The 59,466-nt window shown below is 53.0% G+C and overlaps 7 protein-coding genes and 1 non-coding gene across 21 annotated transcripts; 2 read left to right on the forward strand and 6 right to left on the reverse strand.

The window, feature by feature from the left end:
• Nucleotides 1-2,167: 2,167 nt before the first annotated feature.
• On the reverse strand, nt 2,168-9,759 carry PROSER3 (proline and serine rich 3). Of its 6 annotated transcripts, XM_066349689.1 has the most exons (11): nt 9,620-9,759; nt 9,212-9,414; nt 8,259-8,386; nt 8,048-8,157; nt 7,337-7,419; nt 7,100-7,239; nt 3,686-3,861; nt 2,938-3,577; nt 2,680-2,829; nt 2,512-2,593; nt 2,168-2,355 (listed from the first exon to the last, which is right to left on the reverse strand). In XM_066349689.1, exons 1-11 carry the CDS (start codon nt 9,620-9,622, stop codon nt 2,214-2,216), a joined length of 1,857 nt encoding a protein of 618 aa, XP_066205786.1. In that variant the 5' UTR covers nt 9,623-9,759; the 3' UTR covers nt 2,168-2,213. The 6 variants fall into 6 exon arrangements, with proteins under 6 accessions (XP_066205786.1, XP_066205784.1, XP_066205783.1 ...); XM_066349687.1 differs by having other exon boundaries at nt 2,680-3,577; nt 8,048-8,154; XM_066349686.1 differs by having other exon boundaries at nt 2,680-3,577.
• LOC136381645 (small nucleolar RNA SNORA28) lies at nt 6,571-6,694 on the reverse strand. The gene has a single exon (XR_010747130.1). It is a non-coding gene; the product is annotated as a small nucleolar RNA SNORA28 (small nucleolar RNA).
• A 3,079-nt stretch (nt 9,760-12,838) lies between the features above and the next one.
• Nucleotides 12,839-15,821, forward strand: HSPB6 (heat shock protein family B (small) member 6). Its single transcript, XM_066349694.1, has 3 exons — nt 12,839-13,122; nt 14,089-14,211; nt 14,349-15,821. Exons 1-3 carry the CDS (start codon nt 12,925-12,927, stop codon nt 14,514-14,516), a joined length of 489 nt encoding a protein of 162 aa, XP_066205791.1. The 5' UTR covers nt 12,839-12,924; the 3' UTR covers nt 14,517-15,821.
• LIN37 (lin-37 DREAM MuvB core complex component) lies at nt 15,199-23,413 on the reverse strand. 2 transcript variants are annotated; one of them, XM_066349693.1, is made up of 10 exons: nt 23,367-23,413; nt 23,145-23,198; nt 17,998-18,073; nt 17,754-17,804; nt 17,407-17,436; nt 17,243-17,328; nt 16,991-17,157; nt 16,254-16,394; nt 16,090-16,163; nt 15,199-16,004 (listed from the first exon to the last, which is right to left on the reverse strand). In XM_066349693.1, exons 2-10 carry the CDS (start codon nt 23,176-23,178, stop codon nt 15,923-15,925), a joined length of 741 nt encoding a protein of 246 aa, XP_066205790.1. In that variant the 5' UTR covers nt 23,179-23,198; nt 23,367-23,413; the 3' UTR covers nt 15,199-15,922. The 2 variants fall into 2 exon arrangements, with proteins under 2 accessions (XP_066205790.1, XP_066205789.1); XM_066349692.1 differs by lacking the exon at nt 23,367-23,413 and having other exon boundaries at nt 23,145-23,329.
• Nucleotides 23,414-24,418: 1,005 nt separating this feature from the next.
• Nucleotides 24,419-25,805, reverse strand: PSENEN (presenilin enhancer, gamma-secretase subunit). Of its 2 annotated transcripts, none has more exons than XM_066348881.1 (4): nt 25,671-25,805; nt 25,385-25,476; nt 24,882-24,986; nt 24,419-24,693 (listed from the first exon to the last, which is right to left on the reverse strand). In XM_066348881.1, exons 2-4 carry the CDS (start codon nt 25,443-25,445, stop codon nt 24,554-24,556), a joined length of 306 nt encoding a protein of 101 aa, XP_066204978.1. In that variant the 5' UTR covers nt 25,446-25,476; nt 25,671-25,805; the 3' UTR covers nt 24,419-24,553. The 2 variants fall into 2 exon arrangements, with proteins under 2 accessions (XP_066204978.1, XP_066204977.1); XM_066348880.1 differs by having other exon boundaries at nt 25,385-25,536; nt 25,671-25,801.
• A 14-nt stretch (nt 25,806-25,819) lies between these two features.
• IGFLR1 (IGF like family receptor 1) lies at nt 25,820-30,930 on the forward strand. Of its 5 annotated transcripts, XM_066348878.1 has the most exons (8): nt 25,820-25,957; nt 26,135-26,732; nt 26,803-26,900; nt 27,323-27,417; nt 28,977-29,188; nt 29,648-29,820; nt 30,128-30,422; nt 30,537-30,930. In XM_066348878.1, exons 4-8 carry the CDS (start codon nt 27,326-27,328, stop codon nt 30,881-30,883), a joined length of 1,119 nt encoding a protein of 372 aa, XP_066204975.1. In that variant the 5' UTR covers nt 25,820-25,957; nt 26,135-26,732; nt 26,803-26,900; nt 27,323-27,325; the 3' UTR covers nt 30,884-30,930. The 5 variants fall into 5 exon arrangements, with proteins under 5 accessions (XP_066204975.1, XP_066204972.1, XP_066204974.1 ...); XM_066348875.1 differs by having other exon boundaries at nt 30,128-30,930; XM_066348877.1 differs by having other exon boundaries at nt 25,869-25,957; nt 26,573-26,732; nt 30,128-30,930.
• Nucleotides 30,931-31,065: 135 nt separating this feature from the next.
• On the reverse strand, nt 31,066-51,454 carry KMT2B (lysine methyltransferase 2B). Its single transcript, XM_066348870.1, has 37 exons — nt 51,073-51,454; nt 49,949-50,021; nt 47,742-49,705; nt 47,422-47,535; nt 47,178-47,328; nt 46,217-46,496; nt 46,000-46,055; nt 45,476-45,754; nt 45,067-45,161; nt 44,692-44,790; nt 44,439-44,552; nt 44,150-44,296; nt 43,955-44,050; nt 43,432-43,549; nt 42,775-42,888; nt 42,426-42,610; nt 42,261-42,350; nt 42,067-42,171; nt 41,860-41,933; nt 41,159-41,274; nt 40,971-41,062; nt 40,755-40,892; nt 39,892-40,050; nt 39,544-39,664; nt 39,389-39,467; nt 39,129-39,289; nt 37,815-38,042; nt 36,439-37,732; nt 36,277-36,354; nt 36,090-36,199; nt 33,312-33,449; nt 33,152-33,226; nt 32,872-33,049; nt 32,448-32,555; nt 32,250-32,333; nt 32,004-32,133; nt 31,066-31,911 (listed from the first exon to the last, which is right to left on the reverse strand). The coding sequence occupies exons 1-37, from the start codon at nt 51,427-51,429 to the stop codon at nt 31,636-31,638; spliced, it is 8,076 nt and encodes a 2,691-aa protein (XP_066204967.1). The 5' UTR covers nt 51,430-51,454; the 3' UTR covers nt 31,066-31,635.
• A 378-nt stretch (nt 51,455-51,832) lies between these two features.
• Nucleotides 51,833-56,490, reverse strand: ZBTB32 (zinc finger and BTB domain containing 32). Of its 3 annotated transcripts, none has more exons than XM_066348874.1 (5): nt 53,914-56,490; nt 53,588-53,724; nt 53,417-53,485; nt 53,132-53,296; nt 51,833-52,978 (listed from the first exon to the last, which is right to left on the reverse strand). In XM_066348874.1, the coding sequence occupies exons 1-5, from the start codon at nt 54,795-54,797 to the stop codon at nt 52,725-52,727; spliced, it is 1,509 nt and encodes a 502-aa protein (XP_066204971.1). In that variant the 5' UTR covers nt 54,798-56,490; the 3' UTR covers nt 51,833-52,724. The 3 variants fall into 3 exon arrangements, with proteins under 3 accessions (XP_066204971.1, XP_066204969.1, XP_066204968.1); XM_066348872.1 differs by having other exon boundaries at nt 53,417-53,724; nt 53,914-54,896; nt 55,941-55,967; XM_066348871.1 differs by having other exon boundaries at nt 53,417-53,724.
• Between the last annotated feature and the right edge of the window lie 2,976 nt (nt 56,491-59,466).

Below are 59,466 nucleotides of genomic sequence, written 5' to 3' on the forward strand. Positions count from 1 at the left end.
AAAGGCTGGAAATATACTTCCCATATCTGTGACATACAGAAGCTCCTTTTTACAGAAATCTATTCCATCTTTCCTTTTTAAATATCAAAATAATCCTGATTATATACTTTTCAACATTATGAAAATTTCTAACATACAGCCGAGTTGGACAATTCACGATGAACACCCATATATCCACCACTTCGATATTACCATTAACATTTTACTATATTTGTTTCATCTCACATCCACTTGTAACTCTCTTCATCCATTAATCTAATTTTTGGATCTATCTCAAAATAAACCGCAAACTTGGTATGCTGTTCTCTAAATAATTCAGCATGCATTTTAATTATTTATTTATTTATTCATTCATTTTAGAGGAGAGGGAGAGACAGAGAGAGAGAGAGAGAGGGAGAGAGAGAGAGAAGAGACATAGAGAGAAAAGGGGGGGAGGAGCTGGAAGCATCAACTCCCATATGTGCCTTGACCAGGCAAGCCCAGGGTTTCGAACTGGCAACCTCAGCATTTCCAGGTCGACGCTTTATCCACTGCGCCACCACAGGTCAGGCCTCAGCATGCATTTTAACTAGAGTTCAATATTTATTCTTTTTTAGGTAAACTTTACATACAACAAAATTCACAAATTAACTGAATTTTGACAAATGTACACATCAGTCTAACACAAATCTCTACCCAGTGTGACAACTAGACTTTTTATATGGCAGCCTAGAGAGAGGAGATGGAGAACTGAATGGAAATTGTGTCATCTTTTCTAATTCAGTCTAGAGATTTAAAGCAGTTATCACTTCCTCTGCATTGTTTATGGAGGCAGTCACAAAGTTTTACCTAGCTTCACGAAGAAACCTAGATTCCACTTTATGATAGGAAACGTTTCAAAGAACTTCCTGACGAAACAATAGGGTTTTTTTTTGTTTGTTTTTGTATTTTTCTGAAGCTGGAAACGGGGAGAGACAGAGAGACTCCCGCATGCGCCTGACCGGGATCCACCGGGCACACCCACCAGGGGGCGATGCTCTGCCCCTCCGGGGCGTCGCTCTGTTGCGACCAGAGCCACTCGAGCGCCTGGGGCAGAGGCCAAGGAGCCATCCCCAGCGCCCCGGCCATCTTTGCTCCAATGGAGCCTCGGCTGCGGGAGGGGAAGAGAGAGACAGAGAGGAAGGAGAGGGGGAGGGGTGGAGAAGCAGATGGGCACTTCTCCTGTGTGCCCTGGCTGGGAATCGAACCCGGGACTTCTGCACGCCAGGCCGACGCTCTACCACTGAGCCAACCGGCCAGGGCCAAAACAATAGGTTTTTAAATGTCCAGAGAGGTGGTGATGGCCTAGACTGGGGTGAGGGTCGTGGAAGGGGGAGGAGGGGTTAAATTCTGGATCTATTTTAAAGGTAGAGATGACACCACTTGCTGGTCAACTGACTGTGAGTGTGAGGAAAAGGAGAAGAATCAGGGATGACTATGAGGCTTTTGGACCAAGAATGAAGGATGAAGCAGAGGAAAGCTTGGGAGGAGCAGGTTTAGGGGGAAGATTGGAAGCTCAGTCTAAGGCCTGTGAAGTTTGAGACATCTTCGGCTTCTGAGTGAGGCTGGTGAGCAGGTAGGTAGCAGGATATAGGAGTCTGAGGTTTAGCGGACAGGTCTAAGCCGAAGATAGAAATTTGGGGACTATCAGAATAGAGATAGGATTTACAGCCATGAGGCTACAACAGCACCTGAGAGTGAGTATAGATATAGAGAAGTCAAGCTATAGCCCTGGGACACACCAAAGTGACAGGTTGGTGATGCAAAATGCAGGGAAAGGAAATGCTTCAAGGAGCTAGAGATCAATGCACCAAATGCTGGGGCTGCCTCAAGCAGGATGTGGTCTGAGAACTAATCACTGTCCAACAGTGTGATACCCGACCGCACTAGCTTCATGCCAAGGGCAGTCCCTTCTGTCTCATCTGAGACAGAGCATCCACTCCTGAGTTAGGAAGAGTCCCAGTCTTGGGGACTAGAACACCTTCCCTGCCTTGCCTTCAAAGAGGATGAACCCAGAAGAGATTCCATATTGGAGGGCAGGAACTGGGGTAGGGTAGGAAAGGCCGGAGGGGGAAGTGAAGGGGAGCCATTTCCCTAAATTAGCATGACTCTTGGCCTTTCCAGAACTCTTTTTCTCAGAGACAACCAGTAACCTGAGAAAAACATTTTATTGGGAAAAACAGGATTTGTACAATTCAAAGTCTTCTGGTCTCAGGTGAGGCTCCTTCCCTCCTCAGCCATATCCTTGGGGACCTGGGGGACGACCTGGCTGGTGGAGACCAAGATCCCAGATCTTCAGTGTGGTCCAGCAGAAGGGATAATTGGGCATCCACTTTCCTGGAAAAAAACCAGGTGGTAGAGGCTGAGGTACATGCTCAGGTTTGGGGTCTGGGGAAGTAGATGCCTCTAGGAAAGGGATTCAAGAAGGTGGGCACTCGTGGGGGTCTCAGAAGATTCACAGGCCCGGTGTTATAAATGCTGGAGATAAGTCACCTTTTCTGCCGTAGCAGCTCCGCTCTCTGAGCCCTTAGCACCTTCAGTACAGGGTCCTCTTGGAACTCACTACTGTCAGAGTCTGAGGGAAAAGGAGCACATTCCAGGGGGCTGGACTCGGCGTGCTGGACCACCGTCTGGATCCCAGCAGCCACTGCATCAGCTCACCTTCAGCATCCTGTAGGAGTCCAGCAGCCTGGGAGAGCAGGTCCTCTGGGGAGGCCTGGTCAGCAGCGGGAGAGGACCTGACCATGGCCTCCAGAGACCCCTCCGTGAACAGAGTGGGCCGGCCCTTGATGCTTGTGGAAGCCTCCTCAGCTGGAGGGGGCAGGGCACTGGGTTGAGGATGCCTGACTTCCTTACAAAACTCCGACCCAGCTGCAGGGGGCGTAACCTTGGCATTCAGATCCTTAGCCTTTGACTGACCTGGTGGGGTCTCGGCCTGTGGAAACCGTGAATCAGATGAAGAGGGCATGACTTCTGAGCAAGGGGGCGAAACCTTGGTGTGGGGGTATTTGGACTTTATTTTTGTAGATTCAGCCACGGGAGGTGGCAGGCTCTTGAGGCAGGGGGGCGTGTTCTCCAAGCTGTCCGGGAAGAGCCGAGCATTCACTACCTGGCCCAGAGGACCTCGGAGCTGCGGGCCAGGCCCCTGGTCAGCCACAGAGACTCGCCCAGCAGGCTCTGGGCATGGGGCTCTACTCCTCTGAAGTTTCCGGTCCTGCTTCTTGGGCTTGGGAGGGCTGCATAGTGTAGGGGTGGGCGGGCCCTGGGGCAGGTTAGGAGGCGCAGAAGTAGAGGCCCAGGGTTGCGAGGGCCTTTCCCCGACAGGCACCCAGGGACCAGCACCTGTTTGTGGGGTCCAGAAAAACCCATGGGGGCTGGGGCCCCAAAAGATGTGTGGAGAGAACGCTGGAGGATTAGGAGGCCTCTCCACAAAGAAAGCTTCCCGGGGACCAGGCCCAGCCACATTGCCCCAAATTGAAATACAATTAGGCTGTGTTCTCAGGGAACCACGGGTCTCTGCAGGGACAGGCGAGGTCTGCAGACAGATGGGTACAGGGACCTAAGACGGAGATAAAGGGTAGTGTCCTCAGCCCCACTCAGGCTTCCCCTTCCTCCAACTTCCCTAAGGATCCCCCTCAGCCCCTCAGGCGCCTCCTCCCCATCTCACCGGAGTGGTGAGGGCAGAGTTCTCTGGCATCACCCAGGTTCCGTCACCCTGACCTCCTTGAGCCTGTTCAAGTTTCCGCCGCTGCCGCCACTGGTACAGAATGTCATCCTCTGGCCGCAGGGGTGTCTGGGAGGAGACCAGGGCTGGAGCAGGGATGGGGGGTGGTGCTGGAATTGCTGTGGAGTAGGGGGAAGAAGGTTAAGACAGGAGAGGCTGGGGGGATGAGCAACCAACCCGACAGCCTGTGCACAACCTGACTATACAGAAGGTTATTCAGACAGGCTCTCCACATAATGTCCCAACTCCTCTCCGGAAGGGGGAAGTGGGGGCGGGAAGGGGCAGTCAGAGAGAAGAGGACTCATGGATTTCTCAACCTGTCATCATTCAATTCTTCCTTCATTAACAAATGTTTATTGAGCACTTACTATGAGCCCAGCACTGTTCTGGCTCAATATAACAGTGACTCAGGGCAGGGCCATGGTGTCCTCAGTCCATGGTGGCAAAAGGTCATCATTCCCACCACCCAGAGCATTATTTCAACAGTGCTGATCAGTAGGGCTACCACTGTCTCTCAGAAGCCCTTCCATCTGATGCTGCACAGAGGGGGTGGGTATCATCTCAGACCACTCTCTCCTCCCCTTCCCTCTATATCTTCCAAACAGATGTGTGGAGAGAATCCTGTGACGCTACTTCCAAACCCGGCCACTTCCCTCCACTCTGCTCAGGAGGCTCACCCAAGCCACACTACCAACATCTCTCACTGGGTATCAATTACAGACAGGGGAGTTTGTTAACACTCAAAGATCATGTACCCTCCCTGCTTAGAACACTCCCATGGCTCCCCAGTACTAAGAAATGAACAAATGCCTCCCCAAATCTACATGGCCCAATGTAATCTGAGCCCTGCCGATCTCTCCCTCCTCCCACTACTCTCAGCTCTGGCTCTTGCCTTTCTAGTTTATTGTCTGTACCATGCTCCCTTCCACCTCAAGTCCTCTGTACATGCAAGAAGACTCTTGTTCCCACCTTCATCATTCAGGTCTCCACTGAGATATCATCTCTTCTGGGAAGGCCTTCTCTGATTTCCCAGCATCCCAATCCTCTCCTGCAATGCCCTCATTTCTGCTTACATTTCACATGTTTGTAGGGTTATGTAGCTACTCTCTGAGCTATACTCACTATGCTGTGAGGACCTCAAGATTAAGACTATGTAGACCCTGGCTGGTTGGCTCAGTGGTAGAGTGTTAGCCCCACATGTGGATGTCCCAGGTTTGATTCCTGGTCAGGGCACACAGGAGAAGTGTCTATTTGCTTTTCTTATTTATTTATTTATTTATTTATTTATTTATTTATTTAGGTATTTTTCTGAAGTTGGAAACGGGGAGGCAGTCAGACAGACTCCTGCATGAGCCCGACTGGGATCCACCCGGCATGCCCACCAGGGGGTGATGTTCCGCCCATCTGGGGCGTTGCTCTGTTGCGACCAGGGCCATTCTAGCACCCGAGGCAGAAGCCACAGAGCCATCCTCAGCGCCTGGGTCATCCTTGCTCCAATGGAGCCTTGGCTGCAGGAGGGGAAGAGAGAGACATAGAAGAAGGAGAGGAGGAGGGGTGGAGAAGCAGATAGGCGCTTCTCCTGTGTGCCCTGGCCGGGAATCGAACCCGGGATTCCTGCATGCCAGGCCGACACTCCACCACTGAGCCAACCGGCCAGGGCCGTCCATTTGCTTTTCCACCCTTCCCCCTCTTCTCCTTTCTCTCTCTCTCTCTCTCTTCCCGTCCCACAGCCAAGGCTCCATTGGAGCAAAGTTGGCCCGGGTGCTGAGGATGGCTCCATGGCCTCCACCTCAGGCGCTGGAATAGCTCTGGTTGCTACAGAACATCGCCCCCTAGTGGGCTTTCCGGGTGGATCCCCGTCAGGTGCATGCAGGAGTCTGTCTCTGCCTCCCTGCTTCTCACTTCAGAAAAATACAAAAAAAAAAAAAAAAGACTATGTATGGCTGGTTCGCTGTGGAATCTCTAATCCTGCTTACAGGGCTTCATACACAGTAGTAATTTAATGTTTGTTAGATGAATGAATAAATGTAATCTGCAAAAAAAACTCATGAAGTAAGTACTAGTTTTATCCTAATTTTACAGATAAGAAAATAAGGCTCAGAAAGGAAAAGTGAATAAAAGGTGAAGCTTAGACGGAGGGAAGAATCAGGCAGGTGCGTGCTTGAGCAGGATCACACAACATGCACAAATACCTCTCTGTTTACTTGTGCTTGCTTGTCCCCACCCATGGGAGTATCATTAGATATACAGAGCACCTGTCCTATGCTCCACATCCCAGGACCTGGGCACAGAATGAAAGTAACAACAATGACAGCAGTAATAGTAACTCAGGTCCTTAATCTCATCTCTGAAATCTTCAGGACAGAAAGTTGAGAGTTCAACAGTTTGCATGTTTTAGCAAAGTTGAATGGTGTGTCCAGTGTAGACAGGGGTCTGGTGCAGTACACCAGACTTAAACACATTGGGATTTGGTTGAATAATATCCAGTTGCCAATATTCAATCATTTTTTTATTTACAAGGGCAAAAATTTCATATGATTCAATGTAATATATCCATGGCAAAGAGTATGAAATCACCCTAAATGAGAGAGATACTATAAATATCTTTCATATTGTTGAGGCCAGACTTCCCTGTCAAATCAGATATGGTGCCAAATTTGCAAAAAGTCCTCGGATTCTGGAACTTTGTGGTCAGCGAGGCAGACAGGATACAGAGAGAGAACCTGTCATACTACTGATAGCTACTACACCGCTCACAAAAATTAGGGGATCAGGGAACGGGCAGATACTCCAGTACTTTCAGCCTTTTTTTTTTTTTCTGCTGGAACATTGTCTAAGTCTATATAAAGGTTTGTCTCATAGAGGAGAGAGTACCCGAATAGGTTAGACTTTGTTAGTATAGCAAGCTCAAATTGTGTCAGACAGTTTTGCATCTGCCACAGAGTGTTGCTTACAAACTTTCAGCCTTTTGTATAGTGCATTTTCACCAATAAAATAAAAGTTGGTTTTGATCTCATTTGCATAATCGAACAACTTTCTTTGACTTGTCGTTTGCTTTTCTAATGTTCTTATTTAATAAAAAATCAAATGCTTCTTTTTTTATCGCTTCATACTCATTTTGAACTATCCCCTAATTTTTGTGAGCAGTATATTAACAGAGAGATGCTAAGTACTCTATATATATTCACCAACTCACTTAATCTTCACAACACCCATAGCAGAGGAGTAAAATTATTATCTGTGTTTTAAAGTTGGGGAAAAAAGGAAGGCCCAGAGAGGCCCAAGGTCACATAGCTTATTAGTGGCAGAGCTGGGATTCTCACCGACTGCCTTTAATCTTTGCTCTCCAGAACTCACCATTTGCCTTGGGGTCCGAGCCCTTGCTGGAGTCAGGGGTAAGGGTCATGGAGGAGGGAGGAAGGCCGTCAGAGCTGATGGGGAATGAGGAATTGCTGGCATCGCTGGGGTGGTGGGAGGAGGAGGAGATGGAGGCCTTGCTGTCGGAAGAAGACAGAAGTGAGGCAACAGGGGTCTCAGAGGCAGTGGGCCAGACCTGGAGCTGGACTGGGGATGGTGATGAAATGGGGGAAGTACCTGTGTCTCAACAGCCTGGCAGCTCTGCTTTGCAGGCTCAGCACCTCCAGATCCAGCAGGGATGAGTTCCATGTATTGAAACTCTGTGAGGTGAAATGGTCAGAGGCCAGCCCCCACCCCAAACGCTGCTCACAAAAGGACCCCAGATAGAGGGCCTGGAGTACACATTTGTACTCCACCTGATACCCTCACATGCTGGCTTAGAATCTGCTCCTCCTCCTCCTCAGGGAAGAGCGACTTCGTTTTCCTTTGTGGGTCCACACTCAATGCAGTCAGTGTTGGAGAAGGGTTGACCCTACCTTTCTGACCAGTTCTGGCTAATCACTATGTTCTGTCCCCTCATTCCTAGTGATTGTGAAGGAATAAGAGTAAGCCCTGGGGCTTTGGATGAAGCTATTAGAAAAACCTCTTCTTTCCTGTGGATTAACTAAGTTAGAAGCCTAGCTTCTAGCTGGAGCCATCCTACCTGCTTTGAGGTGAAAGCTTGCCTGAGACTGAGTCCCAAAAGACAGTCAAGTTCTTCCCAGTAGTGTTCAAACACCTGGATCCAGCTCTGCCTAAAAGTATCAACTTTTGTTGAATATTTTTTATTGCATTAGCAAACAAATGCTCCTTTTTTTTTAAGCTTTCCTGAATTGAGGATTGGCTCTAATTCTAGCCCAGGACTCGTGCTGTCAGTACAGGTACATAAGAGAAGGATGGGGATGTCACCTGCTTTATTTCCTGAAGGGGGGCCACAGCCTTAGCCCGTGATGCACTGGCCACCTTGGTAAGAGTTGGGAGTGCTGTGTTGAGTCTTCCTTCTGGTTTACTGGCTCCTGCTGAGAAGGCCCAATTGATTTTGGAGGGCCAGGAGTGGCTGCTGGGAGCATTGAACAATGAAGGTTTGGGGCCAGGAGTGGAAGGGACTAAAAGCAGGTACCTGTTTCAGGCTGACTGCTAGGGTCTGCAGAGTCACGCTGCAACCACCAGAAGTCAACTGGGGATGGGCCCGAGAGCTGGCGTTCCTCTCTGCTTGTAGGCTGAGCCTGGCGGAATCGGTTTATGAACCTGTGGGCATCAGGGAATAGGAGGTAGATGGGGTAAGGAGAGCCAAATAATAACAACAATAATAATCACAATAACCAATGTTTATTGAGCACCACGGCAGCACCTGGTTGTTGTCCCTCAATATCCATTCTCTTTTCTATAGAGTAATGCAATATTATGTAAGACTAGTATGAGGCTCATAGCCACTCTTCTATAGATACATTTACGGTGCCCTTGTAACTCTATGGCCATGTAACTAGGTTCTTGACTAACAGGGTATAAAGAGATGTGCTTCTGAAAAATGGATGTTGTTGGGAGCCATTATGGTCCATGAAAAAAAGGGCAACAGCCGAGGGATAGGAGGACAACAAGATAGAAGGAAACTGTCTCTGACACCTCAACTAGGGGTTGCCACATCAACCCTGGATGCTTCTGCCTGGACTGTTAGATGAGAGAGAAATAAATGTTATCTTTTTAAGCCACAATTAATTTGGGACTCTTTGTTACAGCATTTGAACTTGCGTCCTATAAATCCAAGTGCTCACTATGTGACAGGCATATTTACAAAAGCTTTATGGGCAGTAAGTAACTCACCGAAAACTTAAATAGCCCTAGGGGATATGCTATTCATACCCCCAATTTACAGACAAAGAAACGGAGGCCAAGATCATACAGAGTAAGTGACATACCTGGGATTTGAACCCAGGCAACCTAGCTCCAGAATTCTTAACACACATGAAGTGTGGTCCTGAAAGTGCTCCATAAACAGCACTGGTTGTGGTAATTAATATGGGGTGCCTGCCCCGACCCCCAATCTTTCTTGCCCTTAGAACTGATGGTACTTACTTGGCCACCACTGATTCACCACTGTCAGTCAGGGTGGGTGATGGGGAGGCATCCAACTGTTCCTCAGTGGTGCTGGGTGGGGAAGGGGTCCCTGAGCTGGATGGCCAAGACTTCTCAAACAGCTCAGGGGAATTGAGACCCATGGTCAGAGCCTTGGGAGTTTCTGGGATCCTGGACCTCTGGGACCTGGATGGGCTCAGGGTCTAAGATAATGGAGATGGGGAAAAAAAAGTGAGGCCTGGGAACATCCCTGTAGAAAAACAAAGACACACAAAGAGCCTTAGTTAGAGGGGAGGAAAACATCTCACAATACTAACAACTCAGAATAAATGAAGTGTGATGGTGGTAAGGGCAGGGCATGGAGAGGGGAGAGGGACCATCTCTTAATCTCTCACCCGCATCTCTTACCATAGGTCTTCCTTCCCTCTAGTCGTCACTCCCTTGTTCATTCTCAGTTGGGGTATCCTCACCCTGGGTGCCAGGTCTGGCTTCAGGATGGCCAGTAGTAGCTTTGACCCAGAGGGGCATCCTCAAAGATGCTGCTTTGGGTGGAGAAACCTGGCATGCTGCAAAGGGAGAGAGGGGCTGGTAAGCAGAGCATGGCCACTGCAGCCTGGAGCATGACAGTGGGAGCATGATGGTGGGAGAACAGAAGAGGAGGGCATAACAGACTACAATACTCATGGATTCCTGTTAGAGATGGACTATAATTCCCATGAAGTCCCACTGTATATTCCAGATAATGATACTGGAGGCACAATTTCCACCAGCCCTTACAGCTCTCTCAAAAGAGAAGAACCAGGGGCCCTGGCCGGGTAGCTAAGTTGGCTAGAGCATCATCCTGATAAGCCAGCATGGCAGGTTTATTGTTGTTGTTTTTGTTTTTCAAAAAATTTTAATTTTAAAGACTTTATGTATTCATTTTTTTAGAGGAGGAGAGGGAGGGAAAGAGGGGGGGGGAGGAGCAGGAAGCATCAACTCCCATATATGCCTTGACTAGGCAAGTCTGGGGTTTGGAACCAGCAACCTCAGTGTTCCAGGTGGACATTTTATCCACTGTGCCGCCATAGGTCAAGTCAGAATGACAGGTTTGATTCCTAGCAGCACACACATTTCAAAATCAACCAATGAATCCATAAATAAGTGGACCAACAAATTGATGACTGTCTCTCTTCTTTCCTTTCTCTCTAAAATCAATCAATCAATCAATAAAATTATTTTTGGCCCTGGCCGGTTTGCTCAGTGGATAGAGTGTCTGCCTACTGTGCAGACATCCTGGGTTAAATCCCTGGCCAAAGCACACATGATAGGCGACCATCTGCTTCTCTCTCCCTCCCTCTCCACCTTTTCTCTCTCTTTCCCTCTCTCAGCCAGCGGCTGGCTTGGTTGGTCGCAGTGTCAGCCTCCTGTGCTGAGGATAGCTCGGTTCATTCGAGCATGGGCCCTAGACGATGTTGCCGGGTGCATCCCAGTCGGAGAGGCATGCGGGAGTCTATCGTCCCTCCTCTCACTTTAAAAAGAAAAAGGAAAAATAAAAAAGAAGAACCCAGAAACTGCTAAATGGTAATTTTCAACACTGGATCAAGTCTAGGTAGTCTCTTTAAAAAGTACGCATGCGTGGTCCTCACCATAGGCCAAAAGAATTATAATTATCTAGAACAGGGAGCTAGGCATCTGTATCCTTTTTGCAGAGTCCCAGGGGATTTTGAAATGGAGCTCCGGTTAAGAACCACGACTAAAATCCAATCACCGTACATTTCCCATAAGTCCGTGGGACACTGTCTAAGGAGAAAAGGGTAGGTGGACTACAATCCCCATCAGTCACTGGGGTATGCTAAGGCAAAAAGATCAAAAAACACCACCATTAGAAGTCTGGAGGCAATTTCAAAATTATGAACTTAATTCTCAAGATGTCTCTGCACACTTTTAGGAGAAAAAGAAGAAGAAGAAGCCCTTGAGGCCACTAAGAAAGAAGAATGTTAAGACGCTATGGGACCTCCGAGATGGTGAAGTCCAAAGCTGGAGCAGCCAAAGGCTGTGGAACAGCTTGGGAGTTGTAGTTCCATGCGGTTGAGACGGAGACACATACGACCCCAGCAACCCAGACCCTAGGCCGCTTTGCTTTCGCCGTTGGCCTTTCCCAGGCCTCCCGTAATCCTCGGAAGAGGGATCGGCCTCACCTGCGGTTCATCCCGCAGCTACCTCAGCTTTTCTGCCTGCTCCTCTTCTTCACGGATAGAGACGGCGCTCCACTCTGCCACAGTGCTCGCGCGGTAAGATAAGATAGCAGGCTCCAAGGCAACCAATGATAGGAAAATTAAACTGATTTGAAAGTGACCAAAGGGGGACCGGGGGGGGGGGGGGGAGTTTGTCTCTCACAACTGGCTGTAACGTCGGCCTGAGAGAGCGTGTTTGATTGGAGAACCATAGCGTGCAGCAGTAATTGGCAAGTCTGTTGACCAATGGAAAGAATGTAAACTCTCCCTCCCGGGAGCTCGTCGTTACCTTTCCCTTCCCTCTTCCCTCTGTTCTCCGCCCCACAGGCCTGTAGCTCCTGAACTCGAAAGTTCATCTGGAGACTTGCAACCAGAGGAACAGTGGGCAGCGGTATCTCTTTCCGAGCTAACCCCCTGAATCTGTCTCTAAGGCAGGTTCTCTGACTTCCCAGTGAGCCAAAGCAGCCCCTGCCTAGGCTATTCTGTTGCTTCTCTGTTCTAGGCCCTAACGTGTTTCACTGTCCCCAGCTTTAATAAACTAAACTGAAAAAAAAGAAAAGAAAAGAAAGTAAAACTGGGCCTGACGTTAGGAAGGGGTTCTATAGTACATTCTCTTCCCTGCAGACTTGTCTTCCAGTCACGCCCCCTCTTGCTGCGGAAATCTAGTCCAGACTCCATTCCAACAACCGTTTTTCCAGTTGGAGGGGCAATCAGGGAAACTATCCCCTCTCTAACGGACGTCCCTTCATCAGTGGACCTGCAGGCCGGTCCTGCTTCTGTCCGGTCTCCTAACTACTTCCGTCCCGTTGCAGGAGCAGCTGGTTGCGCCAAGTGCCAGGCCTGGGCTCCGGGCCAGGTGGCAGGATCAAAACGAGCTATTTCGGGCCAGGCCCGGGGCCCCCAGTGGCCCACCCTGGACTGTTTCTCCCACTTACCCTGGCCGCTGCACACCTGGCAGACCCCACTACCCTGCGCATCCAAGGCTGAGTCAGAGGAACAGAATTAGTCCCGGCTTGCGAAGGGGCTGGGCTGAGATGGGAATAGGGTCTGGTCTGTGTCCTCCTGACAGTTTGGCTGGTCCACTGCATTCCCTGTACCAAGGATTCTGCTCTTAAGCCTACCATCTGCGTCATCTCCAGAGCTGCTTGCGGGGCGGGAATGGAATAAAAAATGACTGAGAACTCTTCGCTTCTCAAGGCCTGGGTTCCAAATGCCGCGCGATACTTCCCACTCTCTCAAGGCTCCGCCTCTTCAGCCTTAGTTTCCCCTTCGGGAAACTGGAGACTCTTGATACCTCTCTGGCATCCAGCAAGAGCTTAATAAATGGCCAAGTCATTGTTGGCTTTCTAAATAAGGCTCTGTTAGTGGCCGGGTCTGGCCGCGGTCCGAGTGTCCCCGGGCGGCCTGCCGAGGGGCGGACACAGGGTGTACTATAAAGCAGCTGAGGTGCACGCAGGGGCACTGCGGAGCCTAGGACCGCGGCAGAGGAGGAGCAGAATGGAGATCCCGGTGCCTGTACAGCCGACTTGGCTGCGCCGCGCCTCGGCCCCTTTGCCTGGGCTTTCGGCGCCCGGGCGTCTCTTCGACCAGCGATTCGGCGAGGGGTTGCTGGAGGCCGAGCTCGCTACGCTCTGCCCCGCTGCGCTAGCGCCCTACTATCTGCGTGCACCCAGCGTGGCGCTGCCTACTGCCCAGGTGCCAGGCCTGGGGAAGGGTTGTAACCCGACCACTTCCAAGGCTTGGGGTTCCGTTCACCCTGAGGAGGGTGAGGGAATGTCCTCTTGACTTTGAGCGGGGTTAAGAGCCCGTCCACTTAGAGGGGCTTCCGGAGTTCCCCGAGTATGGAATCTCAGAGGTTGGATTACTGAACAGGTCGGAGGTCCCCATTGATCTGAGGGTCTCAGTTCTAAGGGAACTAATAGGGTGAGGTGGTCATTTTGAGGTGGGGTGGGGATCTTAGTAACTTTGAAGGAGGCTGGTTGACCCAGGGAATCTGGGGGTAAAAATAGAAGCCCAAGACATTCTGAAGGGCATGGGGGCTCCCAGTGACCCCTACAGGGAGGGGATGTCTTGTTATTCTTGGGGAAGGGAGTATGGAGACTGTATGGGGTGACCCTGTGTATTATGGAGAGGCAGAGGGGAGGGAGGGTTCTTGACTTGAGAAAAGGGGAGCCTGGCCACTCTGAAAAGTGGGGGAGGAATACTAGTAACTGCCGAGGGGGCAAGTGGTCCCATGACTCCAGTGGGAGGTTAGAACCAGGGCTCTGTGGAGACAGGAGAAGAGGCATCTTGCTGACCGAAGGTGTGGGAGCTGTGTGTGGTAGTAAGGGCCTTGGGGCTCTACAAGGAAAGAAGCTGGGCACTCAGTGTCCAGGAAGACGACACATTGACTTTGGGGGTCGTTGATACTGGGGGAGGGGGAGGGCCTCACTCTGTAAGGGCAGAGATCCCTGACTTAGCAGGGGAAGGGGACCTCATCACTCTGGGTGAGAGGATACAACTAGTTATTTGGTATGAAGATGTCATTGGTGGCTATAAGTAGGAAGGGGGACTCCCAGTTTCGGAGGCCAGGGACAGTTGCCGCAATAGAACCAATGGGGGAGAGAGGCCTTGCTGGGTCCTGGGAGCTTTGACCCAAGATAATAATCGGGTTGTGCGTAGGTGCCGACTGACCCTGGGCATTTCTCGGTGCTGCTGGATGTGAAGCACTTCTCACCTGAGGAAATTGCCGTCAAGGTGGTTGGTGAACATGTGGAAGTGCACGCTCGCCATGAGGAGCGCCCAGTGAGCTCTCTGGTGGAGAAAGGAGGGGAGGGAAGACGGTTGGGAGCAGAGCCAGAACCCGGGGCAGGATCCTCTGGCCTAAGGGAGGGGGGTGGCGATAGGGAAGGGTGGGGCCGCTCAAGTCTCTCTCCTTCCAGGATGACCACGGATTCGTGGCTCGTGAGTTCCACCGCCGCTACCGTCTGCCGCCTGGTGTGGACCCTGCCGCCGTGACGTCAGCTTTGTCCCCTGAGGGCGTCTTGTCGATTCAGGCTGCACCCGTACAGGTGCAGGCCCTACAGTCGCCTGCAGCTGCTGCCAAGTAGGGGTCTGAGCACGCCTGAATCCTGAAATTCGCCTCAGGCCCCTTACTTTAAAGCCGACCTGACTCCACACCCAGCCAGATAGCCCAAGCGCGCTAGGACCGCCCGCTCCGGCTCCCACCCAATCTAGGATCCAGTCCAGACCCTTCTAAGCTAGACCTTCCATTGACACTCCTGCTCTCACACCCCATCCAGTTTTCAAACCCTCAACAGCTCCCTAGCTCCCAGACCCTGCAAGCACAACCCCTCAGCCTATGATCTCCATCCCCACTAATCCTACTCGGCAATATAAACCTACTCAAAACTCCCTATTTCCTGACTCCTCTATTAAAACATCTCCACTCTGACTCCAGATTATGGTACAGACAGCCCTGTCCCCATCATAGGCCGGTCAAGATTACCTCCCCCAACCCCTGTTGTCCCAGACTCTACAGACTTCTCAAATCAGGCCATCCAGGCCTGGTCTTCCCCTCATTCCACCCGGACACTCCACTCCCCACCACCAACTAACCGTCCCCACAACCCATCTTCTGACCTGAAACCTCAGCCACCCACCTTCACTCTTGAACCCCTTTTCTGGAACCTCACCTTCTGACACCTGTTCTAGGCCAACCAGGACCCTCAACCTTGAAATGTCCAGATACCCTACTCATCTCCCAGCCTCTGCACAATGTCCTAACCCCTATTTTCTTCTTTTTTTTCCCCTTTTTTTTGTACTTTTCTGAAGTTGGAAAAGGGGAGGCAGTCAGACAGACTTCCCGCATGCGCCCAACCGGGATCCACCCGGCACGCCCACCAGGGGCAACTCTCTGCCCATCTGCGGCGTCGCTCTGCTGCAAACAGGGCCATTCTAGCGCCTGAGGCAGAGGCCTCGGAGCCATCCTCAGTGCCCGGGCCAACTTTGCTCCAATGGAGCCTTGGCTGCAGGAGGGGAAGAGAGAGACAGAGAGGAAGGAGAGGGGGGAGGGGGGAGAAGCAGATGGGCGCTTCTCCTGTGTGCCCTGGCTGGGAATCAAACCCGGGACTCCTGCATGCCAGGCCAATGCTCTACCACTGAGCCAACTGGCCAGGGTGCCTAACCCCTATTTTCAACTTTACCCAAGACTGCCCAGTCACTTTGTCTTGACCTCCCAATTTCTAATCACAAGCAATCTGTCTTCCAGATCCCCCCCCTTTATCCTCCAAGTCCCAGCACAGTAGCCACTTTCTTTGATTCCCCACAATCTCTCTCCGTCCTTGAATTCCCTGCTGCCTCATCCCCTCACTCCTACCTAGGCCCACTCCCCCAATAAATGTGCTAGAGCTGTGCCAACTGCTTTATGTCTGGGCTGAGGAAGGATGGGCTGGAGCAATCAGAGACCAGTGTGAAGAGGGGAATGTTTATTGGGGCGAGTGAGGGCAGGGGAACATCACTGTCGCTCATACATCTCCCGTAGGATCTTCATGCTTTCTGAGTAACGAAGCTGGTTCCGATGAGATGCCTCCTTCCACCTGCAGTGGGGGTGGGGCAACAGAGGGAGGACTCAGCCGTTGGGGCAGAGGCCACAGAAAGGGCAAGCAGGTTGGGAATGCTCACCTCTGGCGGATGCGTTTCCAGCGCTGCATGTTGCGGTAGATGAGTGTGGAGGGTAAAGGCTCAGGCTCAGAGGGCTGTGGACAGAGGCCAGGCTGAGTGGCCATGCCCAAGCCCCACAACATGTGCATATGTCCCACAGCCCCAAGCTAGCCTTGCAGACCCACCTCATCACCAGCGGTACCCTGAGTCTCAGGCTGCAGTGGGGATGGAATTCGGGGTCTGCAGGCATCTCCAGGGGGCCCAGGGGCTGTGGGAGGAGGCAGCTTATACACATCACGACTCTTGCTGTTGGTGACTTCTGAACCCTGAGGACACAAGAGCCATACCAGGCCCAAGAGCGTCGGAGAAGAGGGCCAGGGGTACACATTTTACTCCCCCTGCCTTTCCCAGTGACAATAAACATGATGGTCTCACCAGGGACCTGTACTTAGGAGTTGTGTCTAAAGGATGGGGACCTTACCCAGTTTGGGGTTCAGGTCTGTCTGTTCTGGGGATTTCTGTCTTTTCTTGTCCATCCCAGGGACCCACATCCACCCCTGCCCAACAAATCCAGAATGTTCCATCTATGCCTACCTAGCCTAGGGGGTCCCCATCTGCTTCCTTAGATTCAGTGGCTATACCTGTTTACATTAAGGACCCTTCTTCAGCCCCCCAGCTCTGATCCTGATCTTGGAGGACACAAATATCTGCCCAGGGGAACCCTGTCTCCCCTTTCTCCCAAACCAGGCAGCCATGTCTGTCTGCTTTAGAGAGCTCAATACCCCAAGCCTAAGGGTTGATATCTGTGTGCCTCACTGGATCAGGAGACATTTAAGGGACACAGAAACTCTGCCTGTCTATCCCACTAGCTTGGGGGCAGGGTACTTTGTGACCACCTACCCACTCCCACCCCTCATCCTACCTCCTCATCCTCAGGCAGTGGGCGCAGCGGTGAGCTGGGTGAGCACTCGCGCTCCCGCACGGTAGGACTGTTGCGCATCCAGGCCCGGCAGATTGGGTACAGCGGTGTGTTCTCATTGAATTGAGCCAAGTCCACACTCCGGTCAAATAGCTTAATCACATATGTGTCTAGGGTGGTGGGAGCAGGAGATATGTGAACATGCTCACATGGCTCCCTAACGGTGACCGTCCTCTAGGGCCACCACCTACTCACTGGATCGTTGCGGTCCTCCTTCTGCCAGCCCATCATCCATCTCCCTCCTCTTTTTCCTCCGCTGGTGGGGAAAACGGGCGGATGGCCTGTGTGAGTTGGAAGAACATCAGGACAGGGCTGGGGACCTACCTCTCAACACCTGGCTGGGATCCCTGCCACCTTACCGTTTGCCATTGGCCGCAATGGAGCAATCCCTGTGGGGAGAGACAGGGAGTAAGCAGGTAGACCCTTGAACAAATGCCTGCTCAAACCTCCCCAGAGAACACTACGAACACTGAAATCAAGCCTGAGATGCTCACATGGACCCCATTAACCCCTTAGGCCTTGGGTACCACCCACACCCCAGGGGCTCTGGTTGCCACCTATGAGGAGACCTCAGCTTCTGCTGCCCCAGAGTCTTTGTACACATACAATGGTTAGGACAGTGGTGGAGTAAGCATGGGGCAGGGCTTGGATAGGTGAAATCCTTCACCACAAACCCTCAGACACTGATCCTATCAACAAAACTTACTTGTTGTGGGTGTCTGAGGGGGTCTTCCTGGCTTCTTCATCCAGATGCTCCCTGGTAGCAGAAGAGAACTGTGGGCTCAGGGACCCAAGGGCCCGGAGTGGGAAGGCAATGAATGGCTTCTTCATTGCTCCCCTTCCTCCCTAAGCCAGGTTCTGGGGTCCCACCCAAATCCACCCAGGACCAGAGAGCCCAACCTTCCAGGGTCCCCAACACCCTCTGACCCTTTGCTGGCCCAGGTCCCAACCTGTCCATGTGACTCTTCTCCAGCAGACATTGCAGAACAGCATCCAGCTGGTTCCGGGCCTTGGCCATCTCCAGCTCTGGGGACGAGAGTACCAAGCAGGAGTCAGCTCCCACGCCCAAAGCAGGTGGACAGCCCACCGGGTGGGGGAAGGGCAGGCATAACCAACCCTCAGCCAGGCCCGGCTGTGCTGAGAGAGTGGCAGTGGGCATACTACTGAAGCAATGAGCAAGAGCTCTGGGTTCCAGGGCTGTCCCATTTAAGGAAAATCACCTTACCTCTGAGCCCATTTCCTCATTTTGAAAATGAGTCTCTAAATGACACCTATCTGCTAGGACTGTTCTGAGGTTTAAATAAACCTATGTTATATATAAATCTCTTAGCAGAATGCAAACGTAACATGTAGAGAGTGCTTATTGTGTGCCAAGCATTGTTCCAAGCATATCATACAAATTAACCCATTGAATTTTATTCCCATTTTACAGATCATGAAACTAAGGCAAGATGTTAGGTAGTTGCCCAAAGTCACACAGCTAAAAAATTGCAGGGCTAAGAATTTGCTGCAGGCCATCTAGCTCCACAGCTGAAGTTATAAGGCAGGGACTCAAACTGGGTGCAGAATCTAGTCCCCAGATATGCTTTGTTTGGCAGAGACAGTGGTGTTATTTTAAATCTGAATGAGCTGACAATATTTAGTTGGGAGATTTCATCCAATACACATTTTGGCCCTGGCTGGTTGGCTAAGTGGATAGAGTGTCTGCCTGGCATAAGGACATCGTGGCTTCCATTCCCAGTCAGGGCACATAGGAGAAGCAACCCTCTGCTTCTCTCCACCTTCCTCTTCCCCTTCTCTCCATCTTCCCCTCCCACAGCCAGTGGCTTGATTGGTTTGAGCATTAGCCCTGAGTCCAAGGTTGGCTCGTTGGTCCCAGTGGCAGCCTCAGGCATTAAAAATAGCTGTTGATTCGAGCATCAGCCCTAGACAGCGGTTGCCGGGTGGATCACAGTTGGGTTGCATGCAGGAGTCTGTCTCACTGTCTCTTCCTCTCACTTTTAAAAAATAAGAAAGTCTCCCACCAACCCTTCACAGGAAATGAGATCTGGGTCCACCTTCCTGCATGTCACAGGCCCTGCCTGACCCTGTCAGCCTGTTTGCTTCCCTTCATCACCGAATTTAAGGAAGTAATGCTGTTATAAATATTCTCCTCTCACCCTGTGAGGTGTTTGTTCTCCTCTTCCAACCTGTAGGTGGTCTGGCCCAGTGCTCAGAGTTTGGAAGGACACTTGGGGATATGCTTTGGCCAGCCCTGGGATTTCCTGAGGAGACCAGGTGGTGCAGGGATTCCTGACATCACTCAGGAGAGGTGGTAGGGGTGTGGGTCGAGGGCTGCTGAGACTCTAGCAATAAGCCTTGGACAGGAGCCAAGGTATGGGTCATGCCCACATCTCTTTCCCTAACCCCCTCCCCTCCTGAATCTCAGATCTTGGGATTCCATGGACTCTAGGACACCTCCTCCTTAAAATCGCCCAGGCTCCTTCTGCCTACTGGCCTCAATGTTTCTCTAAACTTAGCCTCTTTCCTGGGCCCCCATCTCAAGGGTAGCCCTGCTGTCCCCTAGTCCCTCCCTGAGCCTCAACGTGGGCACCTCTTTCCTTCCTCCGTCATAACCGACCAACCCCTGTCTACTTGGCCTCCTGAGTTTCTCTCTCTCCAATCCCAACCCTATCTTTCCTTCCTTCCCCTGGGCTCCCAAACTCAGTCTCCCCTTTTAATCCACACTCCACAAGGTTGCCAGGGAAATCTTTCTTTTGTGTGTGTGTGACAGAGACAGAGAGAGAGGGATAGACAGGGACAAACAGACAGGAACGGAGAGAGATGAGAAGCATCAATTCTTCGTTGCATCACCTTAGTTGTTCATTGATTGCTTTCTCACATGTACCCTGACCAGAAGGCCACAGCAGACTGAGTGACCCCTTACTCAAGCCAGTACCTTGGGCTTAAGGCAGCAACCTCAGGGTTTTGAACCTGGGTCCTCCGCATCCCAGTCTGACACTCTATCTTAGGGGTCCCCAAACTTTTTACACAGGAGGCCATTTCACTGTCCCTCAGACCATTGGAGGGCCAGACTATAAAAAAACACTATGAACAAATCCCTATGCACACTGCACATATCTTATTTTAAAGTAAAAAAAACAAAACGGGAACAAATACAATATTTAAAATAAAGAACAGCCTGACCTGTGGTGGCACAGTGGATAAAGTGTCAACCTGGAAACGCTGAGGTTGCCTGTTCAAAACCCTGGGCTTGCCTAGTCAAGGCACATATGAGAGTTGATGCTTCCTGCTCCTCCCCCCTTCTCTCTCTCTCTCTCTCTCTTTCTCTCTTCCCTCTCTATAATGAATAAATAAAATCTTAAAAAACTAAATAAATAAAGAAAGAACAAGTAAATTTAAATCAACAAACTGACCAGTATTTCAATGGGAACTATGGGCCTGCTTTTGGGTAATGAGATGGTCAGTGTGCTCCTCTCACTGACCACCAATGAAAGAGGTGCCCCTTCTGGAAGTGCGGTGGGGCCGGATAAATGGCCTCAGGGGGCCGCATGCGGCCTGCGGGCCATAGTTTGGGGACCCCTGCTCTATCTACTGAACCATCACCTGGTCAGGCACCAGGAAAATCTCTAAAACCAACCCTGACTCTTATCTTTCCTTAGAACTCTCCATGACTCTGAAATGTCCCCAGGACAGAGCCTGAGCTCTTTAGCTTGGTGTTCACAGGCCTCCATGATCATATGTACTCCTTCTTGCTCCATCACTGTGGTTAGGCCCTTAGCACTTTTTCCACTCACAATTTTTTCCCCCAGCATTTGAGAGGCATCTTTATTAACTCACTCCTCAGTTCAAAACCCTCCCTTGGCTCCCCATTTTCCTCATAGCAAAAGCCAAAGTTCTAACCTGGGCCCACAAAATCTGTTCCTTTCTCCTCCCTTCTTTGTCCCTATCTCCTCAAACTCTCTACCTCACTCACTCTGTTCCAGTCACATTGGCTTCTGTGCTGGTCTTTGAACAGGCAAACAGGACTTCCACTTCAGGGCTTTTTCAAAACTATTTTTGTCTGGCCCTGGCCGGTTGGCTCAGTGGTAGAGCATCGGCCTGGCGTGCAGAAGTCCCAGGTTCGATTCCCAGCCAGGGCACACAGGAGAAGCACCCATCTGCTTCTCCACCCCTCCCCCTCTCTTTCCTCTCTGTCTCTCTCTTCCCCTCCCGCAGCCGAGGCTCCATTGGAGCAAAGATGGCCTGGGCGCTGGGGATGGCTCCTTGGCCTCTGCCCCAGGCGCGACAGAGCGAGGCCCCTGGTGGGCGTGCTGGGTGGATCCCAGTCAGGCGCATGCGGGAGTCTGTCTGACTGTCTCTCCCCGTTTTCAGCTTCAGAAAAATACAAAAAAAAAAAAAAAGTGAGTTATTTGCCCTGGCTGGTTGGCTCAGTGGTAGAGCGTCGGCCTGGCGTGCAGAAGTCCCAGGTTCGATTCCCGGCCAGGGCACACAGGAGAAGCGCCCATCTGCTTCTCCACCCCTCCCCCTCTCCTTCCTCTCTGTCTCTCTCTTCCCCTCCCGCAGCCAAGGCTCCATTGGAGCAAAGATGGCCTGGGCGCTGGGGATGGCTCCTTGGCCTCTGCCCCAGGCACTAGAGTGGCTCTGGTAGCAGCAGAGCAACGCCCCGGAGGGGCAGAGCATCGCCCCCTGGTGGGCAGAGCAACGCCCTCTGGTGGGCGTGCCAGGTGGATCCCGGTCGGGCTCATGCTGGAGTGTCTGACTGTCTGAGTGTCCCCGTTTCCAGCTTCAGAAAAATAAAAAATAAAAAAATAAAAAAAAATAAAAAAAAACAAAAAACTATTTTTGTCTGATTCATTGTTCCCTCATATATTCTCATGGCTCTCTCCCTCACCTTACTTCACCTGACCAGGGTGGATAGAGCACCAGATTGGGACGCGGAGGATCCAGGTTTAAAGCCCCGAGGTTGCTGGCTTGAGCATGCGCTCATCTGGCTTGAGTGCCGATTCACCAGCTTTAGCGTGGGGTGGCTGGCTGGAGCGTGGAATCCTGGACATGACCCCAAGGTCACTGGTTTGAGCCCAAAGGTCCCTGGCTTGAAGCCTACAGTCGCTGGCTTGGGGCCAAGGTCACTGGCTTGAGCAAGGGGTCACTTGCTATGCTGGAGCCCCCAGGTCAAAGCACATATGAGAAAGCAATCAATGAACAAGCAATCAACAGACAACTAAGATGCCACAATGAAGAATTGATGCTTCTCATCTCTCTCCCTCCAGTCTATTTGTCCCTCTCTCTGTCAAAACAAAAACAAAAAGAAACTTGGCCCTAGCTGGTTAGCTCAGCGGTAGAGCATTGGCCCAGCGCATGAAAATCCTGGGTTGGATTTCCTATGGGGGCCCACAGGAGAAGCAACCATCTGCTTCTCCACCCCTCCCTCTTCCCCTTCTCTTCCTCTTTCTCTCTCTCTCTTTCTTCCCCCCTCCCCCTCCTGCAACCAAGGCTCAAACTGTTGGAGCAAATAGGCCCCCAGGCGCTGAGGATGGCTCTATGGCCTCGCCTCAGGCACTAAAATAGCTCCTGCAAGCAATGGAGTAATGCCCCAGAGGGGCAGAGCATCGCTCCATAGAGGGCTTGCGGGGTGGATCCCGATCGGGGTGCATGCAGAAGTCTGTCTCTCTGCCTCCCCGCCTCCCATATATATATATATATATATATATAGATAAATACATACATATATAAGTAGATAGATAGATAAATACAAACTTTCCTGTACTTCAGGCACTCAGGACAATGCTTGATTCATGACCACTGCTGGAAATGGAAAAACTGCGACACAGCCAAGAAAAAAAGTCCTTTTCAGAGTTACACGCTACACGCTCGGGTTCCCTACGTCTTAACCGCATCACACTGCCTGAGACACCACCATTCAATCTCAGTGTATGTAGGTGGCAGGAATCGCACCATGCCTGATATACCGATAGTCAGAAGGGCTACAGGGAGAAGTCGTGCGGTCTGTCTTTTCGTGTAATATTGCCTATCGGGATTTCCATACCCTGATCAGTGCCATGCTCCCAGACAGGCCCGACCTCGGAGTCCTCACCTGATTTCTCCACTTTCACCTTCACTGGGAACATGGCTTGGTTCTGGGGTCTGGCTGTAGGCAGACGGGAAGTAGTCAAAGATAAGTTTCATTAAGTGAGAGTTCTTCCGTCCTGAACAGCCTCGGGCCGCGATCCCTGCCGCAGCAACCACTAGCTCTCCTTTGGTGGCCACCCCGGCAGTCCCTTATTTCCATTAGTCAATGCAACAGTCGATTTCGTACCTTGACCAATTGACAGCTACCGCCCTCGGCTCCCAGTCCCAAATCCCACCTTTTTGGGGGACCCGTTTCCGGAAACAAACCAACGACATCCCGGAACGCTTTCTGGGAAATGTAGTTCTAGTTCCCGAAACTCAGCCGGAGTAACAGCGCTTGCGCGTGAGGCACGTTGGGAGATAAAACATCAAGTCATCGCGAGGCTTTTTGGAACTTTTAGTGTTAGTAGCTTTAACATCTACTGTATTTAGGAATTAACAGGACTTATTTAACCGTGGGAAGCCCTCCTGCCCTTAATTGGAAGATAAGTCTGTTGGTAAACTTCGTTCCCTCTGAGCACTCTCTAGGTGCCAGCTACCCATTAATCTTTTTAAGCACAACCTCATTCACTTAGCAATTATTCATTAGTGTGCGAGTCACTCTTCTAGGCACTGGGGACAAGCAGTGTAGAAAACAATAAAAATCTTTGCCCTAATAGAGTTTACATTTCAGAGAGGATGGGAGATAAACAAGCAAGTAAAACATTTAAAATGAATTGTAGTAGGGGAAAGAATATAGTCTGAATACCAGGATGGGGGGACTGAAATTTTAAATAGGACGGTAAAGGAAGCTTTTTCTTTTACAGCAGGCATCTCTTTTAGAAAATGGGATAATTCCATTTACCACACATACTTTGATCCAGATAAATTCCAGGAAGTAGCATTGTGGTCTACACTTCAGATGAGAATATTGAGGCCAAATGGGAAAGCAATGTTTTTTTCCTTCTTTGATCCCGTCCCCTCGAAAAGTAATGTTTTCAAACTCACATACTACTACTAGTACAAGATAGCAGCCCCTAGTAATTGAGGCATTATTCCTTTCTTGGTTTCACATCTGTAAAATAGGTTTCTAGAACAGGACAGTTCCTATTTCAGAGGGTTATGAATAGTATTCAGTGAAAAAACGCACATAGTGTGTGAAGTACTAAGCCTAGACAAAGGAAGCATTCAGTGAATGTTTCTAAATATTAATAATCCTTTTATGTTTCAATGTCCAAAAGATCCCAGGAAGTCAACATAGAGAATTAGGATCATTTATTGGGCGGTGTCAACAGAGAATACAGGAGATGGGAACAAGTATTAGGGGCCTGAGAGTGGGCTCAGAGTAGAGGAGCCCATCCAGAATGATCAGGTCCCAGGACTGTGCAAAAGTTCTCAGGGGGTACCCAGGGGTATGGTGAAGGAGAGGTAGTCCCCAAGGGCGCCCCAACGGGGCCGGTAGATCTGGAAGATGGTGATCCAAGTGGTGAGTATAATCACCCAAAAGAGGAAGCCCACAGCTGAGCGCCACACATCTGTAAAAGGGAACAGGAGTGGGGAAGGTTGGTTTCCATCTGCTGTCTGGCCACCACTAGATCAGCTCTCTCTTCTCTTCCAGAGAGCCCTAGAATACCGGAACTTCCATCCTTCCCTCCCACCAAAGCTCTGCGTTTCCTCTTCCCCCAATCCCCATAGCCTTCTTTCAACTGTGCCCTGGACTCACAGCCTTTGATTTGGCTCTGCTCTGTGAATGCCGGGGCAAGGAAGGCCTCTCTGAAGAACCAAAAGATGTTAACCAACCAGAGAAAAGGCAGGAAAGCAAAACCACCTAAAGAAAAAAACAAAAACCAAACTAGTACATATGGCAATGAGTATCCTTTCGAACACCCACCTAAAGAAATTATTTGGAAGGTCCTATCCCATACCCAAGTTCAAACTGAGATGTCTATTATTAGAGATTCAGTTATCGGGGATCCTCCCTGGGATCCAGGAATCTGATTCCTCAGCCATCTCTTTCTCAGGGCTCAGGAGTACAGCGCCCAACTCCTCTCTCTCGGGACCAAGAAGTTGAGGCCAGCCTCCTCCTTTCTCAGGACACAGGCCCTTCCCTGAGACCCAGGAGTCTGCACTCCAAGCCACTTCATCCCTTAGATCCAAAAATCCAGGCCCCCAGACCCCATTCCCGTCCCCTCTCTTTTCCTAGGATCCTAGGAAACGGGCCCTTACCCAGGTAGTACTTCCGGCACAGGTTCAACTTCTCCTCGTTGGACACCCGCTCCAAGTTCATAGTTGCGCTAGGGCCGGGTCGTCCCGAGGGTCTGAAGGGCAAGACCCAAGCCTTAACACTGTGAGCTACAGGATCGCGAAAATCCACGCCCCTTTCACGACAAAACAGAGACAAATTGAAGGGTGGAATTGCTGAAAGAAGGGCACCCCCGACCCCACCAGCAAGCTGAAGGGGTTGAGACACTCTTTAGGTTTTTTGGAAGGCGTAAAACAACCCCCACCTCACCAGTGGAGTTTACTTCCTCGGGTTTGGACGCGTTCGCCACTTTGAGCTACTGACGTTTGCGTGAGCTGCCGCAAGCATCTCTGGAATATGTAGTCTTCTTTGGTAGGCAGGGCTGAACGCATGCGCTTTGAGGGAACTGTCGGTTTTGTGGGGAGAACGTAGGGCTCCAAAAAGCAAGCGCAGTAGGGAGATTCTGCGCGCGTGCTAAGCATCCGAAGGCAGCGAAGAACTACACTTCCCAATGCTCTTAAGTAACGGAAGTGACTTAAGCGCAGACAGAGTTGGAGGTAAAAATGGTTGCATATTTAGCTTCGATATTTGGGACTGAGGACAAGTGAGAACGGGCGCAGGCATTGGCCTAACAGGGGGCCGGGAATGTTCTCTGGGTTGCTGGGCTGGGACGGTGTTTCCGGGTAATCTGGCCTCCTCAACCCTTGATTCACCTGTCTTTGCATCTCTTCCAGAGTTAACTGCTCTTTATACTTTAAGATCTGAGCCTGTCGGCATGGGGACTGGTACTCTGGCTTCACAACAAGCCGACTTTCAGCCACGAGAGATGTGGGAAGGAGCCTAGAGGGTTAACATCACGAGGTCCCGCCTTTTCCGGATTTCTTAGGCCCACCCTGCCGCCCTGCTATTTTCCTGTCAGACCTCTTCAAGTTCCTCCCCCAACCTTCAGGCCCTCCTCCTAGGGACTTGGCCGCGCCCCTGTACATACATACAGATTACACCCCTGGGTTCTCTATCACTTCTCTGTTCTCCTTCTGGTCTTTTTAGAGACATTTATTGCGGACGTACTCAAGATGCTTAGGCTTCTTCTCTGCTCCAGGGTCCCACCCCAATCTCTTTGCATGTAGCAGTGCCCTCTGTGCTCACGCCCTGCCCCTCTTAATTCTATCCAGACCGTAGTGCTGCTCAACAGATACTAGAATCCACAGAACAGCGCCCAAACCGCAGACGGATCGCACAGCCCTCCACAGGCCATACCCCGATTTCACACTGCCCCCTCCTCCAGGTCACGTGAGCGACGTGGCGATGCAAGAACACTATAACTTATTGGAGGTAAGCGTTGGCAGGGGTGGGTCGAGTTTCTTGTGGGCCAGGAGCTCAGCTGAACATCTGGTCTCCGCAGGAGGTGTTTACAGAACTGCAGGAGAAGTATGTGGAAATTGAAGAGAGGAGTGGTGCGACAACTTGGGGGACCACCTCCTGGGCAACGTCTATGTCAAGGTGCCTGCTTTCCTCTTATTAGAGCCCAGAGGTGGAAGCATTTCAATGCCTAAAGGCCACTACTGAAGCCTCATTGCTTGAGGTCCATCACTAATCAGTATAGTCCCAGAGCTGCTAACAAATCCCCTGAGGATTTCTGAATTTGACTGCTGACCCTGACTGACTTTACCCTCAGTTTTGGCGTGAAGAGAATGTTGATCAAGGAGTAGCTGAATTCAGTAACTGCTGGTTCACTGGGCAGGCTGTGCATGCTGAGGTGTCTCCTGTCACCAACTTCCAGGAGTCCTGCTGTCAGCAGTGTGAGATGGGGGATGGCAGTACAGGATGGGCACCTGGAATCCCAGAAGACTCCTGTGTGTGTGTGTTGGTGGGGCTGGCAGTGATAATCTTCTCCTCCATCCATCCATCTGTCCTTAACCCAGAGAATGTACGCATGGCGGCTTCTGCAACTTCATGCACCTGAGACCCAGCTTCTGGAACTTCGGCGGCAGCTTGATGATTGGGAACCTAGGTGCAGGTATATTGTGACCAACCTGTCAAGACTTATCTAAGGATACCCTAAAGATCTTGTACCCTGAGATGAATCTGATCCTGTGCCCCCCGGTAACAATGTCTCAAGCTTTTGGTATCCAAAGACTAGCACTGAACCCCATTCCAAAACTAGCACCTAAGTCCTAACCCCTAAACCCAAGAGCAGCTTGGATCTCCAATCCTGAGATCAGCCCCTGAGCACCTATCCAGAGACTATCCCCAGTTACTCTAGTTACTTTATCATCTGCTCTGCCCCACTCCTGTCCCCAGATCAGATCCCCGAGGTCTCATACCCACCACTGTCCTTAAGAAAGGAACCGACCACAGTCCCCAGACTACTGGCATGGCCAATTCTGAGATCTTGGCCCTTTTGCCATACACCTGTGACAGGCAAAGATGTTCCTGGCCTGGAGCCCTCCTCAAAGTTTCCTTAACACCACAGGGCCATCTTCCCCAGCCTTTGGGGTCTACTCCCCCGCCCCTAATAAAGTTCTGTACAGTATTGAGGGTTTAGAACTTGAGCCTAGCTGTGGGCTGGAGTTTCCTTCCACCCCCACATCTGAAGAAAAGGGAAGTAGGTGGGGCTTTAGCCACAACTGCATTGAGGAGCTTAAAACATCAGGTGGAAAATCAGGGGACTCAGGGCCCAACGCCCTAAATACCACCAAGTGGGATTGGTGGAGTAGGGGCGCCTTTGTGCTGGTAACTTTAGCACATCCATCCGAGGCTTTTCAAGGGGAAGACACCTGGTTGTAGCAGCAGGTTGGATGATTCTCAGCCCAGAGGAGATTGGATTTAGGAGCTAAGGTAAGGTCACTTAGAGTTGAGTGGGAGTCTCCAGTGGATGAGGGCTGGGTCCTTTATCCTAGATTTCCTGAGATGGGAGTCGGTAACACTTAGTATTTAAGCTTACTATATGTCAGGTGCTGTCATTAGAGCTTTACTTCTAGTAAAGGTTTTAATTCTCCACAGTAACCCTTTGAGACAGGTGGTATTAGCCTACTATATGGATGGAACATGGCAGAGGTGGGCTATGAATCCATGTAGTCTGGCTTCAGAGTCCTTGCTCTAGCAATCTTGAGGCCTTATGGCAGGGATCGGGAACCTTTTTGGTTGAGAGAGCCATGAATGCCACATATTTTAAAATGTAATTCCGTGAGAGCCATACAACAACCCGCGTACCATACGCATTATCCAACAAAATTTGGTGTTGTCCCGGAGGACAGCTGTGATTGGCTCCAGACACCCACAACCATGAACGTGAGCAGTAGGAAATGAATGGATTGTATGTAATACATGAGAATGTTTTATATTTTTAACATTTTTTTTATTAAAGATTTGTCTGCGAGCCAGATGCAGCCATCAAAAGAGCCACATCTGGCTCGCAAGCGATAGGTTCCCGACCCCTGCCTTATGGCTTCTGATAATGGGCCAGGAACTGGCCTAGGGGCAGGGGGTAGATTCCGGGTTTCCCTAGGGGCCTAGAGGTCCTATGCCCCCATATCCACTGCTTCCTATCCCTTGTTTTCTGGGTAAATGGCAAAGGCGCTGTGGCAGGAAGTCCTGTGGTCGCGGGCACCCAGATTGTGGACTCCGCCGGATGGGGCCCCAACGCCTCCTCTTGTCTGCTGCGCTGCTTCTGGCTCAGACAGTGCTGGAGGAAGCCTCCCAGCACTGCAGCCGCCTGGAGTACTGGAACCCCGACAACCTGTGCTGTGGAAGCTGCCTGCAGCGCTTTGGGCCGCCTCCGTGCCCTGGTGAGGAGTGCGGTCTGGGCCTACTTGAATGCGTTTATTCGGGTGGACGGGGCTGGGTGGGATGTGGTAGGGACCCGGCAAAGGAGCGAGGTTTGGGGTGCTCGCTTCAGAGTAGGGTCGGTGAGCCTTAAGCAGGTAAGGTAGGTATAGGGGCTGAGCTTGTGAAAAAGGGTGAGGGCTAATCCTAAGGGTTGTGGACCGCAGCTTGTGGCGTGTTAGGGGTGGGGTCCCAGCATTTGAGGAAGGGGAATGATGCAGAGTGGGCGCAGCTTGGAGTGAAAGCAGGAAGGGCATGAAGGGGGCCTGTGGGGAGGTTTCCAGGGCTGGTGTGGGGAGAGGAGAATGGAGGGGTGGGTAGAGTGCGAGGGGTGAGACCTGCTGGGATAGGACAAAGGGGAGAAAAACCTTGCAGAGGAGGCCGGGCATGGAAGCCACAAATGCGACCATGTCTCCCACTAGGCTACGAGTTTTCAGAAAACTGTGGGTTCAATGACTTTGGTGATTATGTGACGCACCCCTTCAAAAAGTGTCCTCGTGGGCAGTGCAACCCCGACAGCGAGGAGCTATGTAGCTCCTGTGGCGGCAGAGCCAGGCCCCCCACTCCTGCAGGAACCCCGCCGCGCTGCAGAGAGGTACTGGTCGGGCTCCAGTCAGCTAGGGCAAGGGTGCAGCCTGCTGGAGGTGTGGCAGCGTTTGGAAGGCGTGGTTTGGGGTAGGGTGGGCGGGGGCTGGATCAAAGGAGGTTGAGTAGCCCCACTGAGAAGTATAGGGGTGGGGACACAGTTATCTGGGCGTGACCAGCTAGGGTTAAAGTGGTGCGGGGGCTGAATCAGGCGGACATGTGGCCCAGTGGAGGGAGGGCTTATAAGGATGGGATATTCGGGCTGAGGGGGCAGGACAGGTTGTACCTCCTGCTTTACTCCAACCCCTTATTCCCAGAAACCGGTCCCTACCAAGGAGCCCTGTCCCGTAAAACCTGAAACACCCAGCGTCCTCAACTCCCTGGAGTCCAGCTTACCGGCGATTTCTAACGCATCGCGGACATCTGAGTACACCAGCCCTTGGCAGGCCTTACTGACTTTTGCTCCGCCCGTGGTGCTGGTTCTGCTCGTGACCGCAGCAGCCATCCTCCTGCTCACCCTGCAAAGGCACAGCAGAGCCATCCTCCACCCCTATCCTGACTTAGCTTGTGATTACAACACCTCTAGAGGCTCTCTGGAGGCATCAGAGGCAGGTGACTCAGGTTTCTCTGCTTCCACCCCTAAGCAGATTAGTCCTGGACATGCCGAGTGGGGGAAGATGGACTGGAAGCCCACTCTTTCTCCCCCTCTCCCCTCCTGTCTCCCAGAGCTGCCAAATCTGGCATCACAACCCCTTTCTCGCCTCCTGGATGAGCTGGAGGTGCTGGAGGAGCTGATTGTGCTGCTGGACCCTGAGCCTGGGCCAGGTGGGGCATTGGCCTGTGGTACCACTCGACACCTGGCTGCAAGATACGGACTGCCTGCTGCCTGGTCCACCTTTGCCTACTCACTGCGACCCAGTCGCTCACCTCTACGCGCCCTGATTGAGATGGTGGTGGCAAGGGAGCCCTCTGCTTCTCTGGGCCAGCTTGGCACACACCTGGCCCAGCTAGGGAGGGCAGATGCACTGCAGGTGCTGTCCAAGCTTGGCTCCTCTGGGGCTTGCTTGACTTAGTACTCAAAGTTTCCCTTGAAATAAATGCCTACTGATTCCTGGACTCATTCAGGAGCCCTCCTTAATGAGTCTCAGTTGGGCCAAGACCCAACAGACATCCTCATTACCTCCTCCCCCCAAGAAAAGGGCACAGTCTCATACACATAAGATCAGATGTGGGAGAGCTGGCCTCAGGTACCTCTGGGCAACCAGGGTCCCCTCTTGAGAAATATTCCTGCTACCTCTAGAATTCATCCACAGGGACCCAGCTGGATTCTAACTTAAAATACATAGAACATTTGTTGCTCTGAAACCCTGGCAGACCCCATAATTTACTTCTAATTCTGAGCAAGGGCCTCTAATCTACCTGTTCAAGCTGATGGGCTTCCTTGGCTTAGAATGGGTGTGGGGCACAGAGAAATGGGAGCTCCTACTTGCTCCCAGCACCATACAAACTGGAAGACCACTTCTCCAAACATTGACAGACTTTATTGTGGGGGGGGGTTCCCACCTGGGATCCCACCCTCTTAAATAAAAAAGTGCATAGAAAAGAAGGGATTTAGAAACCTTTGTACAATATCTACATTTTGGGCCCCCAGGCCAGGAAGTGGGTAATTGCTGGGTGGGCAGGAGGGATGGGGGCAGGGCCCTTACCTCCTGCATGCCCACATCCACCCTGAACTTGAGAGTGGTGGTGAGATGCTCTGGGAGGGACCAGGGAGCCTCCACACCGGGGGCAAGATGGCAGCAGGGGGGTATGGGCGGCCATAGCTTCAGTTAAGGAACCGACGGCAGCGCTTGGCGCCACAGTTACAGGGCAGCTTGTTGCTGGCATCCTCGATGGGGAACTTGTAGTCATAGGTGAGCTCCTCACCACGCAGGATGCGGCGCAGGGCAAAAATGACAATGTGCTTCTGGCCCTCCACATGGATGACTCGAGAGAAGCAGTTGGGCTCACATGAATGGTTGATGAAGCGGGCGGCATTGCCATGCATTGTGGCATCCACCACGTCAAAGTCATCCATGCGGAACATGTAGCACCCAATACCCTACGGGGACAAAGTGGGGGCAGTCAGGTACTCTGTTCCCATGGGTAGGCCCTGCTTCGCCCACCTCATTCCCATGAATTGGCAGAGCTCACCTTCCCATCATAGAACTTCTCCCGCTTGTCAGTCAGCACAGAACGAATGACAATACCAGAGTACTCAATGACCATCTCCCCTGCATCGATGTTTCGCTTACAGAACAGGCCCCGCCCATGGATGGCAGATCTGCAAGGTAGGATGGGCAAGGGGAGCTCAGGGGGCAGGGGGACAGAATCAAAGCAGCCCCACACCAGGGCACCTGTCAGCCACCCAAGGGGCATCCTCCCCCCAACCCCACTAACCTGTAGACGCCCACAGCCTCTTTGGACGTCTTCTTGAGGTGGCGAAAGCGCATGGCCATGGGCAATTCCAGGCTGGTGGCACGTCTAGTGGAGGACAGCAGTGTCACACAGGCTGGTACCCAGGAATGACCTCTCTTGCCCCGGTCACCTCTTCAGGACCCTTCGAGACCACCCAGCACCCTGGCCTGCCCCCCATACCTGGTTGACCTGAGCTGCACCTCATCCTCTTCCTCATCACAGGTGGCTCCCTCAGGGAGCACCCTGTGCTGGGAGGCCAGGAAGTTGAACATATCAAAGGTGCACTTCCTACAGGTAGAAGGGAAGAAGGGAGAGAGGTTCACACCCATTCCTTCAAGATGCTACACCCCCCACCCCCACCCCCGCCCCATTCTTGGCCTGGGCGTCCACTGGCAGAGTAGGAGGAATAGCATTACTATTAAAGACACAGCAAAAAGAGGGCAAATAAGGTTCATTCCTGAGATACGAACTCTAGAAATAACTCCTGGAATAGCCTAGTGTCCTCTCCTGGGCCTCAGTTTCCAATCTTTACAGACTTAATTCTCACTCTTGAGACTGTCCACAGGGCTCCCCTGAACCAGGTATCACAGCCCAGACCTCTCACCGAAGATAGACCTCTGCGCGGGCTGCCCCGTGGGGGTTCAGGGGTGGCTCCTCCTGGCCCTCTCCCTGCTGGTGGTAGCGGAACTTATAGTGCTGGCAGCGCTGGGCCCCAGGCAGCTGCTCTGCCAGGAAGATGACAGCATCATGGTGGATGCCCAGGAGCCTTGCCCCACTCATTCCTGAGGAGAGTCACAGGTGAGAACGCACAGTCAGGTCAGAGGCTCACCTTGCCCTCGGGAAGTCATCCCAGCCCCCAGCGTCCCTGTGGACTCCCCACTTACCACTAAAAGAGAGATGTCTGAGCCGGGCATGCCCTCGGGCCTCTTGCACCTTCTCAATCAGAGTTCTCCATGCCCCTGAGGAGAGGGCAGGGCCAGAGCAGAGTCATCATGGTATTTTATGGGACATCTTCCCTCCCTGTCACCAGTACTTCTGACTCACCCTCCAAGCTCTCTGCCTCCACGCTGAACCCATCCTCACTGCTGATCTCAAAGCGCAGGTGAGGGCCAGCCCGTTTCGGAGCCTGGTTCTCTTTATCCTCGGGAGATGGAGGCTCTTCCTCAGAGCTTGAAGCCTCACCTGGTCCCAAGGGGCAAGTTAGAGTAGGTAAGGATCATCCCTCCTGGAGTCAAAGCCTCCCGGTTCCCTGCTGCCCTTCCTCCTTCCCTGGGCACAAGCCGACTCTGGATCTGAAGGCCTCCCCCTACTCTAAATGTCTAGTGAACCCTCCACCAAACACTATTTTTTTCTAAAGGGTCTGCGGTCCCTTTTCTGCAGGACTTGGCTAGATAAGCAGGTCCGTGGAGGCTGGGAATGTTTTAGCCTTGCAGTACACACTATGACTTACTCAAACCCAGTCTACCATAAATGCCAGCCCTCATTCTCCTGTCTCACATAAAATTAAAAACACCGGAAAATTATGTTTTGCACATGTATATTTTGTATATGCAACACATTCCTGTAAATATTAAAAACATATTATATAGAATTATACTCACAGAATCTGTACATTATGAGCTATTTTAAGGGACTTAGGGACTTCTTGGGCTAAAGATTTTTTTATTTTTTATTTTTTAGATTTTATTTTATTTTAGCGAGATGAGAGAGGGAGAAGGGGCAGGGAGGAGTGGGAAGCATCAACTCGTAGTAGTTGCTTCTCATATGTTTATGCCCAGGGTTTTGAACTGGCGACCTCAGCATTACAGGTCGATGCTTTATGCACTGTACCACCACAGGTCAGGCTAAAGATCTTAAAGATAGAGCAGAAAGGACTTACTGATGTAGGAGATGCAGATGTGAGAGAAAGGGGGTGTGTGGTCAAGGAAAGCGCTAAGGACTGGGGCCTGAACAACAGAAGGATAAAACCTCCCCTTACAGACACAGTGAGGGTAGGAATAAGCAAGTCTGGGGTCAAGGTCAGGAGCTCAGTTTGGAACATGTTGAGCCTGAGATTCCTCTTAGAAAAACCTCCCTGGCAGCAACTCGCTGGTGGAGATGGTGAGCAGGTACCAGGATAAAGAACTGGGGCTAGCAACTTGGGGACTATCAGAATTAGAAATGGGATTTAGGGTCATGAAATCAGATGAAAGCACCCTGGACATGCCAAAGTTGACAGGTTGGGACAATGAGGAGGCACAACCAGAGACTCAAGGAGAGGGGTGGAGTTCTGGAAGCCAGGAAAGAAAGTGCTTCAAAGGAGGAGGGATCAGCACACCAAATGCTGCTGGCTGAAGCAGGATGGGAACTGAGGACTGACCCCAGTGTCTGGGTAGAGTAGAGGTAACAGTTAAGTTTGAGTGGAGCACACTTTAGGTGAGGCAGGACTCATTTCTGCTCTTTCTCCCCACTTCTCTGAGTCAACCTGCCCTCATGTCCTTCCAGCTCTAAGCAAGACTCTGAACCTGACTTTTGCTGTGTGACCCCTATCATCTCTAGGCCTCAGTGCCCCTACTAGGTCCACCCGCCAACTTCTACCTCTTCTTAGCCCTCTCCCATCCTCACCTCCATTCCGTTCCCTGAACACAACTCTCCCATTGCCTTCGTTCTCACAGTGCTCATTCTAAGCTGTAGTGCACTAGCTAATGACCATGTCTTTCCTCTACCACAATGTGGTATGCTCTCTAAGGGCAGTCAGGGACCAGTCTGCTGTCATATCCTCATGTTCTCTCTGACCCCATAAGCAGTCTTTCAGTTAACCAGTCTCAGTCTACCCCACTTCCATGCTCAGCAGCTGCACTCTACATAATGAGAAAATCCACCTATGAGAAAAGACTGGGGATACTAGAAATTCCAAACCTCGAGCTGCTAGAATAACAGTTTTTTTGGCTGCAGTCCTCTCTCTGCCCTCCCTGCAGAGTACTTACTTACCTTCCAGCTTCAGGGACTGTCAGCCAAATGATTCCAAGTGCCCTCATGCTGTATAATGATGTCTCTGCAGGTACAACTAACCTCACCTTTCTTCCGTCTCAGGTGTCTCCTAGTCAAACCAACCCCCATGCTTCCTCACCTCCTTTGCCCTCATCCTTGGCTTTGCTGTCTTCATCCTCACACCAAATCCTTCTAAGCTGCTGGACTACCTCCTCCCCCCCGACTCATAACTGAGCTTTTTGGCAAAGTGCCTGGATGTTGTTTTGGCTTCCTCATCAACCACTGTCTTCGATTTTGACTTTGACAGAACATTCTCCCCACCCTGTGCCACCAGCCCACACGGTACACACCAATCCTAGACGCTTATAAGTGCCTAGGACCCTTTGTGGCAGTTTGGACTGCTGACTACTTCCTTTCCTGGGCCTTTGGGCACCACTCTAAACTCTGACCTCCTTCCTTTAGTTCCTGTCTATCCTCTGGGTCCTGGGTGGGATCCATCCTCTCTGGATAATCCCCAGAACTTCATCTTTGGTTTTACTAGGAACCTAACCCTCTGATCCTGGCAGACTAGGCTCTAAAGTTCTCCCTGGGGCTCTTCAGCATGCTGCTCACGGCACTTTCAGAGGACCTCTCACATCAAGCTGAAACCTCTATTTGTTTCTGTCACAGGCCAGAAGCTCACCAAGGGCATTTCTATAACTCTAACTCCCAACCTCAGGCCTGTTCCCAAATAGGTGTAACACTCAACAGGTGTTTTCTTCTGATGCATACCAATTCTGCACTGCATCTGTCCATCACTCAGCAGAGGACTCACAGGGAAGAAGGCAGTGAGGGAAAAAGGCTGGTCCCTACCTGAGTAGTGTTGCCACTGGGATTCAAGCAGCAGGTCAGGGGGACCATCAGAAGCCTGAGGAGGACCACCTTCTGGAAGTGGCAGCAGAGGGGACTGATCCTGGAGGGGCCTGTGAGGAGAGACCTGTCAGAAGAGGGAAGGGACAGAGATCCCAGAGCTTCCAGGTAAAAGAGACTGGTCACTCACCTCAGGCTTTCCTCCCCAGTATCATCCAGGTTAAGAACTCCACGCACTGTGGGGGTTTTCATCCTTACTCGGCTGAACCTGGTGGTGGTGGGGAACCACAAGCCTGAGCTGCCTTCTCCTGCCCAACTCCCTTGCCCGATTCCACAGCCTCTGCATACTCACCCACTGCCACTAAGCCCTGGACCCTGGGGGGGATCCTCCAAAGCCTCTCCATCTTCCTCTAGCCGGGGAGTCTTGCTTGGGGGAGGTGCTGGTGGAGAACGGCCAGAGAAGGTGGACACCCTTTTGACACGGATGGCCTGGCGGGGAGGGCTGGAGGGCCCACTGCTTAACACCAGCGTCAGTGGAGGAGGGGGTGGAGGCGGGGCAGGTCGGACCACCCCCACCACTGGCAGCACCCCCAGCAGGGGTCCTGGGGGGAGAGTCCAGGAAGTGGGGGCTGTGGGGGGGATGGGAGGGGAAAGAGGCAGCTGCTTCACTGGGGGAGAGACAGGTTCACCCTCCCCAGCCATTTTCACGAACACTTGCCCCAGCTTGTTGACAAGGATGATTTTGGATGTGGCAGGTTTAGGGGGCTCAGGAGCAGGGCCTAGGCTCAATACTCGAACCCCTGGAGCCCCAGGGAGCCAGGCAAAGGTCCGAGTAGGATCAGCTGCATTAGGAGACAAGCCCTGCAGGGGCTGGCTGCCATTGGCCAGGGGAGGCGCTGGGGGGAGTGGCTCCTCTCTGGGCCCAGTACCTCCCTCCCCAGGCCCCGCTAAGTTCTTCAACACAAAATCCACAATTTCTGAAGGCAAGTCCTCAGGAGGTCGGGCCCTGTCCCCTGCAGCCCCGATGACCCCAGCCCGGCCTGCTCCTGGCCCTGAAGGAGGAGGCCCTTGGCCCCGAGGCTGCTGGACTGCTTCAGCCTCGCTGTCTGTGCCATCATCCACTCCATCCAGCTGTTCGATGCGAGGGGCGCCAGGGAGAGTGCCAGGGGCCAAGGGAGGGCCAGACACCACAGTCACAGGGAAGTGGATGTAGTGGGGGACAGGACTGGCCTCCTCCTCTGAGCTGTCCCCTAGGCCCCCGTGGCTGCTGCCCACTGCTCCTGCAGCCACAATCTCTTCCTGAAAGGGCTCAGTCCCCAGCAGGCTGGCCGCAAAGTCCAGGTCAGCAGCACTCAGTCCTGATACCACCTCCATGTCCTCAAAGTCGGGGCCCAGGTCTTCAGGGGGTGGTGGAGATGGGGCAGGGCCAGGGGGAGCCAGCTCCCCTGAGGTAGGTGTAAGGGCTTTAACAAATGAGGTAGGAGGGGGCACCCTGAGCTGAGGAGAGGTTCTGATAGGGGGAGAGGTCCGCCGTGATGGTGGTGGCCTGGGGGTCAGGGGGCTGGGACGACGGGAGCGTCTGGGGGGAGCTGGGAAATCCGGGTCTCCCACCGTAGGGATGTGGTGGGTCAGAGAAGATGGACTTCCTGTGGGAGGAAGGGTCACTGTCAGCCAGGTGCTCCTACCTCACCTCCCCCATCCCTCCCCTGAATACTCCCAGGTACATACCAGGGGAGGGGAGGGGTCCAAAGGAGACACCCCCCAAGGGCCTCCGGGATGGTGAGTAGTTGGGCACTTTGATTCGAGCCCCTGAAAAGGAGCGGGGAGCGAGTGGAGGGGCGCTGCTTGGATCTGGCCGAAGTGTAGGGTCCAGGTTCTGAATAGGTGAATGGTGCTCAGGAGCTCCAGGGGTAAGGGCATCTGTATCTGGTGGGGGATTGACATGATCTGGGGAGTCTAAAGAGGCAAGAAAACGGCATCAGGGTTGGCGGGGCTCTTTATCAAAGCCCTTCCTCACATGCTCGTCCTTCTTTTCAGCCAACTGCATCTTCTCCACCTTTTCCCCTGACCCAGTCACAATGAACACTGGTTCCAAGTCATCACCCAGGCCCCTAATCCCTCCATGGCTTCTGCAAAACCTCCATACGCACCCGAGTAGGGTCTCTTTGTGACACTTCCTCAGTGATCCTGTGCCACCTCCCCAATTTCAGACTGCCTACTGCTCTGATTCAGGCCCTTTATGCCATGAGGGACGCTGCCCTCTCCCCGACACGGCCAGTCCAACCACTTTCCTACCTGTTCTGTGCAACCCTGCCACATCAAACACATCCGGCCCCATCCTGGCACTTCTGGCTTCCCATTACCTGGCTCCACCTAACCTGTGCAAGCTGATCTCCGCCTCCTCCCAACATTCCTTTGTTTCCATCCCGGACAGCTGCAACCTCCTCCCCTCTCCACTTCAAGTCAGACTCTCACCTGGAACACACTCCTTATCTGCACACACAATCCCATCTCTTCCTCCTCCCATCCAGCTCCCAATGGCCTCTCCCTTTACCAATCTCCAAGCCCATTCTTTGCTCTGTGCCATCCAGTCCTCAGCTACATCCCTCAGTGCCAATGTGGCTGTGAAGGTGCCAGATTGGGAATTGAACCGATCAGGTTAGAATCCTGGCTCCACCACGATGGAACTGTGGAGAGTGACTACTCTTTTGAGTTGTAACACAGCGGGGTTTGTATCTTCCTCAGAGAGGGGTGGGGGGCATTACATAAACATGGAACCCTGAGGCAAGGAGCCCTAACGGCTCCTTCCCTTTGCACAGAAGTTGTCACCACCTCCCTTACCCCAAAGCAGCACCATGGTGCTGTCTCTCACTTTCTGGGAAATGTTGAGCTTAGTCCCTGGCATATAATGCACAGCCATTACGTTATGTCTTTGCTGTTACAATGAAAGAAAGAACAGCAGGCACCCCAGTTTGTTTAGGAGACAGGAGAATAAAGATGGAGAGGGTGGTATTCAGAAATAAAGTAGCTCTAGGGCTTTACCAACGGAAGGGGTGGGGCTGTGCACAATGGTCTGGTTTTCCTCTGCTGCTTCCAGGTGAACTGGCTCTTCCCTCGGCCCCCATGGCCGATACTCAAGAATTCGGCACCGATACCAGCAGCGTCGTCGAGCATCCACCGTGCTCCAGTACAGACGGGAGCACCTGTCAGATGGGCATGTGGGACAGAGGGTCAGGACAACGTGGGAACTGAGATCTAGTCCTGGGGTCCTGAACCCTACCAATTCCCCACAGTCTGCTCACTGGTAGCCAATGGGGAAGAGCCGTCCTTCGCAGTCCGAGAGATCAGACAGAGTACCCAAGGAATCAATCCGGATGGAGCCTACAGAAAAGAGGAGCAGTCAGGAGGGCGGGGCCAGGCAGGGTCAGAAGAGCGTGGTAGAGCGCAAGCAGCTTACCGATGAGCACATTGATGGCATCAGGTTCGAGCCCTGTCAAGAACTTTCGCTTGAAGTTGATGCCCTCAAAGTCCACATAGACTCGGCGAAGAACATCAAAACCATCAGGGGTGACAATCTCCTATTAAGTGGGCGGCAAATGGGGTTGCTCTATTAGTGGGGTGTGAGAGGAATGCGAGGGAACGCTCTGTAGGCAGGGACTGGACAGTCGGGGGCTCGGCTGAAGGACTCGTGGAGAACAAGGAGACCCTGGGAAGCATTAGGGGCCAGGCCTGTGGGGCTGCGGGGGTCCGAGTGGAAGGGGGAGGACAGCAGTGAGGAGCTATCTACCCCACAGTAACGGCCCACCTTGCCATCCAGCAGATCTGTGTGTTTCTGACAGAACACTTTCTTGTCATCCTGGAAGATGCAGTAGCTGGCCCGGGCACACATGAAGTGGAAGTTGCTGAGGCAGGAGGAAAGGCAGCAGCCCACCGTGGCTCCAGGCTTTAGGCAGAGCTCACAGCGCTGCGGGTGGAAGGGACTGCTGAGGGGAGAAGCCAGTGACCGGGGCCAGGGCCTGACGTTTAGCATCACCGTCCCTGAGATTCTGCTGGGGCTCCTGTCTAGCCTGGCACTTCACAAAGCAAGGGCCCTCACCAAACCGAACCTCTCACCTGGGTGTATCTGGGGCAGGTTCACATCAAAACTATTTCATATTTTTTTAAAGCAGAGCATTGTAGCAGAAAAGAAAAACAAGAACAGCTGATACTTGCTAAGTGGTATTTACAAAGTTTCTCACTATCCTATTGTAGAACCTGTATTATTTCATATAACCCCCTGCAGTAGGCACCTCTGTTGTCCCACTTCCCGACAGCGAGCTTGAGATTTCTACAGGTCCCACACTGGTAAGGGGAAATTCTAACCCAGGCAACACCTCACCTCGTGGGGATAGAGTAAGGGGTAAATGCCATACTGTATGGAAAGCATCCAGCACAGAACCAAATCTAAAGGTCTTCTAACCTTTAGTCTCCAAGGCCAGATAGCACAAAAAAGGGAAAAAAGCCACTACCTCTCCCGCACCAGAGACCTGGGACAACCAAAAAAAGGTACCTAGGGCTAAAAGTGAAAGGACAGGCTGTGGTGGAGACTGTGAAACAAGAGCTGTCTCCACTGAAGGAGTCCCAGCCGAGAGCCCAAGGGCTGCCACCTCTCCAGGCCCGTGCCCTCACCATCTGCCTCCCTCGAGCCACAGCAGCGTGCACGTTCTTGAGGGAGCCGTCGTTCTCCTCAAATACTTCAGCTGACCAAATGGCACAGTTAACGTGTGTCCACTCATTCTGCCCGATGTACAGGAGCCGCCCCGCCTCCTGGAGGCAGAGGAGTGACATGAGGAGAGGCCCCAGGGACAGGGCCCACAGCTGGGGGTTTCACACAGTTGCCCTGACCTTAGAGTCTGCATCCCCATATTTGAGGCAGAGTGCACACTGACGAGGGTCCTCCAGGTGCGAGAAAGCTACTGGATCCTTACCCTGGAAAGCTGGAAGGAGTGTGAGAAGGGAAGTGTAAGAATCAGGACCCAGAGCCTGGCCCACCAACTCAGGGGCTCTAGTTTCCAGCTCCCACTTCCCAGTACCTGCTGAGGGGTCCCCTGAAGACTGCCCTGATTCTGAGGTCTCTGGTTCCTGTTGCCTCCACTGAGCGTAGACATGGTCCAAGGATGGGGGCAATACAGCATTGGGAAGGACTCCGCTGTGGATAGGCAGGGTCAGCATCTGATACAACTAACAAGGATGGCTGGACTGGGGCCCACTCACAATCTCAGCCTAAACATGCCATGACACCCCCTGTCCTATATCTGTGTGGCATTTCCGTCTCCCAAATAAGCCAGGCCCCATTATGACCCCTCTGGCACATAAAATGCTTGCTGTTCCTTGTGCCTGGAATACTGTGTCCTCCACATCTCAGCTTGGATGTCATCACTTCTAAGAAGTCTTTGGCCTTAGGCTCCTTTGGTAGGCATTGCCCCTGGGCTTCCCCCATCACCACTCTGACCATCTGGGTCACCAGTGCCTGCCCAACCCCCCAAACACAGCTCACTCACTGCTGTCTCCAACACAGCCTTGCACAAAATAGAAACAAAGTGAGAACTAATTTCAGTTTGAATCTCTGCTAGTCTACAACCACTGGACACTGTCACCTTCATTCCACCACCCTACAGATTCTAACTCAGCTCCTTATCTATTCTCAGGCCAATGTGACCCTGGATTCCCATGAAGTACCCCTGGCCTTTGCCCGCACTCCCTGGTTCCCCTCCTGTTACCCAGCCTTGCTCACTTTGGCAGCCGGGTACTCCGTCGCCAGTACTTGGGGTCGTGGGCGTCAAACCAGCCGAATGTAGACTCTAATAGCTGGGGAGTGGGTAACAAAATGAGAAGAACTGGCTTCCCCAGAAAAGTTGGCAGGAAGAGTGTGAAGGATCCACTCTCTCCTACCCATTACCTCTGAAGCCACCCTATCAGCCTCTCTCCCCAAAGAGCTCACCTTCAGTAAGAGCCCCTTCGTCTGGCCTCCAGCCCGGTGCTCCAAGATCTCTCCTTCCTCCGAGTGCCTCATCAGGATGCCCACTACATCCTCCATGAAGCTGTGCTGTAAGGGGGCTTGTCAGGATCCAAGCCCCGACCCAACCCAGCCCTCTCCTCCTGGTATCCACCTATTTCTCTCAGTATCCCACTCACCACAGACTTGTAGTGGCCTTCCTCAAAGCGCTGACTTATAGCTTGCAGATCACAGGGCCCTGGGTGCAGCTGCTTTCCATCTTGACCACACTGTAATGAGAGGAAGTCAGCAAGGCTGGTGCTGGGCCTGGCCCCACCCCGTCCTGCCACCCAAGCCCTCCAGACCTGGGTGCACAGCAGCAGTGGGACCGCCACTTTGGAGCTCAACAGACCCTGGAGCACTTGTCGTAAGCCCCCCTGCAAGGCTCCACTCAGGGCCTCTCGCCAGCGGGGGTGCGTGGCCCCAGCACATGGTCCACAGGTGTACAACACTGAGTCTGGCAGCCCCGAAAGGATCTCATAGTCTTCATCTAGAATAGCCAGGGTGAGAAAGAAGAAAATGGTTTGGGGCTCTTAGCAGCCCACAGGTCTCCAAAGACCTTTAGCCTACTTGTCCTCTGAAGGCCTGTGGTGGGGGACAAGACAGGGATCCCCACAGGACTGAGGTCACACTCCTGGTACTTGATCCACTCACCTGAGAGCCCCTCACACTTGGCGTGCACCCAGTGGTCACACTGTGCACACTGCATCATCTTGCTCTCATAGTCATTGTCTTCATAGCAGCGTGTACATATTGGGCAGTAGTTTCCTGAAGAAAGAGGGAAGAGGGCAAGTCAGAGGGGCTGGGGCCACTACCTGCCTCTCAGAGTTTGTCATGGGAGTGGTAGCACTATCTTGACTGCTGTGTGGGCTGCCTCCATAATGCTACCTGTTGGGTCTCTACCATTCCCAAAATGCTGGCTGAGGATAAGGCCTCTTTTCTAACTCTGCAGAAAACTCCCATGCTTCACAAGGAATAGGGGCCTTGTTAAGCACAATGCCTGAATAAATGAAGTAAACCCAGGTTTTCAGAGTGCTCAGTGGAGACTGAGGCTCCATGAAGCATCTGAGGGATCACCACAAGGGTAGAGTTCCAGGCTCTCTGCTTCCATTGCTCTCAGGGAGACTGTGTGCCCATTTTATGTACTGGATGGGCTTCTATGGAAGAGTACCCTAAACAGAAGGGAAGAGTCCATGGCTAAAAGAGGGTGGAAAGCCACTAGAAAAGAGCATCTGTTCTAACTGCCTGTGGAGGAGCCTGGCCCACTCCCCAGTGGACCCCCAGGGCCCAGGGCCCCTGCCGAGTCCCCACCTTTCTCATAGAGCTGGGTGCACCTGGGGCAGAGGCTGTAATCTCCAGACCACTCGACGTCCCAGTTCTTGCCTGGAGTCGCCCCACAGCTTTTACAGCGCACACAGGCTGAGCAGATCTGGGGGGGCAGGGCGGCGTTAGGGGTAGAGCCAGACACCAAGCTAGAGCAGTGCGAGGGGAGGACAGGCAAAGAGGAGTGGACGGTAGGCAGGAGATAAAGAAGGAAGGTAAGAGAAGGAGAACAGGAGAGGAATGAAATGGGGAGACTGGTGACAGGGAAACCGGGAAGAGCAGAGGTTAGACTAGAGAGGGGGATTCCGAGCCTGGACTATGGAATTCCTGAAATCATGACATGCAAATTCTTGTCTATGTGAAATTCCTGAAGAAATGTTACATCTAACAAACTCTCAAAAGAACCTCTGACCTCCTCCTTCTAATGAGAGCCCTAGCCTAGAGCAAGGCTGGGGGTGATGGCAGCATTCAACAGAACTTCAAAGCAAGGGGTATGGGCTTCATCTCTCACCCAGTGGCGCTTTTTGCGTGTGGCCCTGGTTGGGTAGCTGGGCCCCAGGCAGGCTGGGTGGTAAGCATGGCGGCAGCGCTCACACTCCAGGAGGTGCTGTTGGACATTGGCGAAAGACAGCAATGGCAGGATCTACTGGTGGTAACCCCTTCTCCTCCATTCCTCCACCCACCCTCATGGCTCCAGTGCTCCAACCTTGGATCCCCGGCCTTTGCGCCCACAAACATGGCAAAACTTGCAGCGGCGGCAGCACCAGGTGTCATGATGTTGGGGCAAGGGCCGCTCAGATTCCTCCAGGCAGAATGGGTGGAAAGGGTCACAGCAGACTTGGCAGAACACCAGCTGCAGGTGGGAGAGTGAATGATGGGCACAGGGTGAGGTCAGGAGGCCAGGGCATGAGACCCTGCTGAGGGAATCTCAAAGTCAGACAGTAAGGGCTAATGGAGACTGGAGGGGGGGCTGTGGAAAAAGGCGGGAATACAACCTCATGCAGGCCTTTGCTGGCACACAGCAAGCACACCATAGGTGGCCCCCCCGGCACGGAGGTGAGTACACTCAGGCCTCCCATCAGCCACACGTTCTCTAGGTCACAATCCTCCTGAGGGAAGAAAGGACATGAGATCCGAGAGCAGTCAAGACTGTAAGTCAGATCCACCCATCTTAAAGCCCTGGCTTCTCAGACACAGTAAGTTTCTTCCAACTACGGTCCCCGCCTTCTCCCCACCTCAATGCCATACCTTAAAATCCACACGGACCCGGTGCACACCATCAGGGGACTTCTGTTTTCCAGTCCAGCCATTGGGAAAAGAAGCAAAGGGGCCCGGGGCCAAAGCATCCTAGGGAGGGATGGTGGTGGTCAGAATGCTGCTCACCCCATCTCTGCAGGCTTCTCTCCTTGCTGCCCTTCCCCCAGCCTGCCTAACTCTGTCTTTTGCCCAGAACCTTTACTTTCCAGACGAACAGGCCTGCTTCATTCCTCAGGGGCTATTTTCCGGTTTGGACACACCAGAGCACTCAGGGGAACCCATTACCCTGACTTGCCAGGGTGCTCTGGGGGGTGGGAGCCATGCCTGTCACAGGGCTCAGGGTTCCTGGAACGGGGCCGTGCTGACCTTGTCCAGGCGCCTTCGCGCCTTGAGCTGCAACACAGGCTGCAGGGTGGGTTTGCGGGGCCGGCTCTGCTCCTCAGGTTCTGGCACTGGTAGCTCTATGCGGGACACATAAGTGGTGAGGTTCCTCCTCTTCCCTGCCCTACTGCCCCTCTTTTACAAACCCCAAATGTCACCTGGATCCCAATGCCTTCTTTAACCAACCACAGTCTGCTAGAATGACCCTTAGTTAGGCCTTGCTCACTAAGCTGTTAAATACCTACACATGAGTTCCGCCCTCTACCTATGACTACGCATCTTTCTCTGTACTCGACTACTTTCTCTATCACATCAACAGGACTCTGGGGTCAGAGTCCCATCCCTTCCACATAAAGACATAGGACTGACAGAGGAAGCAACAAGCAATTCGCACCATTCTCTCGGGGGGTCCGACGCCGGGGAGCAGGGGGACCCCCGGGATCTGAGTCATCCGAGTCCTCGAAGATATCATAGGAGGGTCTCTGTTTGACGCAGCGCCGGGCTGACTTGCGCTGCAGTAGGAGGGAGTCCTGCTCCTCGGGCCCTGGGGGGGCCACCACCTCCTCCCGGGGCCCCCCTGCTCCCGCCCCCCGGCGTGGGCCTGGAGGACCAGGGGAGGCCTCAGGAGATTCATCGGAATCCCAGGGCAACAGCGTCTTCACTATCGTCCGGCCTGTGGGAACAGGGGACTTAGTAGGATATGAGCTGAGCCAGGGACATGGGACATTTGGATGGAGAAAAGCCAGAAAGAAGTGGGGCAGAAGAGAACAAGCACAGGAGAGATACAAAAGCATGTGATGGAAAAAAGACAAAGGAGGTGGACTGCAAAAATAAGGGAAAGAGAGCAAAGAAAACATGGTTTCCTCCATACCACAAGTCAAATTACGGTTGTGTAAAGAAATGCTCCTCAAAACTTACCTTTTTTAGCCAGCCGCTCCATCTTCCGAGCCTCTATCTTGTCGCACTTCCGGTATCTGGGGAGGGGAGCAGCACGTCACCAGGGTAGGGGACTGGTGGTCTGGGGGAAGAGAGGAAGCTCTCCACAAGGATGCCAACTCCACTGCTATGGTGGGGCAGGGAGCCTTGGTAACAGACAACCATGAGTGGGAACAGAGACTGAACCTCAGCTACTCACACACAGCACTGCTTCTTGGTGTTAGGGCCCCCAAACTTGGGCTTGTCCAGGCAGTTGACACAGGAGCCACAGTCCTGCACACGCAGGCAGCCCCGACAGTGTCCACACCGTGCCATCCGCATCTTCTTGCCGTGATGGGAGGGCAGTGAGCGCCGGGGTGTATGGGCCAGGGGCCCTCCAGACCCTGCAGGCTCTGAGTCTCCCCCAGGTCCTGCAGGATCCACCTTTTCCTGTTGTGACCGTGATGGGACACTCTCAGTCTCAGATGCAGATGATGTATCTAGTGTAATGGAGAGCAGGGGATGGAACTATAAATCCACCAAGCCTTCTAACTCATCTCTCTGCTTCTCCTAGACCTCAACAATTGCCCTTCTGGGCCCTGGCCGGCTGGCTCAGTGGTAGAGCGTTGGCCCAGCGTATGGAAGTCCCGGGTTCGATTCTGGCCAGGGCACACAGGAAGTGCCCATCTGCTTCTCTACCCTTCCCCCTCTCCTTTCTATCTCTCTCTTCCCCTCTTGCAGACAAGGCTCCATTGGAGCAAAGTTGGCCTGGGCACTGAGGACAGCTCCATGGCCTCCGCCTCAGGCACTAGAATGGCTCCTGTTGCAACAGAGTAATGCCCCAGATGGGCAGAGTATCGCCCCCTGGTGGGCATGCCGGGTGGATCCCGGTCGGGCGCATGCGGAAGTCTGTCTGTTTCCCCGCTTCTCACTTCAGAAAAATACAAAAAAAAAAAAAAAAGGTTAAAAACAATTGGCCTTCTGGCCTTTGCTTTCACACAGTGCTCAGTATCCACATGCCCCCAAACTTGCTTTGTCTAAGGCCTAGCACGTGCTCCAACCCCCTTGCCACTAGCCTTAAGCACCGAACTTGGCTCCCACTCTTCTAGGCTCCTGGTACATTCGTTCACTTCCAGACTTGACACAGCTGGGAAATTTCTCCACAAGACACCTGCCCCTACCCTCTGTGGCAAGGTCCTGCCGATCTCGGAGAGGAAGAGCACTGAGGCGGGGAACATCTTCAGGCACCATGGCCCTGGCCTGACCGAGGGCCACAGCAGCATGACGGCAGACATGTTTGATGCGGGGGCCTTGCACAGGGGACTCAGGGCCCTGAGGAAGGAGAGACCAGAAATACATGTGCCGAATTGCTAATTGAGCTCCTGCAACCAGCCTCTTTTAGAGGGCCCACCACCCACTCCATACCGATGGTCTCTCTCTCTTAGTTTCCACTGATTCATCTTCAGACCTGACAGAACCTCTATCCGAGATCTGCTTCACAGCCCCCATGACCTCCTCCATCCGTCCTCCAGGGCTTGGCTGGTGGGGTAATAATAAGCAAGGTCAGAGGCTAGAAAGTGAGAAAAGATGGGGCCAGGGAAGGAATACAGGAAGCTGGGGGGAAAGAGGATGGACTGGATCTGAGGGTTCTCTGCTATGTTAGAGGGAGGCAGGTGGTTAAGGGATTGCAGGGAACCAAGGCTGGATGACTGGGTACAGGGGCCTGGTCTAAGTACCACACTTACCGGCATCAAAGACGCCACTTTCTGCTGCTGCTGCTGGTCAATCTTGAATAGCTGCACCTTGGCTCTCTTGAGGAGGCTGAACATTTTCTCTTCTACACCAGACAAGGAACCCAGGCCAGTAATCCGGGGCTTTTCCAGTGGTGGTGGCTGTGGCTGCAGTGGTGATAGTGCCTGGGGCAGCAGTTGGGTTTGCAAAGCCTGTACGGGCTGCTGCAGCTGAGCCTGAGGCTGCTGCCCATTGCTCAGAGCTGGAGCCCCAGGTGGGGGCGCCTCAGCCTTAACAGAGGTGGTAACCACAGGCGCAAATCGAGGCAAGCTGAGATGGTTGGTGCGGCCCACCGCCCGTAGTTCAGGCTCAGCTGGAGATTCATCAGCGGGAGGAGGCTCTGGCTCAGGGGCTTCAGGGGCCCCAAGAGGAGGAGTAGTAAGCACCGATTCATAGATCTTCAAGTGGGCTTCACTTGGGGTAAACTGAGGGGCCCGAAGGAGCAGGGGCCTCCGGGATGGAGTGACAGGGGCAGGCAGTGGGGGTGGCGCTGGTGGAGGAGCAGGAGGAGGAGGGGGGAGTTCCCGGGTCAGTGAGGTCCAGCGAAATGTGGGTTCCCTTAGGATGGACCGCCTTTTTTCAGGGAGTGGGACTGGGACAGATAGGGGAGTTGGGGCACATGGTGGAGAGGGAACTGGTGCTGGTTCCTGGGGGGCGAGCGGGCAGACAGCAACAGGAGGCCGCAGAGTTGGTGAGACCTCCACCTTTGCAGGTTTGGGGGGATCTTCATCCATAAATCGCCGGGGTGTCTTGATGACACGGGAGGACCGAGCACTCACCACAGGCATAATAAACTGCCGGATATTCTTCAGGAAGGTGGTGCTTTTGGGGGCTACCGTGGGGCTGTCTTCCAGAGGGCCTCCTGGGGTGGTGCTAGGGGTTGGAGTGGTAGGAGAGGCGCCCTCTGGCCCTGCCCGAGCAGCTTCCCGCTCTGCCCGTTGGCTGGGAGTCAGAGGAGGCCGGCCCCTCTTCCTGGAGCATGTAGCTGGGACCGCGGGAGGTGATTCTTCCTGCTCCTCTGGGGCAGGAGGTGGTGGAGATGGTGGAGGTGGTGGGGTCACTGAGGGTGGCGGAGGGCTAAGTGGAGACCGGGGAGATGTTGAGGGAGATGGAAGAGGTGGGGGAGGTGGAGGAGCTGGAGGAGTCAGGGGTGGTAAGGACAACTTTGCCTCTTCCTTTTCATCAGCTACCATCTCTTCCTCAGCTACAGCTCTCTCTTCCTTCTCTTCCCCTTCCTCCTTGTCTTTCTCCTCTTTCTCCTCCTTTCCCTCCACTTCCAACTTCTGCTCCTTGCTCCAGCCAGGGCCCTCTCCCTGTCCAGATTCAACTCTTCCTTGGGGGGCATCCTGCCAGCTCTCTTCATGTTGATCTTGACCCTGACCTGATTCATGTCCCAAGGACAATCGTCCCATCTTCACTCTTTTGGCCTTTGAAACAAACTTGATCATGAGGGGGAGTCCGCCTCGGCCTCGGCCCCTGCCTCCACGGCCTCCTCGCCCAGACTGTCCTCCACGCTTGGGGGTCCCAGGTCCTGGGCCAGGCCCCTCCTTGCATTTCCAGCTGCCAGTCCGGTGTTTTACTGGAACCACAGGAGGTGGGGGCTCAGGTTTGGGGATTGTCACAGCTGCTTCTGCCACCATTACTGCTTGTTGCTTCTTCCTGCAGGGGCCTGCTGGCCGTCCTGGGGGCCGTCCCCGTGACCGTCGGGGGGTGGAGGGTTCACATGCTCGGCTCCGGGGGGCTGGGGGTGCCTGGGCCCGCTGGAGAAGTTTAGTCAGTGCTTGCACCATTCGTTCTGTGCCTTCCTCACCCCGTTTCCGGGCAGGAGTCTTTGAGGGGGTAGGAGTCACATCTGCTAGGCGAGGAGGTGGAAGAGGGGTCGTCTTATGCTTGCGGCCCCGACCGCGGGGGGCTCGACCTAAAAGGAGAATAGGTGTGGGGAGATGGGTCAAGCTAGCCCTGCAAACTGAGGAAGGTGCTCCAGGAGAGCCAGGACTAAGTCTTACTTGTCTGTTCCCCCACAGCCCAGCCTAGCTTGGGCTTTGACACAGAACACACTTGGTAACTGATGGAGCCTCTAGTTGAACAGGGAAAAGCTGACACAAAGAGCAAGAATAACATTCCTGTAAAGCTACAGAGGTAGAGTTTCCCCATCACTCACCTCGCTGGGACCGGAGCGCAGAGCGCAGGGAACTGGGGGCCACATCTTCATCTGAATGAAAACCCTGAAACTCCTAATTTAGGGGACCAGGGGTGGAGGGGAGAAACAGCAGTCAGTGCCAAAGCCCTCACTCTACCTGAGACTCAGGTATAGAGAAATATCCCCAGCTTCCCTCTTTATGGACCCCTGCCTATTTACAAAAGAACTAAGAAAACTAGAAGGTGAGGAGAATAGAAAGCGGAGTCTCTCCTCAGGGATGAGACATGGGGTACTTTGAACCCTCCCTCCGGTGCCAGACCACACCAGCACAGCCATCAATGGTTTGCTGGCCCAGAAGGAAACAAGTGGCCACTTCCCTGATTCCCTTACACTCCAACTAAGAAAAAAGTGGGACCGCTGTTACAATCTCTTGGGCTGTAGTTTCTTCCAGAATGAAGATGGGAATAAGGCCACCCAAGCGTGGTGTGTGTGTACCAAATGGTTTATCATATTAAGATCCCTACACCTTCCTGCCTTTTCTGAAAGGCTGGGTAAATCCTGAGCTGAACTCAGACCTGCTGGAGTGCCCAGTCGCAGCCTTCATTCCATTTCTTTTCAACCTGTACCCCTAAGAGGAAGCCCCTCCACCATTCTATCCTCTCCACTCTAGGTCAGAGAGGAAATGGGTTACTGGTGAAACCAGGGCTATGTCAGAGGTTATGAGCATGGGCGAGGCAGCTTACAGGTAAGAGCCCAGAGAGCCCAAGCCTGGCTCCACTACAGCCAGGCTGCTGCTGTCAGCCACCACTGGTTGGTCATACCTCGCCCACTGCTTCCTCGCCCAAACCTCAACAGTCCTAGCTTTGCCAGCTACCACGAAGAATCAGCTCAGGACACTTCAGTGTGACCCGTCATGGGCCCAACTGCCCAGCTGCAGCTCCGGCTTCTCTATTCACTTGTAAAGGCCGCTTCCACCGACAGCTCCGTGCAGCCTGCCTCCTCCCAAGCCTATGTCCAGGGCCTTTTCGTTCTGCAGGGGCCCTGAGGACCCCGCTTCCCCATGTCACTCCTGGGGGCCACCCAGACCCCTGGAAGCCCCTGGCCTCCGCCCCGCCTGGCGCTGGGGACGCCTCCGACCGCCTCACCTCATCGTCGGATTCCCCGTCACTGCTCTCCTCCTCCGGCACGCAGCCCCGGCTCGGGCCCCAGCCCCGGCCCCGACCCCTGCCCCGCTGAACGCGCGGGCCGGCCCATAAACGGCGGAGCCGGCGCAGGCCCCGGCGGAGCCCCAGCAAACGGAGAAGGGCCGTGTCCTCCCCGGGCTCGGCACCGCCCGGCCCCGCCGCGCCGCCGCCGCGCCGCAGAGCTACCCGCACTCTCTCGGCCCCGCTGCCCCGTCCGCCGCGGCCCCCTCCCCCGCCGGAGCCCCGCGGGCGGCCTGGGAAGCGGCCCCGCGCGGAGGCAGGCCCCGGGCAACTGCCGCCGCCCGCCGCCGCCGCCATCTTGGCACCGTGAGAGGGGCCGGGGAGGCAGGGGGAGGGGAGGCCCGAGAGCAAGACGGGGGGAGGGGAGGGGGGGAGTGGTGCGGCAGCGGCTCACGACAACAACCCGCGCCGCCGCGGGTCTGGCGGGAGCCGGGGGCTGGGCCGGCCACGCGCGGGGCACCACGGGAGCGGGAGTCCGAGGCTGGGCGGCAGTAACCTTATACCGCGTCTGAAGAGCATAGACCCCCGCGTCGCGGCCCATCAGGGGTGAGGCGCGGGGGCTTCAGGGAAATGTAGTCCGGGAGGCTCGCTCCTTCCGCCGGGAGCCAGGGCCGCGAGAGCTGGGACTGTGGAGTCCCCACCCGACCCAGAAAGCTAGCTTGCTTCGGGGCCGCCGGGTGGTGTGACTTTTGCCCCAGACTCCTCCCATCGTTCTTGTCGAGGCCAGCGGCGTGAACTACCACTCCCAGAGTGCAGGGGCCTTCTTACCCTGGGAACCCCGAAGACCCTGGGAAATGAAGTTCGCGACTGCAGGTGGCTTGGGCTAGGGACGGGGCGGCGGTCGAGGTTTAGTCTCAGTTCGAGGTACCGGTCCGCCGTTCATACAGCGTGGAGGAAAGTTGCCGCGGAAGCTGCGGCCCTAGCCCTCAGGGAGAGGAGGCGGGTGGTCGAAAGCAGAGCGGAGCACGCGTTCCCCTCGAACCCTGGGCCGGGGGTCCCCAGACATATATTCCACGCGTCTTTGCTTGCTGTGGAAGGGGCAATAACTTGTGTTCTCAGAGCCTCCCCCGTCCCCGGGTTTGCTGTTAAGTCAGCCTGAACACCGAGCCTTCCCGGCCCGTTGCGTCTGGCGAGGACAGGGAGATGGAGGAAGTGGCCGCCGCGCCAAACAGCGGACACACGCCACTAGGGGCCGCTGCAGGACCAGGGGCAAGGCTGCGTGCACCCCCACGCCCGCGCACAGGCCAGTCTGGACTCGGCTTTCTTATCCTGAGAGGAAGGCAGAAAGCGCTTTATTTTGGTGTTGAAATCAGCGGTCCTGGCACAGTTAACCTTCGCTTGTGAAAACTTTCCTGCCCTCACCCCACACGGGATTGCTGTCCCGCGTCATCTTCTGCAGCCCGCGGCCATCTGGAAGAGGGCTCTTGGCGCCCTTCCTGCAGGGCTTCTGAGAGCCGAATTTGCTAGACAGACGAAGCGGCGGTGCTGGCTCAGATGCCTAGCCAGCCCGCCGGCCAGTCTTGAATTCTTTCACTCTTTGGCTGAAGCCGAAGAAGCTACTGCCATCCCTTCAGGTGGAGGAAGAAGGGAGCCTACATGGAGTTCGAGGCTCGGGATGGCCTCGAGGAAGAGGAATAGAGGAAGGTGGAGCGAATGGTCCATCCGGGCGGGAGCTGGCTGGGCGAGTGGCCGCGCATGTGTGCCTGCATGGAAGCCAGGCTGGGGCAGCCGGCCCCGCACAGAGGGCAGCGGTAGGGAGAGGCTCCGTGTGTTCGCAGGTGCTTGGTCATGGCCGAGAAGTCCCGGGAGCGCTGCGGGCAGAGGCCACAGGAGAAGGGCTTCTCTCCTAGGGCAGGTGGAGGAGAAGGCTGATGAAGGAAAGAAGGGAGCAAAGGCTGGCCTAGGGGTAGATGGGGCAACTGGGCAAGGGAGTTGTATGGGACTTTGGGCTGACCGGTGCTTGGAGAGAATCAGACAATCTACACCGGGCAGGGCATACCTGTATGAACTCGGTAGTGTGTCTCCATTTGATGCTTAAGCGAAAACCTCTTTCCACAGACGGAACAAGAATAGGGCCTGGACCGAGCAGGAGGGGGTGGGGGAGGGTGTTGGCCAGATCGGTGGCCTGCTTTGCCTACTTGACCGAGACAGGTTGCAAGTGCATCTGTGGGGACAAAGAAAGCAGAGGGCAGAGCTGGGAATCCTAGAGCCCAGTCACTGGAACACCCAGGCAAGATATCATTTTGCTACAGTGAGACTGAAGCAAAAACCTCCCTCTACTCACCTGTGTGCCTCTGATCACAATCTTCTATCTCCCCAGGGCTGAGCTTGGCATGGCCCTGGGGGAGGGAACCTAGAGGGAGCAGAGTGAAGTAGGGGCTCCGCTCAGGCCGGACTCCTGCAGCCCCAGCAGAGGCCACATTACAGTATTCATGCAGGACAGCGAAGGGCTTACCTGAGGTAGGGCTAGAGAAGGCCAACTGGTTCTGGCTCCCGGCCTCTTTGTGGAGGTTCAGGGACAGTGGGATCCTGGGGTTGGGGTAGTGAAGAGTAACAGACTTGGCAAAACCTGGGATTCTGACTGATTCCATCCTGGAGAGGAAGGTGTCATGAATTCTCAGGGGCTGGGCTTTTGCTTCCCCGTTAGTGGGAGCTTCTTGTCCTGTCTCCAGCTCAGGACATGTACAATAGAGAGAAAAGATGTGGTGCCCTCCCACACATCACCACTGCCTCTCCTGAGCCACTCCCTCCCAGCCAGGTTTCCATTGGGCCCTCACTCACCTCTGGTCCTGAGGCCAGACCTCTTGCCAGGCTGCGGTGATGGGGGTGCAGTGGGAGAATGGAGTGCCGTATCTGGGCGGCAACAGCAGGAAGCTCCACAGGGCAGGCTGGCCCTCCCTCAACCGAGGGACCTCAGCCCACCAGGGGCTAGAGGTGATGCTGGTTTGGAGGGAACCTGGTAGTGGAAGGGGGCCAGGCAACTCCCCCAGACTTTCCTCAGACCCCCCTAGACTCTCCCTCACCCACGTGATCACTTCTTGCTTCCCATCTACTCTCCCCTGGCCAACAGGGGATTGGTTGATATTCTCCTCTGATCTCATCTGCTCACCCTGACCCTCCTGCATTGCTCCTGCTATCTCAGGGCTCTCTCTTGGTGGCCTGTGCTCATGCACCATCTCCTGTTCTCTCCTACCAACTCTAATAAACTTATCTGGTCTCTGCTCCCCAAGGACCCCCATTCCTCCCTCAGAATCCCTTGCGGGTTTCTCTGGCTCCTCCTGATGTTCTTTCAGCCCTAGACTCATCTCTACTCTAGCCCTGTCTCTTCGAGCCTTCCTGCATGCCTCTTCCAGAGATTGTACCCCCAAGGCCCTGGCCGCCTCTTCAAGGGGCCCCAGTTCCCCAGGTTGCAGCTCAACACTCTCCCCATAAACAAAGTACAGAAGTTGTGCAAAAGTTGAAGGGCTGATTCCTTTCATGAGAGTCCAGTGGCCCCTGCGGCCCAGCTGCTGGCTCACACCTGCCAGCACCAGGCTGTGGGCAGGGAACTCCTGGCTCCCCACTGTGATCATGGTATCACATAGTGCAGGCCGGAGCCTGGCTGCTAGCCGCACCAGCCGATCAGAGCCATAGGGGCTAGGCAGTCTTGTTGGGGATGGGGGCATTTTGCCTTTCCTGGGTTCCAATCTCAGAGGTTGTGAGACAAAGGCCACAGTGTTAGGTCCATAGTGGAAAGGAGAGGAAGAAACAGCATATTCTTAAGCCTGTGGAGGTGAGGGGAGAAAGAGTGAGTTGCTGCTCTCTGTTGAATGGAGCAAATAAACTAACCCAAGAAAGAATCTGAGCTTATCCAGAACCGTAATGGGCCAGGAGTGGGGTGGGGTGGCAAGAGAATGAAAACTAGATCCAAGTCAGGACTTAAAGAGCAAGAACCAGGTAGTTAACAACTATATCAAGTAGTGGTTTAAAACTGGCATAAGATGGATTCTGCCAGTTAGTAATCTCTGACTTAAAGGATTGCAGACCCTGATACTTCTGCTTGTTTGAGCACGGAAAGACCTCTGAGCAGGCCATGCTCTCTTCATTTGAGACAGATCACAAGACCCAGTCAGCCCTGGCAAGTAGGGATGGAGCAAAATACAACTTCATAGGAGAGTTTAGAGAGCTAATGTGTCTCCACACAAGTCCATGTGGAACTGAGGGGCCTGAGAGGCAGAAAAGTCAGCAAAACAGGTCATAGCTGCAGAAGGGCAGGCTACAAGGCATCAATATATCATCTTGAGGCTAAAACTTCTAGAACACATCCTCAAAGAAGGAACTGGAAAAGACCAAAAATGCCGGTCCAGTGAGTTAAAACAGCAGGTGCAGAAGCCACAGGAGAGATGGCTCTTTACCCAAGGATGGAGAAAGGTTTTGGAGAAGACTTTGAACCTCTGAGGAAATGAGAGAAAAAGAAATGAGAACTGTAGAGGGAGAGGCTATTTCTTTTCAAAGTTAAGGAGATGGTTTAATTTTATTTTTCATAAGCCAAAAGTGAAGAATATGACAGAACCCAACAAGGCAGAATTTATCACACATCAAACTGCCACACTGGCTTTTAAGAAAGGAGCTGGGAACCCAGATACAAAGACAGTCCCAGTGTTTCAGTACCCAGCAAGCATATTTCTAGGTGTGGTAAGGACCTTGTGGAAGGGAGGATTATTACTTGGTCACTTCAGGAGAGGGCTACAGGTTGGCAGGAAGTGGACAGAAAGAGAAGTATAATATAATGGGAAGAAAGTCTCAGCTGGGGAGAAGAAACCACTCACCAGTAGCAGCTTCCTCCTGAACACCGCATGTTCTGAACTGCTGTTTGGGCTCCTGGCCCCCACCCCCCATAACCCCGCCCCTGACTTCACGTCTTCCATTGGGTGTCCCAAGTATCAGTCTGCCACAGTGCCCCAACAGGGAGTGCTTTTATGCCCCTGGCTTTGCTTCACTCCTCCAGGAGCGACCACCCCTTCTACTTCCAGGATCCAAGCATTCTGCCTCCTAGTCTCCCCTCTCCTTATTTAAGTTGTGGACTTCTAGAGTTAAAGAAGTGTATCTGAAGCAACAAGAACTTTGAACTAATCAGGCCTGCATTTGAGTCTCATCTCTGCCCTTTACTAGTTGAGTCACCTTGGGCAAGTCATCTCTCTCTGAGCCTCCATTACCTCATCCATGAAACAGGGAGAACCTCTGCTTATCTCATTTTGGGGCTGGGGGTGAGATGAAATGATGAATGTGAAAGTGGTGGTTCAGTACACAGCATCATTCAAATAGTATTAATTCCATTTCTTAGAGGTGTCAGTAGTGCTCTAGCACAGTGGTCCCCAACCCCGGGGCCGCAGACCAGTACCGGTCTGTGGGCCATTTGGTACCAATCCGCAGAGAAAGAATAAATAACTTACATTATTTCTGCTTTATTTATATTTAAGTCTGAACGATGCTTTATTTTAAAAAAATTACCAGATTCCCTCTGTTACATCCGTCTAAGACTCACTCTTGACGCTTGTCTCGGTCACGTGATACATTTATCTGTCCCACCCTAAAGGCCGGTCCGTGAAAATATTTTCTGACATTAAACCAGTGGCCCAAAAAAGGTTGGAGAACCACTGCTCTAGCAGATGGAAGCTGTTTCTACTGTCTCAAAAGTAAAAAGGACAGCCTGACCAGGAGGTGGTGCAGTGGATAGAGCGTCGGACTGGGATGCAGAGGACCCAGGTTCGACACCCGGAGGTCGCCAGCTTGAGTGTGGGCTCATCTGGTTTGAGCAAAGCTCACCAGCTTGGACCCAAGGTCGCTGGCTCGAGCAAGGGGTTACTCAGTCCGCTGAAGGCCCGCAGTCAAGGCACATATGAGAAAGCAATCAATGAACAACTAAGGTGTCGCCACGAAAAACTGATGACTGATGCTTCTCATCTCTCTCTGTTCCTGTCTGTCTATCCCTCTCTCTGACTCTGTCTCTGTGTAAAAAAAAAAAAAAAAAAAGTAAAAAGGACAAATATCTGGATTCCAAGAAGAGAGTGAAGCAGAGCCAAAAGCCTGCCTGAGTTGATGCTAGGAAGCCTTGACTACTTTGTGGAAATGACCACTGTCAACTGGGCCACCACTGGGGACTGAGTGTGTGAGTGACTCAGATCTTCCCCTCAAGCTTTGAAGGGGGCAACCCCAGAAAGGGTCTGTGGTGGTCTTTGAAGAGGAAAACTCCTTTTCTTGGGTTGATGACAAATGACATTTCTTTGAATTTCAAGACTCAGAGTTTCTTTCACTTCCTGCCTAAAGGGTCAAGGTTCTTGGAGATTTCCCCTCTTTTCACACTTTAGCATTTGTTAACCTGGGGAAAAGATGAGGTCTGAGAAACTCAAACTTCTTTTTCTTTTTCTTTTCTTTCTTTCTTTTTTTTTTTTTTTTTTTTTTTTTTTTTGACAGAGACAGAGAGGGATAGACAGGGACAGACAGGATGGGAGAGAGATGAAAAGCATTAATTCTTCGTTGCATCACCTTAGTTGTTCACTGATTGCTTTCTCATATGTGCCTTGACGGGGGGGGGCACTGCTACAACTGAGCGAGTGACCCCTTGCTCAAGCCAGTGACCTTGGGCTTAAAGCCTGCAACCTTTGGACTCAAGCTAGCAACCATGGGGTCATGTCTACGACCCCACGCTCAAGCCAGCGACCCTGTGCTCAAGCTAGTGAGCCCGTGCTCAAGCCAGATGAGCCCACACTCAAGCCGGCAACCTTGGGGTTTTGAACCTGGGTCCTCTGTGTCCCAGTCTGATGCTCTATATACTGTGCCACTGCCTGGTGAGGCTCTTTTCTTATTTCTTTTCCTTTTTTGAGAGGAAGGGAAATAGACTCCTGCACGCGCCCCGACCAGGATCCACCTGCAACCCCTGTCTGGGGTTGATGCTGGAATCAACTGAGACCGACACTCAAAACAGTAGAGCCACTGGCTACAAGAGGGGGAGAGAGAGAAGATGGAGAGGGAGGGGAAGAGAAGCAGATGGTTGCTGTAAAGCCAGTAGCCGCAGCCACCATCACAGCCGCCTGGCCCGTGCAGGTTCACATTTGATTCGGACAGATTGTAATGAAACAACGGAGCCAAGAACTGGTGGGCCATTTTCCTTTATTCTAGACTCGTACTGGCCAATGAGTAAAAACAAACACATGGGCACCAAAACCCATTCTTTCTGCTTTTTTCCTAGAATCAAAGGCCCCACCAGCCTTATTCACCTCTGTTCCCCGTCTCCTCTCTGCACAAACTGGCTTCTCCTTCAGCTTCCCGCCATCTTGGCTACCTCCCTCATCTGCAACTACATGGCCTTTCTGTCCTGCAACGTGGTCTCCTCCTTCTCCCAAATGGCCTCCTAGCTCCTCCTTTTAAAACTTTTCCTGGGGACAACCCCTCCTCCAGCACATATTAGCATAACCAAGCCCCTTCTCAAGCAGAAAGGTAGTATCACCTGGGCAATGGCCATTCATGTGGGCAGTGCCATCTTTAACAAAGTGAACATAAAAATGACAGTTTACAAACTTATTTGCCCAATAGTCACCACCTATCATGTGTACCCTGACCAGGGATCAAACCTGGCATGCTGGGCCAACACTCTATCCACTGAGCCAACTGGCCAGTGCCTCTTTTTCTGTTTATTATTTTTTCCATTATCCCTCATCTTGTGGCAAATTTTCATTTATGCAACAAGTGATAAATCACATATATGTACCTGGCATATCTTACATGCCCAATAAAGAACTGGAAGATAAACAAGTCAGGCACTGGTAGGCTTCTCTGGTAACAAGACGGTATGGTTATCCCCAGGTTCTCCCTTAGATCCTGCAGACTCAAACAGCATGTCTCTATAAACACCTGTTTCTCCCTTTTGCTCCAGGACCTCAAAATGTTCAGACCAGCCTTCTCCTTTTCTCTCTCCAGACCTACCAGGCCTTCCCCTTACCTCTCATTCTAGCTTGAGTGCAAGCAGATGTTAACCCTTTCTAGATCAGACAGGGTGTGCCAATGGGTGGGGCTCATGGAGGGGCAATAATAGGGTGGGGAGAGGGGAAGATGAGTCAGAGTGAAAGGGAAAATGCAAATGGGCAAGCGGCATTCATTTGCCGCTCAGAATGTTAAATGTTTTCCATTTCTGAGCTTTCTAACTCCTCACATCACCACACCCAGGGACTCATTAAACACCCATATAATAAACACTTGGCCTGGACACATAAAAGCACCGCTCCCTGACTCTTATGTATAAGAGGGAAATATCTTCCAACACAGAAACACACAATTTCTGAAGGTATGGAATAAGTG

This window comes from Saccopteryx leptura, chromosome 9 (genome assembly GCF_036850995.1).
Source record: "Saccopteryx leptura isolate mSacLep1 chromosome 9, mSacLep1_pri_phased_curated, whole genome shotgun sequence".
Classification (NCBI taxonomy): Eukaryota; Metazoa; Chordata; class Mammalia; order Chiroptera; family Emballonuridae; genus Saccopteryx; species Saccopteryx leptura.

Excerpts from the sequence above, each read along its gene's own strand:
- IGFLR1 (XM_066348875.1), top strand. The coding sequence starts at position 27,326 with ATGTACGCATGGCGGCTTCTGCAACTTCATGCACCTGAGACCCAGCTT. Across the intron at positions 27,418-28,976 it reads GATTGGGAACCTAGGTGCAG|GCGCTGTGGCAGGAAGTCCT; the intron begins GTATATTGTGAC and ends TAAATGGCAAAG. Across the intron at positions 29,821-30,127 it reads CCCCGCCGCGCTGCAGAGAG|AAACCGGTCCCTACCAAGGA; the intron begins GTACTGGTCGGG and ends CCTTATTCCCAG.
- ZBTB32 (XM_066348871.1), bottom strand. The coding sequence starts at position 54,797 with ATGCCCCCATCCCCAACAAGACTGCCTAGCCCCTATGGCTCTGATCGG. Across the intron at positions 53,297-53,416 it reads TTGTGATCAGAGGCACACAG|ATGCACTTGCAACCTGTCTC; the intron begins GTGAGTAGAGGG and ends TTGTCCCCACAG. Across the intron at positions 52,979-53,131 it reads ACACTACCGAGTTCATACAG|GAGAGAAGCCCTTCTCCTGT; the intron begins GTATGCCCTGCC and ends CACCTGCCCTAG.
- HSPB6 (XM_066349694.1), top strand. The coding sequence starts at position 12,925 with ATGGAGATCCCGGTGCCTGTACAGCCGACTTGGCTGCGCCGCGCCTCG. Across the intron at positions 13,123-14,088 it reads TGGCGCTGCCTACTGCCCAG|GTGCCGACTGACCCTGGGCA; the intron begins GTGCCAGGCCTG and ends GGTTGTGCGTAG. Across the intron at positions 14,212-14,348 it reads CTCGCCATGAGGAGCGCCCA|GATGACCACGGATTCGTGGC; the intron begins GTGAGCTCTCTG and ends CTCTCCTTCCAG.
- PROSER3 (XM_066349686.1), bottom strand. Across the intron at positions 8,158-8,258 it reads TAGCAGTCAGCCTGAAACAG|CAGGAGCCAGTAAACCAGAA; the intron begins GTACCTGCTTTT and ends GGGCCTTCTCAG. Across the intron at positions 2,594-2,679 it reads ACTCCTACAGGATGCTGAAG|ACTCTGACAGTAGTGAGTTC; the intron begins GTGAGCTGATGC and ends CTTTTCCCTCAG.
- PSENEN (XM_066348880.1), bottom strand. The coding sequence starts at position 25,792 with ATGCGTTCAGCCCTGCCTACCAAAGAAGACTACATATTCCAGAGATGC. Across the intron at positions 24,987-25,384 it reads GTGCCGGAAGTACTACCTGG|GTGGTTTTGCTTTCCTGCCT; the intron begins GTAAGGGCCCGT and ends TTTTTTCTTTAG. Across the intron at positions 24,694-24,881 it reads GCAGAGCCAAATCAAAGGCT|ATGTGTGGCGCTCAGCTGTG; the intron begins GTGAGTCCAGGG and ends TCCCTTTTACAG.
- KMT2B (XM_066348870.1), bottom strand. The coding sequence starts at position 51,429 with ATGGCGGCGGCGGCGGGCGGCGGCAGTTGCCCGGGGCCTGCCTCCGCG. Across the intron at positions 42,889-43,431 it reads CACCCAGCTCTATGAGAAAG|GAAACTACTGCCCAATATGT; the intron begins GTGGGGACTCGG and ends CTCTTTCTTCAG. Across the intron at positions 38,043-39,128 it reads CAGCCCCACCCCTTCCGTTG|ACTCCCCAGATCATGTCAAT; the intron begins GTAAAGCCCTAG and ends TTGCCTCTTTAG.
- LIN37 (XM_066349693.1), bottom strand. The coding sequence starts at position 23,178 with ATGTTCCCAGTGAAGGTGAAAGTGGAGAAATCAG. Across the intron at positions 17,805-17,997 it reads GAGAAGAGTCACATGGACAG|GGAGCATCTGGATGAAGAAG; the intron begins GTTGGGACCTGG and ends TTCTGCTACCAG. Across the intron at positions 17,158-17,242 it reads AGGAGGACCGCAACGATCCA|ACACATATGTGATTAAGCTA; the intron begins GTGAGTAGGTGG and ends CCACCACCCTAG.